General features: G+C 35.9%; 6 protein-coding genes across 20 annotated transcripts; all 6 read left to right on the forward strand.

Annotated features, from left to right (window-relative positions):
- The first annotated feature begins 19677 nt into the window (after nt 1-19677).
- Nucleotides 19678-29262, forward strand: LOC116006428 (putative late blight resistance protein homolog R1A-3). 2 transcript variants are annotated; one of them, XM_031246793.1, is made up of 8 exons: nt 19678-19835; nt 20565-20691; nt 21427-24121; nt 24229-24559; nt 26291-26405; nt 27108-27278; nt 27762-27855; nt 28842-29262. In XM_031246793.1, exons 2-4 carry the CDS (start codon nt 20645-20647, stop codon nt 24505-24507), a joined length of 3021 nt encoding a protein of 1006 aa, XP_031102653.1. In that variant the 5' UTR covers nt 19678-19835; nt 20565-20644; the 3' UTR covers nt 24508-24559; nt 26291-26405; nt 27108-27278; nt 27762-27855; nt 28842-29262. The 2 variants fall into 2 exon arrangements, with proteins under 2 accessions (XP_031102653.1, XP_031102652.1); XM_031246792.1 differs by lacking the exon at nt 27108-27278.
- A 2370-nt stretch (nt 29263-31632) lies between these two features.
- LOC116007157 (putative late blight resistance protein homolog R1B-14) lies at nt 31633-35251 on the forward strand. Its single transcript, XM_031247760.1, has 3 exons — nt 31633-31746; nt 32021-34635; nt 34737-35251. The coding sequence occupies exons 2-3, from the start codon at nt 32047-32049 to the stop codon at nt 34776-34778; spliced, it is 2631 nt and encodes an 876-aa protein (XP_031103620.1). The 5' UTR covers nt 31633-31746; nt 32021-32046; the 3' UTR covers nt 34779-35251.
- Nucleotides 35252-36160: 909 nt separating this feature from the next.
- LOC116006580 (putative late blight resistance protein homolog R1B-14) lies at nt 36161-40549 on the forward strand. 5 transcript variants are annotated; one of them, XR_004095163.1, is made up of 4 exons: nt 36161-39131; nt 39245-39635; nt 40086-40121; nt 40205-40549. XR_004095163.1 is itself a non-coding variant. In XM_031247013.1 (2 exons), exons 1-2 carry the CDS (start codon nt 36567-36569, stop codon nt 39545-39547), a joined length of 2868 nt encoding a protein of 955 aa, XP_031102873.1. In that variant the 5' UTR covers nt 36161-36566; the 3' UTR covers nt 39548-40023. The 5 variants fall into 5 exon arrangements, 1 of the variants encoding a protein (XP_031102873.1); XR_004095162.1 differs by having other exon boundaries at nt 36161-36355; nt 36547-39131; nt 40086-40549; XR_004095161.1 differs by having other exon boundaries at nt 40086-40549.
- A 1930-nt stretch (nt 40550-42479) lies between these two features.
- LOC116007483 (putative late blight resistance protein homolog R1B-17) lies at nt 42480-48288 on the forward strand. 5 transcript variants are annotated; one of them, XM_031248173.1, is made up of 6 exons: nt 42489-42775; nt 43468-43572; nt 44512-47162; nt 47277-47480; nt 47595-47798; nt 47917-48288. In XM_031248173.1, the coding sequence occupies exons 3-6, from the start codon at nt 45384-45386 to the stop codon at nt 48127-48129; spliced, it is 2400 nt and encodes a 799-aa protein (XP_031104033.1). In that variant the 5' UTR covers nt 42489-42775; nt 43468-43572; nt 44512-45383; the 3' UTR covers nt 48130-48288. The 5 variants fall into 5 exon arrangements, with proteins under 5 accessions (XP_031104037.1, XP_031104033.1, XP_031104032.1 ...); XM_031248172.1 differs by having other exon boundaries at nt 43479-43572; XM_031248176.1 differs by lacking the exon at nt 43468-43572.
- Nucleotides 48289-49692: 1404 nt separating this feature from the next.
- On the forward strand, nt 49693-53826 carry LOC116007481 (putative late blight resistance protein homolog R1C-3). Of its 3 annotated transcripts, none has more exons than XR_004095261.1 (3): nt 49693-52706; nt 52798-53002; nt 53440-53826. XR_004095261.1 is itself a non-coding variant. In XM_031248169.1 (2 exons), the coding sequence occupies exons 1-2, from the start codon at nt 50046-50048 to the stop codon at nt 52933-52935; spliced, it is 2799 nt and encodes a 932-aa protein (XP_031104029.1). In that variant the 5' UTR covers nt 49693-50045; the 3' UTR covers nt 52936-53826. The 3 variants fall into 3 exon arrangements, 1 of the variants encoding a protein (XP_031104029.1); XR_004095262.1 differs by having other exon boundaries at nt 53447-53826; XM_031248169.1 differs by having other exon boundaries at nt 52798-53826.
- A 1150-nt stretch (nt 53827-54976) lies between these two features.
- LOC116007485 (disease resistance protein RPP8-like) lies at nt 54977-58650 on the forward strand. 4 transcript variants are annotated; one of them, XM_031248180.1, is made up of 4 exons: nt 54977-55115; nt 55508-57200; nt 57343-58057; nt 58207-58650. In XM_031248180.1, exons 2-4 carry the CDS (start codon nt 57128-57130, stop codon nt 58337-58339), a joined length of 921 nt encoding a protein of 306 aa, XP_031104040.1. In that variant the 5' UTR covers nt 54977-55115; nt 55508-57127; the 3' UTR covers nt 58340-58650. The 4 variants fall into 4 exon arrangements, 2 of the variants coding, with proteins under 2 accessions (XP_031104040.1, XP_031104041.1); XR_004095264.1 differs by lacking the exon at nt 55508-57200 and having other exon boundaries at nt 58029-58096; XM_031248181.1 differs by having other exon boundaries at nt 54977-57200; nt 57343-58096.
- Nucleotides 58651-68586: the final 9936 nt, after the last annotated feature.

The raw sequence follows: 68586 nt of genomic DNA on the forward strand, positions 1-68586 counted from the left end.
TCCCCGTCCCCAAGCAGGCAAGGTAGTAACCAAGCGACCACCTGGAGAAAGGATGGGCGAATCTGGTGGATTGGCTCCACGTCACTCCACTAGACACAAAACACCACAAGAAGACCTGGTGGAGAAACTCCAAAGGCAGATAGATGATTTGGAAAAGAAAGTAGAAGCAAGAGAACACTCACCAGAACCGGAGGTAAGAATGGCTGCTCCATTCTCTTCCGACATAATGGAAGTCTCTCTTCCAAAAGACTTTCGACTACCCACAATCAAGGCCTACACTGGCACTCCATTCACCAAACCCGCGTACCCATATGACACGGTACAAAGCAGCCATGGTAATGATTGGGGCAAGCGATGCCATCATGTGCAGGGCGTTCTTGTCCACTTTGGACGAAACGGCTCAGGATTGGTTTAACACAATCCTGGACGGATCAATTCAAACTTTTGCAGAGCTATCCAAGAGTTTCTTGTCCTATTTCTCAGGAAGTATACAACATAAGAAACCATTCTCGCATCTCGACGGGGTAAAGCAAGATAAGGGAGAAAGCCTGCGAGACTTCTTAAGCAAATGGAAAAAAGAGGTCAACAACGTATATGACTTCGATTCAAAGGCAGCGATTCTCATCTTCATCCAAGCACTGAGGTCAGGCGATTTCCACAAACAAATGAACGCCCACCACCCACGCTCTTATGAAGAACTCATGAGAACAGCCAATCGGTACGCAGACGCAGAGGAGGCTGATAGAAGAAAGAAGGATGAGGAGGAAGGACGAAAGAGTGGGCGACCTGATAAAGCTGGTCCGCCCAGCCAGGCACCACGACCAAACCAACCACCCTCAAAGAAGGGAAGAGATGACCGACCTCGCCTCATCCCGTTGCGACATCTGACACCGCTGACTCACCCAGTTAGCGTAATCCTAAATCAAGCTGAAGACATGGGGATCGTGCAATTTCCGCAGGAGTGCATGAAAGTCTCCCCAAATGCGGATCAATCCAAGTATTGCAGATTCCATAGGCAGGTGGGCCATGATACCGATGAATGCAACGTGTTAAAACGCCAGATTGAAGAACTCATCCAGAGGGGATATTTCAGACAATTCATCAAACGATCAGGCCAACAAAAGTCAGGCCAGAAGCCAGGCCAGCAACAACCTCCGCGCAATCTACCAAAAAACGTTTGGAAAAAGGATGACAGCTCCGAGCCGTCATCCTCGAGTGGTAAGAAAAGGGAACACGACCAAGTTACCGTAACAGAGCGTGATCTCTCTGACAAAGACTCAGAAGAGCCGAGGAAACACAAGAAGCAGACCATACACTTTATCTACGGAGGTCCTGCAGGCGGAGAAACACAAGCAAAAAGGAAGAAGTGGAGTCGCCAATTATATGTAGGTGAAGTGGTCAGCCCTCCAAAGGGAAAAAAGCAGAGGAGGGAAGCCATTACCTTCTCTGACGATGACCTCCCAGAAGGTCCACTACCTCACCGAGATGCGTTGGTAATCAAGATGGAGATCAACGACAGCATCGTGCATCGCATACTTGTAGACACCGGAAGCTCAGTCAACGTGATGTACTACGACGCTTTCACCAAACTGGGACTGCCCAGAAATCAGCTCAAAGAGGTACGGACTCCACTTTCTAGGTTTACTGGGGATTCAATAGAAACAGAAGGATCCGTGGTACTACCAGTAGAGATAGGCGTGAGCCCCAACACCTCCAAGATAAATATGGAGTTCATTGTGGTGAAACTCACATGTGCCCATAACATCATACTGGGAAGGCCAGCTCTGGAAGATCTGAAGGCGATAATTTCGATGGAGCACCTGTGCATGAAATTTCCCACGCCATACGGGATAGGAGTTGCGAGAGGAGATCAAAGAGCAGCTCGTAGCTATTACGTCAAAGCGTGCAAGAAAATTGGACAGAAAGATCTGCAAGTCCACATCATTGCAGAAAAAGTGCTGAAAGAAGAGGAGGGATGGCCCCGCGCCGAGCCTGCATCTGAAACGGAAGACGTGGTGGTCGATCCTGCACGAGCAGATAGGGTTGTAAAGATTAGCACTGGATTGGCACCGGAACTAAAAGCCCAGATAATCGAAGTCATCCGACAGTTTAAAGAAGTTTTTGCGTGGGGTCTAGAAGACATGCCAGGTATCAATCGAAACATCATAACCCATAAGTTAGCCGTGGACCCTACCAAGAAACCAATACAGCAAAGAAAGCGATACATGTCGGCTGAACGAAGGGACTTTGTGAAAAATGAGGTGGTCGCGTTGACACAGGCAGGACATGTCAAGGAGATCTATTATCCCGAGTGGTTGAGCAACATAGTCCTGGCCCCAAAAGGCTCCACGTGGAGAATGTGCGTGGATTATACAGATCTCAACAGAGCCTGCCCTATGGATCGATTCCCCTTGCCAAACATAGATCAGCTGGTAGATGAGACGGTAGGATGTGAATTGATGAGTTTCATGGATGCCTTCCGTGGGTACCATCAGATATTCATGCATGAAGAAGATGCTGAGAAGACCGCGTTCACCACCCTAGAAGGCATTTTTTGCTACTTGGTCATGCCGTTCGGCCTCAAAAACGCGGGCGCAACTTACACCCGGATGGTGGCCAAGTTGTTTGGAAAAGTGCTGGGATGAAACATGGAGGCATACGTAGACGACATGATTGTCAAAAGCCACAGAGGTGCCTCTCATGTAAAAGACCTTAACGAGGTATTTTCTATTATGAGAAATTTCAATTTACGCTTGAACCCTAAAAAATGCACGTTCGCAGTCAATGGGGGTAAGTTTCTGGGATTTATGGTCACTAGAAATGGGATAGAACCAAACCCAGAAAAGGTAAAAACCATTCTTGTCATGGAACCCCCGCGGTCCATCAAAGAAGTCCAAAGACTCAACGGTCGCTTAGCGGCTTTGGGTCGATTTCTATCTAAATCGGCTGAACGATCCCTCCCCTTCTTCCAGATACTAAAGAAGAATAAGGGGTTTGAATGAACCCCAGAGTGTCAGTCGGCCTTCGATGACTTAAAAAAATATTTGCTATCCCCGCTACTGCTTGCAAAACCAGAGGCGGGTGAAACCTTACTCTTATACCTGGGTATATCATAGGGTGCGATCAGCTCCGTGTTGGTCAAAGAGGAAGGAGGGACTTAGCGTCCCATTTACTATGTGAGCAAAGCTCTACACGACGTAGAACTACGGTACACTGCCGTGGAGAAAACAGTGTTTGCTGCGGTCACCGCCTCTAAAAGGTTGGCCCATTACTTCCAAGCTCATCCCATCCATATACTCTCACATCAACCATTGGGAGTTTCTTACGGAACACTAACTCTGCTAGGATGGCGAGATGGGCCATGCACCTCAGCCAGTTCGACATTGAATTCAGACCAAGGCCCGCCATCAAAGGTCAAGCTATTGCAAACTTCATAGTGGAATGCATAGCCCGCGAGGTGACGGAGCAGGTGGAAAATGAAGATGGTGGATGGTGGACCTTGTCTACGGATGGCTCATCCAACAGTAAAGGTTGCGGTGGTGGAGTAGTGCTCATCACCCCAGAAGGATTCCGCGCTTACTATGCAATCAGGTTCCACTTCAAGTTATCTAATAATGAGGCAGAGTATGAGGCCTTCCTCAACGGACTGCGGTTAGCAGTAGGACTACGAGCAGAAAAAATTCGCATCCGATGTGATTCCAAGTTAGTGGTCGGTTAGGTGACTTGGGAATACGAAGCCAATGAAGGGAACATGCAAAGATACAGGGACGCAGTGCTGCGAACCTTGCGAGAATTCGAGGGGTATGAAATTCACCAAGTACCTCGAGAACAGAATGCTGACGCTGACATGCTCTCCAAGTTGAGCACTGGGATCCCCGGCCACATTCGCAAGATTGCTCGGGTTGAGGATTTGGAGACATCTAGCATCGATATCTCATGGGTTTGCCCCATGCAATCCAGAGAGCCATGTTGGATTGGCCACATCACAAAGTACAAGAAGGATGACACTTTACCAGTGGACGAGCAAGATGCAAAGCTGACAAGGTTGCGGGCACCTAGCTACGTGATATTGGAAGACAAGTTATATAAACGATCCTATAATGGCACACTTTTGAAGTGTGTATACCCTGACGAAGCAGAGTTGATGATGAGAGAAGTCCACGAAGGAGTGTGCTCCGCGCATCAAGGAGCATACACTATAGCTCGACGCATCATGCTGCAAGGTTTCTTCTAGCCAAAGATGTTGAAGGATTGCGCAGAATACGCCAAGCGATGCGCTAAGTGTCAAGAATTCCAGACATTGCCAGGACGACCCGCAACCAACTACACTCCGGTGAGCACAGCAATTCCCTTCTCGAGATGGGGAATAGATTTGGTAGGAGCCCTTCCCATGGGCTCGGGAAGCCGGAAGTACATTATCGTGGCCATTGACTACTTCACCAAATGGGTGGAAGCTGAACCTCTGGCTAGTATCACAGCAGCCAGGTGTAAAAAGTTCGTAGAGAAGAACATACTATGCCGCTTCGGCATCCCCGTCCAAGTAATCACTGACAATGGACGTCAGTTCGAAGGCAGAGAGTTTTCAGACTTTTTGACGGAATGGGGCATCAAGCACAGCCGGGTGGCGGTATCATACCCACAGGCGAATGGTCAGGTAGAGAATGCCAATAGAACCATCCTTGATGGTTTGAAGAGGAAATTGGAAGCAACTGGCGGGGCGTGGGTTAAGGAACTGGACAGCATCCTTTGGACCTATCGCACAACCCCAAGGAGGGCTACTGGTGAAACTCCCTTCGCATTGAGTTACGGGTTCGAAGCTCGAGCCCCATCAGAGGTGATGATACTGAGTAGAAGGATGGAAGAGTATGAGGCAGAGCAAAATGAGATCCAACAGGGAACCGATCTCAATTTCATAGATGAAAGGCGAGAAGTTGCGTTCTGTAGGATGGAAAACTACAACAGGCAGTTGAAGTCCTATCATGACGCCAAAGCTAAACCCAGGTACTTTCAAGTAGGTGATTATGTTCTGAGAAGGAGAGAAGCCAGTCAGCCCTTGGAAGGAGGCAAGTTCGCGAAAAAATGGGAGGGTCCGTATATCATAGACGAGGTGATTCGCCCAGGAACTTACAAGTTGAGGACAGTAGGTGGCAGGTTGATTGATAGAATATGGAACTCAGAACACTTAACAAAATTTTATCAGTAGGAAGTCAAGTCCTGGTCTGTCCAGGTTGTCTTGATCCGTCCACAATGTTGATCCGTCCAACCCCTTTTGAATAAAATTCTATAAAATTCTATGTTTCATTTGCGTCATAGAAGGATTTAAAAAAAAAACATCACACCCGTGACCTCGGCCCAGCGCCAAGGTCACGCATCGTGACCTCGGACCAGTGCCGAGGTCACGCCGGTCGAGGTCACGCCGCGTGACTTCGGTCCCGTGCCGGAGTCACAACACCGTGATCAGGCTGAGGTCAGGGTTCAAAACAAAACAAAACAAAAAAAAAGCAAGTGTTTAAAACACAAAAGATTTGAATCTAGTATTAAAAAACGATGCAAGTGTTCGAAACACGATATACTACGAAACTAGTATTCAAATAACAGTGAAAATAAGATAAGATAGGCTAAGCATCCTTCGTAGCAGTGGTGGGATCCTCAGCAGCATCCTGGGTAGCAGTGTTGGTGTCGGCAGGACGATCAGACACTCCCGCATCAGCGGCATCAGCAGTAAACTCATCTACATTAACAACTAGGTGGTGGTCAGACTCAGGGTCAGGATCCTCCATAAACTTGGGCAAGCCCATAGCTGGCGGATCAAAATCAGGATTCTTTTCCTTAAGCACCGGGTACATCTGTTGTTGCATGGTGAACATTCACAGGTCGAATGCTAACTGAGACTCTGCCTCAAGTGCAACCCGGCCAGCCACGGACGCAAAGAACTCCTTTATAGCTTCAGGGGTGCTCATAAACTCCAGAACGTCATTCTTGAACTCAGCTGATTGCTTGTAGGTCTCTTGTGCCTTTCTAAGAGACTCCTCCAGCCCGGTAACAATAGCACGAGTCTTCTTGTGCTCCTTTTGTTCCTCCTTCAGCTTTCGCTCTAACACTGCAAAGTCAGACTTTAGCGTCATGTTCTCACCCCTTAGTTCCTTAAGCTCGGTGTCCCGCAACAGTATCTCCCCTGTGAGACTCTTCCTCTACGAAAGAGAATCGCGGAGCATAGCTTCGTACTGCGAATGAAGATTGTCCCCTATCAACACAGACTCCATCGCCATTTTGCAATATCGCTCCCGTAGCACAGCCAAACTCTGCTCTTCAAGAATTTCTGCATCCCTTGGGGAGACGAGGCTACGAACAAGCTCGGGGGCGTCAATACTACCTTCTAAGAAGGATTTCCCAAGGAGCACATCCATACCGAGCCGGACCAAGTTGGTTCGAATGCGTGGAGGTGGCACTAGCGAGGCTTCCCCTTGCTCGGGGGGCTGGGCAGACGATCCCTCGGGCAAGGGATCCACATCCGAAGTAGGAGCCGGGGGCTGAATTGAAGATCTTGGCTGAGTTGAAGATCTTGTTGGCTGAGGCATCAAGTTACTGGCTCCTCCATCAGCTGTTGACGCTTGACTCTTATTTCCTTTTCTATCAGTTTTGCTTTTCTTGGAAGGATTCTGCCCACTTTGCGCCAAGTACTGAGCAGCTTTCGACGATATAGCACCTCTTGACGACATAGCACCTACAAACAACTTCAAGTTATAACGAACAGCTACAAGAAAAACCACACACAATTATAAGAAACAACTAAACACCGAGAGGGGTACCGGGTACGTCAAGGGCAGCTGGCCGGATCCTCTTAAATCCCAAATCTTGAAGCCACCACTCAGAAGTACGATCGACAACCTTAAAAGGACCACCCTTCAGAAGTTTCTTTACCTTCCTAAGCATATTTGGACTCTCGTCTAAAGTTGGATGGCATCTAACTTGGGTACCCCATGTGACAGCAAAAGGAGAAGGAATACCTAGGGAGACAAAGAAAAACCTAGATTTCCAGTCCTTGTTGAAGGAGGGGCGATCATCGAAAAGCTGCTTATGGGGCATAGCAGAGATACACACGAAACCCTTACCCTCTCCAGATGACCTTATGACTCTAAACAATGACTGGAAGAGACCTAAGGTGGGTTCCTCTCGTTTTTGGCGGCACACAGAAAGAAATCCGGCGATAACCTGGTGACCGTTTGGAGCGAGCTGACCTGGGGCTATCTCATAAAAATTCAAAAACTCGACTAGGAAATGGTGAAGGGGAAACCTAAGTCCTAACTGCACGGACAAGAGGTGAACACCAAAAAATGATGGTCCGGGTGGGTCCATGATGCTAACGTCATGCCCAGGTACGGCAACTCTAACATTCTCCCACACTAGACCTTGGATATCTTCTACATCGCCAGGTTTTAGACAGCGATGGATATTATCGATAAGTGAACTATCTATGGGAGAATATGAGGTTTTGCGCCTCTTCCTCTTACGACCAACAGGAAGGGGGGGATCGAGATCTACGGTGTCTTTTTCAGAACGAGAGGAAGACAAAGAGGAGGTGTCCTCGGTGTCATCACCTGGGGTCAATACCTCGGTGTCATCACCATGGGTCAATGTATCTTCACCATCATAAGATGAAGATTCATTATTAGAAGACCCAGTGCATGTGTTCGAATTCGAGTCCATAATCGAGTAACTAACCTGGTTATTGGTAGGCACGATCACCAAACCTGTTAGCACAACAAAAAGAAACAAAACAAACCTGTCAATACAACACAAACAAAGCCCTGAGCTAAGATAAAAAATAAAAAAAAAAAAATAAAAACGTCAATGTGATCTCGGCCCAGCGCCGAGGTCGCGACCTCGGCCCAGCACCGAGGTCACGCCTCAGCACGGAGGCCTGGCCTCATGCCGAGGGCAACGTAAAAAAAAAAATAAATAAACATAAAAAAAAAGAGTATGAACTTACCAGAGAGTTTGGAAGCAGGACTGCAATTCAATTGAAGGGTGAATGTTTTCAAAAGAATGAGGGGGTTTTTATACAAAACCCTAGGGTTTTTGTATAAGGAAACCCAATATTCATAAAATCAATGGGATTTATAAACAAATCTTGGGCATATATCTTCAAGATTTCAAGGATTCCCAAGTATGTTATGATGATTCGTATCCTAAATTATTCCGGATAGTTATAGGAGCTGAACTCAAAAAAAAAAAAATACATATATTTGTCAAAATATTCGAAGTAAACGTTTTATTTCATTCAATTCAAAGCAATTACATTCCAACTACTAGTTCTTCAACTCCTACTCAAAAATCTAGGTCTTCGAGGACTTGGGATACTCCACTGCCAAAGGGAGCTCATCTTCAGGCACAAGGACGATGGCCATACTCTCCGCCACTGGAGCTTGTTTCGGCTGCTTCACGGCATCCTTCTCTTCTTCCCCATCTGACGGGAGTGTCAGTGGATCCTCAACGGTATCCCCGACTTCGTGCCCACCCTCCTTCCTCTACTTCAACTTCAACTTCTCACGTCTAGCTAGCTCCATCAAGCGCAACGATCGGCGCCCCGCACTTGTTTCATCAGCACTTCCTCTCTTTGGACTCATGATAAACCCAGCAAAGCTAATGTGAGGAGGAAGGATGAAAGACATAAATTCTGAGGGAGTCCTTATATACATAAGAAGCCGGCCCATACAAGGAAAGAAAATCGCAGGGAAATTAGGAAATATTCCACAAAATCTGTGAAGTTCCCATCCAGTAAAATTTCCTTCTAGAATCCAACATACTCAGCACAAGTGCCAAACTGTTACTCCCTAGCTACCTCAGCCATTCTCGCCAGCTAGGGAGTGGGGGGCTGGTGACAAGGTAATTAGGTACCCGACCCGGAACCATTGGCATGACCAAGACAATTGCCGTTCAAACTACCCAAGACACCTCACTCCTTAGCTTCAATGCGCAACGGTCCAACTCCTCAGCATTGATGACCAACGTTCAGCTCCTCAGGCATTGATGCCCAACGTTCAACTCCTCATTAATGCTCCGTTACTAAGCTGAAAGGAATAAAAAGGCTCACAACCACATAGTGAGACACGACACTTGAACTTAGACAATACATACTGAACTTACTTGTACACTGAGCACTACGCTCAAATACTGTATTCAAACATTCAAACACTCAAATAATATACCGGTAAACACATTATTACCGTCATTAGCTACTTGGGAGATTTGTTGACAATGAGAGTATTCAAATAACATAACAAATTGAAGCGGCCAGGGGGAAACTACATCGTAATATCTTTGGACTACATCATATTTAAAATGTTCAAATTTTTACTACTTTATCTAAGTGTGCGTTTGGTTCACACATGGGAATCGGAATCGGAATAGGTATCAAATACTTGGTAATGGAAATGGGTTTTGGTGAAAGTATTTAGCATGTTTGGTAGTTGGGTGGAATAGGAATGATTATTAAGATGAAACCCTTATTTAATAAGGGTATGGGTTTTCTCATTAATGAGGTATTCCAAACCTATAGTACCATTCACAAAACCTATCAACCAAACACAAGCAATCACTTTCATACCCATTCCTTATGCCTAAACCCACCAACCAAACACACCCTAATTTTATTCCTTAAACTAGGAATTTCTTTATCCACAATAACTCATTCAACAATAATGGTAGAACCAAATGAACCCTGAGCAGAAGACATAAAGGACTGGTATGCTTTTATGTTGATAATAATATGTAACAGTTAATTATATCATTATCTTACATAGGTACATCTAAAACTCATTATTAAAACTGTCAATGTAAGGCAATAGAACATTGTAACACACTTGATGCATTGAAAAGATGCCGAAACTATAACAATGCTGCAATCAATTTGGCAAACCTAGCTAAAAAATGAAGAAATTTCAAAATAGCCATTAATTCATTCATTTATCATGTATGTAAAATACTTGTTGTGTATTCGTTAAATGTATTAGAACTAATATAAATTTACAATTCATTTCATTTTCTAGACTCAACCTACTTATATTATAGGCAAAATCAACATCGACCTTCACAACAAAACTACTTGGTATATAGGACGTAGTCACTATTTAAAAAAGAAAAAGTTTATGCACAAAGTGGAAAACAATTTAACTCGAAGGTTAATATCAACATGCGTTTACAAGATCAAGAGTTAATAGTACACAACAAGGAAAATCAATAGCTTCATATATCATAATTTCATTGCAGAGAAAATGCCCAAAATGGCCCTCCGACTATAACATTTTCTCAAATTGGTCAATTGACTTTTAATTACAACCAGAGTGGTCCTTCGACTATTAAATTTTAAGCCATAATGGTCTCTGTTAGATTTGGTGTTAACATGACGTTAAAAAGAAGTTAAAACGGACATTTTATATGTTTTGTTGTTGAAACCTTTGACCAGCCGCCGCCAGTGATTTTCCCTTAATTAATTTTTTTTTACAAACCCCTAATTAACTAAACTGGAGATTTTCCCCTAATTAACTTATTAACTAAAGCAGCGAATTTTTCCTAATGAACTAAACATGCGAATTTATCCAAATTAGCGAAGCACTGGAAAAACCCTACGAACAAGAACACTGCAATTTTCCCCAATCTGATTTCATCTAATTCTGCGTTCATCTTCCCGATGTTGTTGTTCAGAGCCGCCACTTCGTCACGGGCTTTAATTTGCCGGAATCCCCCATTAATTGCTTCACTTTCGTCTCCAACAAACTGATGTAGTCGGGGGCGGAGCCACCTTATGGGGTGGGCAACCCCCACCCCACCTCACCCTACCCCTACCCACCTTAAAATATTTTAATAAATATGTATGTATATATTGATATAGTAGGAATAAAATACACTTTTGGCCCCCCTTTAATTTTTTTTAAAAACAATCTATTATGTTTATATTAAATGAACTCAAAATATATATATTAAAGTTTAAATTCATTAAATAGAAAGAAGTAAACCAAGCAAATAATTAAAGTCACCATTTTCTTTTTATCTTATTTCTTTTATCAAGATTTTAATAATGGAGGAGGGCATCAAATATCCATTTTATTTTTAAAAATCTCCAAATTTGAGATATATGCTTTAGTTTTATTAGTTATGTTGATTAATTAATTAATGATTTATTGTGTGTTTTAATTATTTATTTACACTCTAAGATGTACATTTGCTTGTTTAAATAATTAGTTTTGAAATTGTCAAAAATTAATATTGATTGTTTAATTCCTGATATTGATTTTTGTCTTTTATCTCCCAAAATTTAAAATATTGTTAATCAGTAAAATGAATATCAATTAATTATGAAAATATTTGGTGACAAAATAATTGATAAAACTTTTTATTTGATAAAAATTGACAATTTATATTTAAATAAATGTTGTTGTTGTTATTGTTGTTGTTGTTGTTATTATTATTATAATATTTTGTGTTATGTGAAAAAATTCTAAAGTAATGATCGGCACTCGTGTCAATCGTACTCATATAATTATATATTTCATACTTTATTACATAGAATATAATTAAAAATCATTATCAATAATAATTACAATAATGTATGGTATAAATAATAATATAGTATGGTTAATTATAATGTCGATTAACACGGTAAATTTTTCTCTACTACACTGGCCCCCCAAGTCGAGTTTTCTGGCTCCGCCCCTGGATGTAGTGACACTAGTTCCAGTTCTTGCTTTCTTGCAGTTCCATCTCTTCTTTCAAGTTCTTCATCTCCGTGAGGTTGAGCTCCTTTGTCTGTCCAAGTTCCAACTTTAATCTCTCCACCAGTACAGTGCGTCCTTCTCCGCTAGCTCTTTCTCCAGATTTTGCATCTCCTCCTTCCTGTTCGCAGCCTTCTCTTCCGCCTCTATAGCGACCACTCTCAATTGTAGATTAGTCTCCTTCAGCTCACCCACCATCCTCTCGAGCTCTTCCGACTTGAGTTTCCCTTTGGTCAGAGCAGTGTCTACCGCTTTGGTTGCGGGCAGCTGTGCTTCCAGGCCGAGGATTTCCCCTTAGGCGGCCATCATCTCAGTCACCACGCGCGACAACAGGTCTCCTATTCTATGGCCGCCGGCATCCTTAATTTGCATTCTAAGGTTATCCACACTGCCATTCTCAAGCTCGAAACTCATTATCACTGTCAAAATTAAACAAAATAAAGCGCAACAGCAACAATGAAAGTGACGGAATCAAAGCAAAATACAAAGTGTCTAATTATGAATCTAAGCTTCAAGTTACCAATAGATATTGACTACTTTGGATATTTTACAATTGTAGTCTATTTTAGATTACTACTTTTGCAAGTTTTTGGTGGAATGGCCAAGTACTCTGTTTAGTGAAATTGCAGGCCGCTAGATGTGTTGAATTGACAGAATATATATTTGTTTTGTGTGTATGAGCAGGCTGTTAGTGTTGGACTGTTGGTACGTACCTACATATTTTGTTTGGCAAAACAGTGAATAACTTTTGTGAAATATGTACGTGTATGAGTAGGATATTTGTTTTGTTAGTATTGGTTGAATACCTTTTGTTAAATGCAAAAATAGTAACTATAAATTTTGTTTGACAAAATAGTGAATAACCAAATATTTTGATTACAATAATGCAACCCGTGAAAACCCAACATATTGAATAGTAACTCCTTGAAAAAAAAAACATCTTAATTTGATTGCTCTACATTTTATACCAGCAACGTACATGTCTCAAAGCACAAGAAAATTTGAATACAAAATTGTTTTAAATAAGAGTGCAAAATTTAAATTATCAATTTTACCCTTTATTTTAACACCCACTTAACACCAAAAATAACGGATGACCATTGTGGCTTAAAATTCAATAGTCAGATGACCACTTTGGGTGCAATTAAAAGTCAAGGAACCAATTTGAGAAAACGTCATAGTCGGAGGACCATTTTGGGAATTAACTCTTTCATTGCATGATGTTGTCATCTATGCTACCAATAACAACCTAATTGCAAATAACACACTACCAACAAAAAGGAAGAGGACAAATAGTGAAGATGAAGACAATGACAATGTTACTCAAAAGATAATTAAGAATACTTAAAAATATTCATACAAAAGTAGTATTTATTTAGACAATCGTTTTTAGACCAAGTGACTTGCTATCATAGGTCACTAACATGTTTTTGAGTTTTATTGCTCCAAAATAAAATGTTAATGGGTGTAATTGTAACTTTAAAAAGTTTAGGTACCTAATTGACTTTTCAGGTAAAATTTGAGTGCTTATTTGACCATTTTCTCCTTTAATTATAACTTTCAGTCTAAGAGCAACCACATCAGTGGATATTTCATAGTTTTTTAGGAGATTAATGCCACATGGAGGGGAGAGAAGATGAGAGAGAGAGAGAGGCTTGGGGTGCTCCTGCAAAAATGTGGTTATTTAGGTTCCCAAGAAAAAAAAATTTAATGTTTCTTTCGTGTTGTGTGCGTTTCGCGCACAGCAGCGCGTCATACAATTGACTTTTTTAAAAAAATTATATTCATTTTATTTATTTTTTCCTCTATCCCATTTTGTCTTTTCTAATTACACTTACAAAAACTCTTAAAAAATCGTGAAATAATTCCAATAAGGAACTCTAATATCTCTTTTTTTAGACACAAAGAACGATGAAACATTGCCAGTAGAAAATATTATAGCAAGAGGATCAGAAACAAATTGTTCTAACAAATAAAATATGTTTATATTATGAGGTTTTGATAGTTCAATAGCGCAGCTACACCAATGAGCACAATAACGAATGGTAAATGTGTACTTATATTTTACCTTTCTTTTAAATTTTTAGTGTTGTGAATTATATTTATGTGGTTAATTTCAATGTTTAGCAGTTTTGAATATATATACATTTTAAAACATATATAAATGATCAAGTATTGATAATTATTTAATTTGCAATAACTTTTTTTTTTTGAAAATCAAATTTGCAATAACTTATGTTTTACAACTACACTAAATGCAGATGGAAGCAAAAATTATGAGCGGGAATAATGAAGGAACTAAAGTTTTAGTGCCGCGAATGTTGTTAACACTGCCAAATCTGAGATTACCAATCACGTTCCAAAGGAAGCAATTCCGGTTGATGTATGTTGTTGACAATAAATAAAAGTTAGGGTCAAACATTATCACATGTTGATTTGGTTTTAAGAAAGCTTGTGTTTAATCATAGACAAATGTAGGTAGCAGTTTTGAAGGTAATAAGTAATCCAAGGGGTTTAAAAATTTTGATTTATAAGGATAATATAGAATCTTTGAGTACGACTAAAAATGTTGTTTGTAAATAAATTTTTAATAATTTATAATATAACTTAAATGTTAATTGTTTATTAAATCATTTGTGCTATTTAAATTTTCTTATTATTGTTATTATTACGATATACATTGTTTTCTTATATTATTACAATTAATGTTCGTGCATTGCATGTAGGGGTGTAAACAAATCAAATATAAAAAATTCGATTTGGGATTCGAATACGAATCCGAATTTGAATACATTTTTCGATTCGAATTTTTTCGATTCAAATTTTTTCAAATACGAATACAAATACGAATCTGAATTTGTAGGGTCTCATTCAGGTACAAACCAAACATCCTATGCGAACCTACAAATTGAAGTAATGCACGGTAAGTACTAAGTACTACAAGAATGCGCAACACCTAATCCAGCTCCGCGACTACTACACGAATACACCACATCTACTTTATAAATGCACTGAAACTATTACATGAATGCATGGAAGTTACTACATGAGTGCACGACACACACTTGCGCGTCCTCCAAGCATATGCCTAAGAGTACTTATTGTGCATTTCACAAGTTCATATGGGAATGCGGTTTGCATTTAAACATCTCTCTCTCTCTCTCTCTCTCTCTCTCTTATTCAGGTGAGACTGTGTTCTCATGTAAAAAGTGAGCACTAATCTAATACATCCATCTGGGTAGATCAACGTTTGATGGTTGCTGACAAATAAGAGGAAAAAATGTGGGATTATTTTTATAAATATTGAAAAATTAAGTTTTGAATAATAATAATAAAATTGACATGTATTTTTTTTTTACTAAAACCCTCACCAACTAATGAACCCTGATGGGCGGCTGAGATCCGTCTTCACTTTTTATAAGAGTACCATGTTCTTATTTGATCTTGTCCATATATATATATATATATATAAGAGATGATTCAAGTAATTAAGAACATGCTCCCATGGCCAAAGACCTTGTGGTCTAGTGGCACCCGGTGTTCCGGAAAACACTCTCACATGGATGATGGGAGTTTTTTGTGCTTCAGTAGGTTGAGAAAGTAGTTATAAACAGATACTACATTGTAACAGAGTCAGTAGTACTAAAAAAAAAGAACATGCTCCCATGTAAATAGTAATGACTGAATCTATCTATTTGGTAGATCAATTGTTGAAGATTGCTAAAAAAAAATATGGAGAAAATGGGTGAATTAATTTTATAAATATTACATATTTAAAAGTTCTAATAATTATGAATTAACTCATACGTTTTACAAAAACTCTCAACATGATGATAAAATTATTCCACACTTTTTTAGAGTTTTGTCATTTAAAGTCAACCATATATATAATTCATTAGATCTGTATCAATTCTCATCCTCTTTGCTCAACAGCTCTGATCTCATCTCATATTATTTGGGTTTCAATTCATAAACACATGAGAGTAGTTCAAGTTGGCATATGCTTTCTCTGGTCTACTTCATAAATTCTAACAGCTCAGACCATCTCTCATGTCATATTACCAACTTGCCAATTATTTATTGAGGGAAGACGATCTCTCATGTCATATTACCAACTTGACAATTATTTATTGAGGGAAAAAGAAAACTATATTGTTATAATTTAAGGGTCAATTCAAAGTTGTTATTTTCTCAATTAAATATTTGGCAAGTTGGTAATGGTGACAACTCATAATACAACATGCAATAAGGAATGCTACATATATTAATATATATATATATACACTGCACGGAGTGCACGCCAACCATGCTGGCATTTTATAGACCAATTAAAGATTACAAATGGCTTTTTGGTTGCTTTGATCATTTCTTTGATAATAAAAAAATTTGAGTTTTGTTAATTACATAGCTCCACCTCCCCACGCCATTTCTATTATTATTATTATTAATTCTATGAAATCATTAAATGTTTGGTATTTTCTCATCGATTAAATTTTAAAAAAATTAATTCTAAATAATGTGTTTGAGGAGAATTATTTTATTTAAAAAAATTAATAAACATGTAAAGCGTTATTCTAGAAATATAACAATTAAATTCTTAGTTGCTTCCATATGAGGAACCCATTGAATTATTATTATTATTATTATTATTATTATTATTACAAAACACACACACACACATATAGGCTTAGGTTCTAGCCTGGTGAGATGGGTGCAGGTGAGAATTGAGAATGAATCTCATCTCTAGACAAAAATAAAAATAAAAAATCGTCATCTATGAATTTTAACAATGTGCTCTGGAAGACATGACAATGTGTTCTAGAAGATAAAAATGTTCACGGGAGGCACAAAGATGCGAAGTAATTATTGAAAAATTAAACTTAATATAGGATATTCAACACAACTCATAAACGACCATAAATAATAAACAAGCCACCAATATTCAACTCAAGTTAGTAATTAGTGGTCAAGGTTAATTGATCTTTTAAAAAAAAGTTCGCCACCTAGGATTTAAAAAAATGCTTTGAAAGGCACAACAATATGCTTTGGAAGAAGGGACAATGTGCACTGGAACTCTGGAAAGGCAAAAATGTGCACTGTAAGTAGAAAAATATGAAACAACTATTGAAAAGACTAAATTTAATATATGATCTTCAACACATGCAAATCATAAAAAAATTACAATATTCAACTAAAATTAGTAATTAATGATTCATTCATGATCAAATGCTCTTTAATTATATATATATATATATATATATATATATATATATATATATATATATATATAACACCTATGATCTAAAAATTAAAAGGCACAATAATGTGCATTACAAGGCACAACAATGTCCCGTGGAAGGCTAAATTAAACACGTGCTCAGGAAGACTCAATAATATGTACTCTAAAGCAAACAATATTCACTATGAAGGGACAACATTGTGCTCTGAATGGTATAACAATGTGTTCTGGAAGAAGGGATAATGTGCACTGGAAGGCAAAAATAAATAAATTTTTACACAAAATTACCATAATGCCACCACATTTTTTAAAGTTGTTTCATTTTGAACGTTGATCTGAATTGAATTAATAGATGAGATTACATCTTATTTCTCACCTAATGTTTCTTTTTTCACTTGATCCTTTATATATATATATATGGTCATAATCAGGTGTGCCCGTCTCTTAACGTGCGGTCAGTGCGGCCTCACCACTATGTATATAAATATACACCACTCAATGATAGAAAATGCACCACCAAATATGCATCATTAGGTACGCATCACTAAATAACACACCACTAGGTATGCAAATATACACCACACAGTGTTAGCAAATGCACCATTAGGGGCATGGGAGTTATGGTGCATTATTTTGGGTGTGTGGTGTGTTTTATGGTGTTTTTGTGTATTTTCATTGTGGTGCGTTTTCTAACATTGAGTGGTGTGAACCGCACCGACCACACGGGAAGGCGCGACCACATTTGAACAAATATATATATATATATATATATATATATATATATATATGAAATGGAGGGTTCATGTGTGAGATCAAATAGGTAAGGACTGATTTAATCCATTTGTCTTGTAAATCAATAATTGAGAATTGATGAAAAATATAAGAGAGTTGATTTTATAAATATTATAATCTTAAAAATTTCAATAATTATGAATTAACTTGTATTTTTTTTTATTTTATTAAAACCCTTAATGGGGTTGAGATACGGTGTTCTCATTCAAAGTGAATCATGTATATAATTCATCAGATCTGTCTCAACTCTCATCCTCTCTGCTATACTCATTTCATCTTTGCTTGCGCAATAACTCTCGTCTCATCTCATCTAAATTTCAATTCAGAAACAGTTGAGAGTAGTTCAAGTTGGCATATATTTTCTCTGCTCTACTCCATAAATTCAACAACTACTGACTGACTGACTGACTCAGACCAATTCACTAACTCCATCTCCATCGTCATCAACCTAATTAAGGTATGCATGTTTAATTTCATACTTTCTCCAACATCACTCAATTCTTTTTTTACTTTGATGTATATAGGTTTAGCATTATGTTTTGCACTCTCAATTCCTTTACCTTTTGATACATATTTGTTCACTAAATTCATACTATTTATCTCATTTTTGATTGTGTGATCAGTGATCACTATGTATGAAAATATTCATGAAGACTTAGTATCCGGCCGTGGAAGGGTAGCTATGTATTAACGCTTTGTTAAAAATGTAAAAACTTGTATGAGATCCTCTCACCGGTCTTAATTCGTGAGACGGGGTCGGATCTTTGATTAATAATTTAANTATATATATATATATATATATATATATATATATATATATATATATATATATATAACACCTATGATCTAAAAATTAAAAGGCACAATAATGTGCATTACAAGGCACAACAATGTCCCGTGGAAGGCTAAATTAAACACGTGCTCAGGAAGACTCAATAATATGTACTCTAAAGCAAACAATATTCACTATGAAGGGACAACATTGTGCTCTGAATGGTATAACAATGTGTTCTGGAAGAAGGGATAATGTGCACTGGAAGGCAAAAATAAATAAATTTTTACACAAAATTACCATAATGCCACCACATTTTTTAAAGTTGTTTCATTTTGAACGTTGATCTGAATTGAATTAATAGATGAGATTACATCTTATTTCTCACCTAATGTTTCTTTTTTCACTTGATCCTTTATATATATATATATGGTCATAATCAGGTGTGCCCGTCTCTTAACGTGCGGTCAGTGCGGCCTCACCACTATGTATATAAATATACACCACTCAATGATAGAAAATGCACCACCAAATATGCATCATTAGGTACGCATCACTAAATAACACACCACTAGGTATGCAAATATACACCACACAGTGTTAGCAAATGCACCATTAGGGGCATGGGAGTTATGGTGCATTATTTTGGGTGTGTGGTGTGTTTTATGGTGTTTTTGTGTATTTTCATTGTGGTGCGTTTTCTAACATTGAGTGGTGTGAACCGCACCGACCACACGGGAAGGCGCGACCACATTTGAACAAATATATATATATATATATATATATATATATATATATATGAAATGGAGGGTTCATGTGTGAGATCAAATAGGTAAGGACTGATTTAATCCATTTGTCTTGTAAATCAATAATTGAGAATTGATGAAAAATATAAGAGAGTTGATTTTATAAATATTATAATCTTAAAAATTTCAATAATTATGAATTAACTTGTATTTTTTTTTATTTTATTAAAACCCTTAATGGGGTTGAGATACGGTGTTCTCATTCAAAGTGAATCATGTATATAATTCATCAGATCTGTCTCAACTCTCATCCTCTCTGCTATACTCATTTCATCTTTGCTTGCGCAATAACTCTCGTCTCATCTCATCTAAATTTCAATTCAGAAACAGTTGAGAGTAGTTCAAGTTGGCATATATTTTCTCTGCTCTACTCCATAAATTCAACAACTACTGACTGACTGACTGACTCAGACCAATTCACTAACTCCATCTCCATCGTCATCAACCTAATTAAGGTATGCATGTTTAATTTCATACTTTCTCCAACATCACTCAATTCTTTTTTTACTTTGATGTATATAGGTTTAGCATTATGTTTTGCACTCTCAATTCCTTTACCTTTTGATACATATTTGTTCACTAAATTCATACTATTTATCTCATTTTTGATTGTGTGATCAGTGATCACTATGTATGAAAATATTCATGAAGACTTAGTATCCGGCCGTGGAAGGGTAGCTATGTATTAACGCTTTGTTAAAAATGTAAAAACTTGTATGAGATCCTCTCACCGGTCTTAATTCGTGAGACGGGGTCGGATCTTTGATTAATAATTTAATGATGTCAAAGATGCGACCCATTAATCAAAGATCCACAATTGTGTGAGATGGTCTTACCCTTAAATAAAATGGCCCCTCAGCATGCAAACAATTGAAAAACAAAAACTGGTAATGATTTTGCTGAGGATACTATATACAATTCAGCAGATTAGATTTTAACTCATCGTGCATGGACCATCCATCTCTGTTATGATCATTCCATTTAATTTCTTGCTCAATAATTGAGACTAATAACTCTGATATGAATTCCGGCCAGAAACAGTTTAGAGATGTTCAATATAATGGCTTTTGATGCTGTAACTGTTGGATTTTTACATATAATATATATTATATAAGTGGTGCAAATTGACTAGAGTTTGTTTGTAATCAATCACTATGCCTATATAAAACCTGTATACTCTACAGGTTGGCTGACGGCTTTCACAGATTGGCTATGACTTCCGTTACTACGAGGTCAGGGGTTAACTAGGGCTGACTGCTTTGTCATGGATATGCCATATTTTTCCAATGTCTATGATACCATGTCTTTCTTGTACGTAGACTTTATATTCTGTTAGTCATCATACTACATTTAAATCTAACATTTGGTATCACAACCATTAATAATTTATGTTAATTGCATCCCCTAAAATCAACATTAATTTCATATTCATCAAGTTTTTTGTATATGCTTTGTTTTAATTACATTCATTCTAATTCCTCAAAATATATGCATATAAAATATATCTTTTGGTTTGGATATAATTGAGTAATTTAGCATGTAGATTTTGAATGAATTAATCATAATTGGTTCTTAGATTGCTGAAATCTATTTTCGGCATTAAGCAAGGATTATAGTTTTTTTGGGAAAATATTTTACGCACTGCCTGCCTGAATTTATGGGAGAATTTTCGAATTTATTACCTGGTTTCGGTCTCCCTTTGCCATGACTCGCCGGCGACCATATAAAATATAACAAATTTAAAATATTTTCATACAAACAATATATAGCAGATTCTATATGCAATATATATACCTTTAAATAAAATGGCCCCTCAGCATGCAAACAATTGAAAAACAAAAACTGGTAATTGTAACAAACTGTGCATTTTCTATTGAATCACAAGAAGTTTAGAAACTAGGTAGCTAGAAGATGCAATGATTTTGTTGAGGATGCTATATATAATTCAGCAGATTAGACATGGACCATCCATCTCTGTTATAATCATTCCATTTAATTTCTTGCTCAATAATTGAGACTAATAACTCTGATATGAACTCCGGCCAGAAAAACTTTTGAGACGTTCAATCTAATGGATTTTGATGGTGTAACCACTCTAATCAAAATAGTAGAGCAAGACCTTATGGAGCCCAAACTACTTTCAATTTTTGATGCTGGAGGAATGAAGGCGTCGCTGCTTAAAATGATCGAGTTGCTGTCTGCCAAGCTCTGCTTTCTGCAAGCATTTTTGGATGAATGTGAGGCGAGAATGAATCACGGGCACGTCTGCGGTAAGATAATGTATGAAGCAATCCGAGATAAGGTTGCTAGAAGATATAAAGATTACAAAATAGAATATAAACTGACACAAGTATACACAACTAACTTGGGAGAGTCTGCACTTGTGGCTTGTGAACTTCATTGCACCTTGAAACAAGTGGTAAGAGATATTGAGGAAGTTGGAGAATGGATCCTCTTGTTAAAAAGAATAAATCCTTTAGAGTATGAGAGAGATAACATTATGGTTTGGGATAACTACCAAAATGCTTTAGTGCCTGAGAATGAAGTGATTGTAGGATTCCAGAGTGCTATAGAGACGATAATAAACCGGCTCACTAGTCTATACCCAATGAATTCAGTTTTCACCATTTTGTGGAGTAGTGACATTGACAAGTTTCGGAAATTAGTTGAAAATCCATTGGTGAAACTAGAAGTTATCCCACTGGTTGGGGAAGGGGGCATAGGAAAAACTACATTAGCCAAGAGTGTCTATGGACATCCAATTACTATTGCTAGCTTTCACATTCGAGCGTGGGTAGAAGTGTCTCAAGTTCATAACCTCAAAGAGATGCTCATCGGTCTATTACGTTGTATTTCACCAATCACTAGTGAAATCTACAACATAGATGAGGCTCAGATAGCAGAGCAATTATGCAGAAGTTTGATGGGCAAGAAGTATTTAATTTACTTAGATGACATATGGACTACAGCTGCATGGGATGCCATCCAAGGATGTTTTCCAGAGAATTCTAATGGAAGCCGAATCTTAGTAACTACTCGGTTCACAAACGTGGCTGAATACTTAACTACGAATCCCTTCCATGTGATGTATCAAACTTTAGAGAATGGTTGGGAATTATTTTCAAGGAAAGTGTTTGGGCAAATCCCATGCGTTCCCAGGGAATATGAGTTAATTGGGAAACGCATTGTTCTTGGTTGCAGTGGACTACCACTAGCAGTTGTTGTGATTGCTGGACTTTTGGCAACTGTAAAAGAGTCTCTTGAAATATGGAGAGATGTTGCAGAAACTTTGGATGGAGTTAATACAAGTGATAACAACAACAGAATTTCAAATATACTTTCATTGGGCTACAATTACTTACCTAGTCACTTGAAACCTTGCTTTCATTATTTTAGTGTGTTTCCTGAAGACAATGTCATTCCTGTTAAGAGACTAATCAACTTATGGGTTGTGGAGGGATTTTTAATGCCACATAAAAATATGAGTTTGGAAAAAGTGGCAGAGAGCTACTTGCATGATCTCATTAATAGAAGTCTAGTTCAAATTAATGAGGTAAGTATTGATGGCGAAGTTAAATCATGTAAGATTCATGATCGAGTGCACGAGGTTTGTGTGAGAGAAGCAATAAAGGAGAATAGTTTGTGTATTATCAATGGCAATCATGCTCCAAAAGCTAGTCGTTGGTTAAGCTGTCAAACAAGTCATTTGCCAATCACTAAAGCGAGTTATGGGAATTGCACTCCAGATAAAATACATTCTGTTCTCTGCTTTGGTAAAGATGTATACCATTTAAAATGCAGGTTTGTATACCCATGTTTGAAATTGCTAAGAGTATTGGATTTATCATTAGTTAAATGGTCACAAGGCATGCCTAGTGAAATAACATATTTGGTTCATTTGAGATACTTGGCTTTAAGTACCATTGGTTCTCTTTGCAAGCTTCGATTTTTAAAGCTTAAAAATTTGATGACTCTCATAGTTACTTCATGGATGGAAAAATGTCCTTTGCAACTACCATGTGATATTTTGGATTTGCCACAATTGAGGTATTTGCATGTTGACAAGAGATGTTCACAGTATCTCCCTTGCTTAGTCAAAAAAGATATACAAACTCTTTATTGGTTGAAAGTTGCTAGCTCAGACGAAAAACCAAACTTCGGAATGGTTCCAAACCTAAAGGAACTTGGGATTTTCATTGAAGGCCAACTGGAGCCTAGCTATCTAGGGAGCCTTGTGTATTTACATCTACTTGAGAAGTTGAAGTTTGAAGTAGGAAGAGTTGAGCGCTTTTATCTACCAACAGGTTTTCCACCAAGCCTTAAGAAGTTGACACTTCGGTATACTTATCTTCCATGGAAGGAGATGGACACAATTGGTGAGTTGCCGCACCTTGAGGTTCTTAAACTTAAAGATTTCGCCTTATGTGGTTCAGAGTGGAAACCATCAACGTGCTTTTGGAAATTAAAAACACTTCTCATTTCACGTTCAAATCTCAAATATTGGAATGCAAATTCTAATCATTTTCCAGTTTTGGAGCGCCTAGTCTTAAGATATTGTTGGGAATTGAAAGAAGTTCCACTTGAGTTTGCATTTATTGGAACGCTGAAGTTAATTGTGTTAGAATGTTGTTATTCTTCACTTGTGACTTCTGCAAATCGGATTTCTTCTAAGAAGCCATACAACATGTACTTATTAGGCAAAGCGGATTGTCGACTTCGTGTTCGTAAAGTTGGAACTGAGGTTTCTCTCTAATTCTTGTTCATTATTTCAAAATATTAATGTGTTGCCTTCTAATTCCATGTATTCAAATTATTTACTTTTCTACTCATTTTCAATTACTTTTCAAGGTTGAATTGCCAAATATTAATAGATCTGAAGAAGAAAGGTTGAAAAGCTCTGAAGAAGAAAGTGTCGAAAGCTCTAAAGAAGAAAGGTTGAAATTCTCTGAAGAAGAAAGTGTCGAAAGCTCTAAAGAAGAAAGGTTGAAAAGCTCTGAAGAAGAAAGTGTCAAAAACTCAAAAGAAGATAGGTTGAAAACTGGGAAGAGTGTGATGAATTATCTGAAGAAGAAGGTGTCGAAATCTGTAAATGCATTGAAAGAATTGAAGAGAAAAGAAGAAATTTAAGTGGCTGAGGAATTTGTTAATTATGGGTTGATATAAACTTATGAAAGCCAAGGTACGTATATACCTATGAAATTTATACTCAAACTCCATATTATCTTTTAAACTTGCCAATTACTTTTTAGTTTTTTTTTTCCTTTCTTTCTTTAGACTTCATTCCAATTTTAATTCATCAACTGTTACGTTTCTACTTTCGATCATTGACTACAAAATCAATCAAATTTGATACTTGAGTTTTTAAGACATGCCACTATAGTCCTTGTTGAGTATCAAATCTGGCACTAAATTTTGTTCTCACTAGACTAAAAGAGTAAAAGTGGCAAGTTTCAAAGTCATTAGGTATTAAATTAAAGGTGATTGATTTGGTAGTTGATAACCACAAACATGAAAAATCCAATTGATCGACTAGTTGAGGGACTAAAACTGGAATTAATTCTTATTTTAACATAATATCTCTGCAATATCTTCTCTGCAATATTTTTATTGCAAGGATACTAGCAGCCTATCACTTCAAAAATTTCCTGTCATTATTAATTTCATATGTTGCAATTTAAGTAAGGATTGGAGGTTATTATGATGCAGCAAATTGTCATTTTGGTCCACTGATAATAGGGGTCCTGTTAATTGCAGTCCACAACTTTCAAAACTGTTAATTGCATACCATGACTATTCAATTTTTATCAATTTTGGTCATTCCGGCCAAATTGCCGGTCAAATGTAGCCGGAAGTAAAAATAATGAGGGTATTTTAGTCATTTCACATATTTCTTTTCTTCTCCGGTGAATCTATCTCTTCTTCTCCGGTGAACCAATTTTTCCGGCGGACCAGACAGCCATGGATTTGTGTACAGAGCTTAAATTAACGCCTGGTCTCTCTTCTTCTCCGGCGAACCAGGCAGTTATGGTCTCTCTCCCTCACCGAGGCGTCACGGTCCATCGACCACCAGCTATTGGCGGCCGGCGATCTGCCTTTGCTGTAGGCGACTGTCGTGGGCATTCCGTCGCTGGAGGTCCATGCTTTGCGTGGTCCATATATACACAGCAAGCGAAGGGATTCCGTCACTGGAGGTCCATGCTTTGCGTGGTCCATATATACACAGCAAGCGAAGGGATCTGGAATGGCGACTCATGTTTGGCACTCCGGCGGTCGCGAAGGGTTTTGTGGATGGCATCTACGAACTGGCGATCCCAGACGTATACGTTTTCAGTTCCCATTTTTTTCTGAATTCTTTTGCGATGTTAATATTTAATTTCAGTTCATGGTTGCCGCCGGAGAAGAAGGAGTCGCTGGTAGGGCAATTATTATTGGTTGCGGTAGATCTCCCCTCCTAAATGATACTAATAATAATAATTTCAACAAATTTGGTAATTTTGCACTGTAAATAACTCATTGTTTCAAACTACAAGCAACGCCACATGGCTGCCTGGTCCGCCGGTGGAGGAGGAAAAATTGGTTCGTTGGAAAGGAAGAGAAGAAGAGGAAATGACTAAAATACTCTCATTATTTTAACTCCCGGCGACATTTCGCCGGAGTGACCAAAATTAATAAAAATTGAATAGTCATTGTATGTAATTAACAGTTTTGAAAGTCGTGAACTACAATTAACAGGATCCCTATAGTCAGTGGACAAAAATGACAATTTGATCTATTATGATGTGTTGCAATTGAATTTGAACTTCACTTTATCTTTTGGCTTGAAGTTAATATTGTCACCGTTGCTGTTATTGACTTTATCTTTTGGCTTGAAGTTAATATTGTCACCGTTGCTGTTATTGACTTTATGCAGTGGCTAATGTTGATGAAGGTGATCTGTCTCTTTGGTTGGGTATTTATCTAATCACTTTCGGGAGAAAACAAACAGAACGGATTTCTTGCTGTAATTCTTCAAGTGCAGCTCAAAGGTGCATCAATATAAGATGTTGTATTTTTTTTGTTTCCATTTGATCTGAATAATTCAGCTGTGTGTGTTTTGATGTTTTTCTTTAATACTTCTTAGCATAACTCACTCACCATTACACTTTCCTTCTCAATTCCTTTGATTTTTGCTAAATGTTTATTCACGATAAAATTTATTAGTTCTGGACTAGGCTAGAATGATAATACACGGAAGTTATGCTTGATTTTAAGAATTGAATTTATGATAAATTTGAATTTCTTTACTGATGTACTCTCCTTAGTTTGTGGCTCTTTTTCCATTTTGATTTAGGTTTTCTTATTGTGCATTTTTTGTCATTCATGGATTCAAGTTGATTTTTGAATTTTTTTTTTAATTGTCTATCATTTGAACTCGGGAGAGATATAATTGAGATATAACAAAATAATCACAAGACTAATAATCAAAAGAAACTTCACTTATTAATTCTTTTAGAATTTTTACCGTGTCTTGGTGAGAAGAATTTAATTCTTCTAAGTTTTTAATTAATTCAGAATGAATGGCATATATTTAAGAATAATATAGACTTTGTATTTAGTAAAAATGATAAAGAAGTAAATGCTTGTAAGTTGTAATAATATTTTAATAGAGAATGGAGCATATAGAAATCTTAGTTGAAATGGTTGAAGATTTGTATTGATAATGCTGACACAGAATTTCTTGATTACAGAAGAGACAAAGGATTTTTTGAAGTGAGATCATTTAAAAGCTTGTGAAAGAAAAGTATTGAGAAAAACTTGTCTCTCTCTTTTGGACTAAATCTGAGTTACAAGCCAAGTATCTTGTGGTCCAGTGGTATCAAGTCAATCTCATATGATAGGTTTGAGTCTCAGTGGAGGCGGTACTAACTCTTTGTGCTAAGGCAGATAACATTATTGATTTTACTAATGTTTATGTCACCTCAGAGGTCCACCTGTGTGAAGAAATCATCATTCATGACTGATGAAGACGATTCTTTATCACTAAGTTCCTCTAATAATTTCCTTATTTCATTATTAGGATTGTTGGTAGCTGCCATTCTTACCATGATTTGTTGTTTCTGGGCTAAGAAAGACTCCGTTTTCTAAGATCCTTCTAGTGGAGGTTTCTTAAATAGAGTTGATTATCACAGATAAATTTTTCCATTGCCTTTGGTTATGTGTGTGTGGGGGGGGGGGGGGACTAATCTTGGACGTTTGATTCTGTTTTTTATTTTTGTTGGGGGTATTTGGGGGTTCTGTAATTTATTATCTCTCCCAACATTAATTTCACGCGTGTAACATCTATCTCTCTCCCATCTATGTATCTCTCGCGAATGGTACTGCGCGTTTCTTCAATTGCGAAGCTCTGGGTTCGTTTTTCCGTCTCTCCAACAACGCACATGGTACTGGATGGGAATCGCGGTTGAGGCAAGCGGCGGGGACCACCTGTCGACCGAGGTAGGGTTTTTTCCCCATTTTTTGTTGTGTTTGTGTTGTTGTTTGTGTTGCTTTTTGTCGCAATTAGGTGGGTGTTTTGTTTCAATAGTGTATTGTATTCGTCGAGGAGGGTGGGGGGAGGAGGTTTGGGGGTTTGGTTGCCGAATTACAAAATTTAGAATTTGCCAGATTAGGGCTACTCGGTTTAGTATTTGGTGGGGTTGTTTTGTCGTTTATTTTTTTTTTTGGCAGTACTGGTGTTGGTTTCATAGGTGTGTGCACGGCCCAGAATATGGGTACTAAACTATACCTAAGATTGCATGTTTCATTTTGGTTAAGATAATGATTAAATTTGGTAATTAGTAAATCTCTGCAAATCGTTCTGTATTCAATGTATATATTATTGCTTACTACTATGTTGAAACTAAGTAATCCGAGGTTAGAATCATTGTTTTATAGAACAAAGTTATATTATAAAAAACAATACTAAACTATTCCTAATATTTCATGTTTCATTGTGATTAAGATAATGTTTAAATTTGGTAATTAGTGAATCCTTGCAAATCGTAATGTATTCAATATGTATATTATTGAATGTTTCAGTTTTGCTTAATTCATAGTGACCTTGTGCATTGGCCAGTGCTATTGTGTGCACCGCTGCTTGTTTTTGTGTGTTTGTTTTTTTTTTTTTTGGTTTTGTTTTTGTTTTGTTTTGTTTTGTTTTTTTTTTTTGTCTATTCCTATTTCCCATGGTCATCTTTTCGTGTTTCAATTGCGATGCACTATCTGTTTGTTGATGTCAAGGTTGAAAGTTTGGTTTTATGCATTTTTTTTTCCTTTTTCAGTGTCTATATTATTTTAGTTGGTTCACACCCATATTGTTTATTGTACTCTGTTGTGTGCCTTTGCCAAGTCAATTGTGTTCATAAACCTGACTTGTATCTACATTCGTCTTTTTGAATTGTTTGGTGGTTGATTTTCTCTTGCGTGTTGGCTGGTTGCTGCAGGTAAGAAATTCAAGGTATCACATTCAGATGTTGGTGGTTTGGGTAGTCTTTCTAAGGAAGATGATGATTTTGTGACCCCACCATTAGCGTTTCTTGCAAGGTTGTAACAAGACCCTATATGGAATGCACCCGATTATGAATTCACTACAGAGGAGGCAATTAGATTACCTAGGGTGAACTTTTTTTTTTTTATCTTGAGTTAGGCTTTTTGTAAGCGTAGGTTGTTAATTTTTTTGTCAATTACAATATCATAGTACTTACTCTATATGTTCGGTCTTTTGGAGGCATATTTAATTGATAATGCTATTTTCCTTTGTTTTGATAAGTGATTAAATCATCTTCCGTACATGTATGTGATTTCCATTTTTGTACATAATGTAGCTATATGGGTGCACAGTGTTTATGTATCCCTATGAAGTAATGAATTTATCATTTGGCTCATTATATGTGTGTGCACCAATTGGTTATGTGTATTGCACGTTAGTGGTGCTATGTCTAAATGTGTGCACATCACCACACATCTATATGCATTACTATGTGATTTCTAGAAATCCCACCCATGAATATTAAAATCATGCCAGGTCTGATACTGCACACACAAGATTACTAAAATGCATACTGTACTGAACGACAATTCTGTTTGTGCACACGTGTTTTTTTTAAAGTAAGTACTGAAAGTGGCTTTTCAGTTCTAACTGTGTTAATTTGGTTAAGTATGTCCGCGCACACACCTAGTAGCCTCTGTGCACACCCAATATCTCAAGTTTGTTATTCACGTACTAAAAAAATATTAACTGTAATAAATTTTGTATATTCATGCATGCGTAGTACATTCAACTACCAGGTAATGTTTCCTTCGATTTATTCAATTATGAGTCATTTTATTTAAAAAACAAAGTGAGTACTGAACGTGGCTTTCCAATTTTAACTGTGTTATTTTTAGGTATTAAATCTGCCTGCGCACACACCTAGTAGCCTCTGTGCACACACGGTAGCTCAAGTGCGTGCTCTTGATACCCTCCTTTAGCACACCTAGTTAACATCATATGTGCCTTACACCTTACCTTATTTGACATCCTTCGCCTTTTGTTGGTCTTTGTATTGTTTTCTTCACCGTTGTTGTCATTTCAGCGTGGCTTGTACCCTCCCCACGAACACACCATATAGTTTAATCCCACTTTGATGTCTCTATTTTTCCGTATCATGTTATTTCTGACATCTAACCCAACCACTGCAGCGTACGCTCTGTAGAAATCAATTTCTTGTTCTACTGTTTCGAAACGCTGCCTAGCAAATGGTTGAATTTGTTGGTCGCATTCTAGTCTCCAAAGCTTTGTACCATCTGCGGAAATGTTCATTACATATTCATCTAGCCTACAAACATTCTGTTTGCCACCTGTGAACCACACCAACCAAACAAATCATCATCATATTGTTACTTGAAAGTATTGTGTCAATTAAATGTTTGCCTGAATTACTTGTAAACACACATATCTAACCATGAACGCACACATTACGCAATTTAATGTGACCTGTGTCATTCGAAAACTTCTAACCTACCATGAACGTAATGCATTTTTTGTGTGCACATGGTTGGACATGAGATACGAGGTGTGTGCAGACTAGATTTTAAATGTGTGCACCATAAGCTTGTGCGCAACGGTACTTCCCTTCTGTCTACGTTGGTTCTACTGCTTAACCATTTGCTTAACTAACAAATATTGTTTATTACTATGCTTTGACCTATCTAGTTCGTCTATTAACATCTGACCATGCACATAGATCGTTCATTGTGTGTACACTGTTTGATATGATTTAAGATGTTTACATTTCACTGTCTATGTGTGTGCACAATATGCCGATCAGTTGCAGAACTGTAAATTAGCATTCGTTTATTCAATTTCTTACCTATGATCACACCCATTTTGAAATTTTCTCTTTTCTACATGTGACCAGTGCCTTACCTCGTGTTCAACTATTCAATTCCCCAACGTATCCTTGGATTCTTGATTTTTAAAACCTTAAATCACTTCTAAAGTTAAATTTACAATAAACCAATGCAAACTAATGTAACAATTACACCACTACTTCAATCGATTAGAAGTGCTTACTTGTTTTTCCTGTCGCCTTTTTTTTTTTTTTTTTTTTTTTTTTTTTTTTTTTTTTTTCTGTCTATCCTGGGACTCTCGTGGTGAAGTCACCGTCCACTGCCAGATGTGTTGCAGTGGCTAATTAGAATCATTCCTTAATTAAAATACTAATATCTTGTGTATTTTTTTTTTTTACCGTTATCGTGAACCAATGACGTACCACATATATGTATATTGTCAAATGAAATATAGTAGAATTAAAATGATAATTTAATTTAGTGTTGGTATAATGAAACTAAAAAAAAAATATAGCCCATACAAATGATACAATAACATATATTGTCATATGAATCTGAAGTGTAATTAAAATAATACATCAATATTACTATAATGAAACTAGTTTGTGTGAAAAATGAAATTTAAAAATAGAGTTTCTACAATAGCGTATATTGTCAAATAAAACTAAAGTGTAATTAAAATGATACCACGTCGTTTCACGTTATTGACCACCCTGGTACATGAATCATGGCCCACAATAAAATTTGCCTACTATATGGGCCTAACTTGGCCAGAGCATTACAATTCATGGGCCAAGCTAGCCCAACCTTTGAATAGTGACAGACACAACCCAGCCCATTTGCCATCTCCAGCAATATGGAATGGAGTAGTATCACCTATACTCCTATAGAGCAGACAGTCCAATCAAATCCCTTCTAACTCTGCTATGCTCTTTTAATATCTTGATCAGTAATTGAGACTAAAAACTCTGATCTCTGTTTCTACCTAAACCCAGTTGACCAACTCTTTTCATCAAGGTATGTTTCATGTTTTCTCCAATGAATTCCAACACCAATTTGCCCTCTGTATCCCTTTACTTTTTCATAGATTGGCTTTAAATAGAGAATTTTTAGACAGTGTTATGCTCTGCAATTCTTAATTTCAATTTGTATTTTCCTTTTGTTATTCGCACTGTTTCTAATAGAATGGAAATTCATGAAATTATTATGCGTTGTTTAGCTAACCATCTCTGCCATACCCATTTCACTTCATTCTCAAGCTCAATATTGAGATAAATAACTCTGATTTCAGTTTCAGAAACCCTTTGAAGTTGTTCAATGGCTTTTGTTGTTGTAACATCTCTACTAGAGATAGTAGAACAACAGCTTATTATTCAGCCCAATCCATCTCTGATTCTTTATAACAAAGAAATGATTGTGATGTTATCACAAAAGCTCCGGGTTTTGCGAGCCTTTCTGATGGGATCTGGGAAGAAAACCAATGGCTCTTGTGGTGAGGAAATGTTGGAAGCTGAGATCCGAGATGCCGCAACTGAAGCAGAAGGGGAAATAGAATCTAAACTAGGTCAAGTTTATTTGGCAGCTAATAGGGGAGAGGATGTAGTTGTGGCTTGTCAAGGTCTTCATCAGACCTTGGTACAAGTAGTAAGAGATTTTGAGGCAATAGAATCAAGGATTCTGACTCAAAATGCAAATAATGCTTCACGTGGTTCATCAACAAATGATTTCAGGGAAGAGAGCTTCATGGTTGGGGGTTTATCTGAAAATGCTGTTGAAACTGAGAATGAAATCGTTGTAGGATTTGACCACGACGTAGAGGAGATAGTATACAGGCTAGTTTTTTTAAAACAATCTGGAAAAAGAGAAGTTATCGCACTTGTGGGGGAAGGTGGCATAGGAAAGACTACATTAGCTAAGATAATCTTTGAGCATCCATCTGTTATTGATCATTTTCACATCCGGGCATGGGTTGTTGTGTCTCGAGAGCATAATCTCAAAGAGATGCTCATCAGCTTATTGAATTGTATTGCGCCAATAACTAGTGAAATCTCTAACAAAGATGAAGCTCAACTAGCAGAGCAACTATGCAAAAGATTGATGAGTCAAAGGTATTTAATTGTCTTAGACAATGTGTGGACTACTACAGCCTGGCATGCTATCCAACAATGTTTTCCACATAATGCTAATGGAAGCCGAATCATGATTACAACTCGGATCAATAATGTGGCGAGAGATATAAATTCACATCTGCACATTATGAAGTACCAGTCTCTAAGAAACAGCCAGGAACTACTTTCAAGGAAGGCGTTTAGGGGAAGATTTTATTCCACCCCCATATATGAGTACTTTAGGGATCGAATTCTTCTTCAATGTCGCGGATTGCCACTAGCAATTCTTGTGATGGGTGGACTTCTGGCAACAGCCAAAGGGTCATTAGAAGTATGGAGAGAGGTTGCAGACACTGTGGAATTAATGACTCGGGATGACAAAATCATTTCGAGAATACTTTCATTGGGCTTCGAGTACTTGCCTAGTCACTTAAAGGCTTGCTTTCTTTATTTTGGAATTTTTCCTGAAGATAGTGATGTTCCTGCTAAGAAAATAATCAACTTATGGGGTGCAGAGGGAATTTTAAAACAAGAAAAGAATAAGAGTTTAGAAGAAGGGGCCGAGAATTGCTTGCTTGATCTTATTAACAGAAATCTAGTTCAAGTTAACAAACTAAGTATTGACGGTAGGATCAAGTCGTGTAAGATTCATGACCGGTTACACGAGATTTGTGTAAGAGAAGCTAAAAGGGAGAATATAATGTGTGTCATTGATGAAAAACATGATCCACAAGCTAGTCGTTGGATAAGTTGTCAATCAAGTCATTGGCCAATCACTCGAGCATGCTGTGGGACTCATAATTGCAATAAAATTCACTCCATTTTCTACTTTGGCAAATACTTATACCCTTCAAAATGTAGGTTGGTATACCCATGTTTGAAACTTCTAAGAGTATTGGATTTATCTTTAATTAAATGCTTGCATGGCATGCCTAGTGAAATAGTGGATTTGATTCATTTGAAATACTTGGCTTTGAGCACTATAGGTTCTCTTTATAAGCTTCAACTTTTGAAGCTTCAAAATTTGCAAACTTTTATTGTCTCTTCATGGATGGAAGATTATCCTTTGCAACTACAGTGTAATATTTTGGATTTGCCACAATTGAAGCATTTGCGCCTTGAAAAAAGATGTTCACAATACCTCCCAAGCTTGGTTCGAGAAAATCTACAAACTCTTTATTGGTTGAAAGTTACTAGCTTGGACCGAAATCAAAACTTCAGAATGGTTCCAAACTTGAAGGAATTGGGGATCTACATTGAAGGTGAACTACTATCTGGTTGTGTTGAGAGCCTTGTCCATTTGCGTCTACTTGAGAAGTTAAAAATTGAAATTGGAAGGGTGGAACAATTTTATCTTCCTACTGCTTTTCCATCAAAGCTTAAGAAGTTGACACTTCATAGTACATATCTTCCTTGGCATGAGATGGGCATCATTGGTAAGTTGCCCAATCTTGAAGTACTCAAATTGAAAGATTTTGCGTTTTGTGGCCCGGAGTGGAATCCAATTGGGTGGGAGTTTCAAGACTTAAAGGTACTCCTTATTGCACATACAAATCTGAAACGATGGAATGCAAATTTTCAGCATTTCCCAGTTTTGGAGCGCCTAATCCTAAGATATTGTTGGGACTTGAAAAAAGTTCCAATTGGTTTTGCAAAAATTCGAACACTGAAACTTATTGAGTTAGACAGTTGCTATTCTTCTATTGTGACTTCTGCAAACCAGATTTCTTCTGCAAAAATATTATCATTTCACAGTATGTCTGATCGAACACTTCATGTTCGTCATTTTGGAACTAAGGTTTCTCTCTATTTGTTTTTTTCTTCATTAAATTATATCTTCTAATTCCATGTATTACTTTAATTATTTATTTTTGTACTCATTTTCAATTACCTTTCAAGGTTGAATGGCCAAACAATGAAAGCTCAGAAGAAGAAAGCTAGTATGGAAAGCTCTCCAAAAGCAATTCTAAAAATATTTGAAGGTGGTGTTGAAGGCTCTAAGAAGAATGTAACTGTGGAATTTGTTAATTATGAGCTTTCTGGCATGTCTTTCATGGGTCTTATGACTTGTTTTCTTGTGGACCTTTACGAGAAAAACTTTGTTCATTGGTACCCTGAACCCCGGGTTTGTGCTCCAGCTAATAGCGAGTTTAGCTTCTATATAAAGGACCATTTTGGGAGTTTAGCTTCTGTAAACACCATTTTTGGGAGCTTTCCTGATACCTGTTGTTTTATTCACATGGTTTGAATTCAAAATCAGGAAGAAAGCTTTAGAACAATAGAAGGCTGCTTGTGCTGATCAAACTTCTAACCATAGATTTTCCCACTTTCTCTAGTTGTATGTGTAACTTTCATTCTCTGTACCAACAACTGAGAAGTGCAGAATTTAGAAAAATATGTTTGACTTTCACCAATTTGGTTTTTTGTTTTTTTGTTTTTCTTTTAATTATTTTTTTATTAATATCATTAACTCAAATAATATACTCTCAAATAATGTACTTTATGTACATAAATAATGTGCTTTTATTTGTGGTCCATATAATAATGACCCATGACCGTCTCTCATGTTCAATAAGTTCAAGTTTGGCTGCATATAATTACTACATGGGCCGGATCAGCCCACAATTAATTGAACCACTAGCCCAGATCATGAATAGTGCTGGACAGCACAATCCGGCCCATTTCCAACTCCTGCAGTAGGCAATGACAAATTATGCTACTAGGTCTCATGTCCATGTTCACAATTTTAAAATTTTATATTCATAACTTTAGATTCCATATTAAATTATTTAATATTCACAATTATTGAACTCTATATTCACAATTTTGTTATATAGATTAAAAAATTTTGTTATATTATTGAATACAGAGTTATAAAATTATGAATATAGAGTTCTGAAATTATGAACATAGAGTTCTGTAATTGTGGATATAGAGTTAAAAAATTATGAATATAGAGTTAAAAAATTGTGAACTTAGAGTTTAAAAATTGTAAACATAGAGTTCTAAAATTGTGAATATGAATTTGAGTCTACTTTGCAAGGTAGACCCGGGTCTATGGCATAACAACCGATAAGCAATGGAGTATTACCACCTACACAACAAACGATAAATTATGATTCATACAGTATTATGTAGACTAAAACAAAAGATACATTTTTAATATATTAAAAGTACATTATTTATGTATGGAATGTATATTATATAAAATATAAAATAATATATTTTCAGTATTCAAATAATACATATTTTTAATATAATTAAATTTTAATATATTAAAAGTAATACACCTTGTCCAGTGTCCACACAATAATCAAATCAAAGGCTGGATATGTCCAGCCAATCCAAAGGTGCACTCCAAGAGATTACCAAAAATTCTGGAAAAAGTTGACTTCATCAGTAGACAATAGTTCAGCAGATCTCTGCTATATTCTTTTCATTTCTTGCTCAATAATTGAGACTAAAACATCTGATCTTTGATATCACCCAAACCCGATTCACTACCTCTCTTCATCAAGGTATGTTTCATCTCTTCTCCTATATGCTGCCGCCATTGAATTTAGATAGTTTTATGCTGTGCATTTCTGAATTTCCGTTAGTATTTTCGTTCTTTTATCCGTACTGTTTTCTAATTAGAATGCGAATTATTGTGTTGTTTAGCTAATTTCATGCTCAATATTGAGACAACTGACTGTAATTTGAGTTTCAGAAACGATTTGGAGCTATTCAATGGCTTTTGCAGTTGTAACCTCTCTACTAGAAATAGTAGATCAGCGGCTTCAGCCAAATCCATCTCTGATTCTTAACGATGAAGAAATTATTGAGTCATTGTCGCACAAGCTCCGCATTTTGCAAGCATTTTTGGAAGAATCTGGGAAGAGATCCAAGGATCCTCGTGTTAAGGAAACGTTGGAAGCTAATATCCGAGATGTAGCTGTTGAAGCAGAAGGGGAAATAGAGTCTAAATTGAGAAAAATTTATTTGGCTGCTAATAGGAAAGAGTGTGTGGAGGCTTGTCAAGGTCTTCATAAGACCTTGAAAGGTCTTCGTAAGACCTTGAAACAAATAGTAAAAGATATTGAGCAAGTTCAAACAGGGGAATGGAAAGTGAGTACTGTTTCACATGTTGGTTCATCCCCAAATGATTTTGAGGAAGAGAATGCCATGGCTAGGGGTGCCTCCGAAAACGCTGTAGAGATTGAGAATGAAATCATTGTAGGGTTCACTGAAGACATAGTGGAGTTAGTGGACAGGCTAAAGTCCCAGAAAGACGAAGTTATTTCACTCGTTGGGGAAGGTGGCATTGGAAAGACTACGTTAGCTAAAATAATCTTTGAGCATGAAAATATTATTGCTCATTTTGGCATTCGAGCATCAGTTGTTGTGTCTCAAGAACTTGATATCAAAAAGATGCTCATTGGTTTATTGCGTTTTATTTTGCCGATGACCAGTGAAATCTCCAACAAAGACGAAACTCAGCTTAGAGATGAACTACGCAAAAGATTGATGGAGCATAAGTATTTAATTGTATTAGATGACGTGTGGACTACTTCAGCTTGGGATGCCATCAAAGTATGTATTCCAGATAAGGATGATGGAAGTAAAATCATGATTACTACTCGGATCTATGAGGTGGCTAGATTTGTTAGTGAGCGTCCACACAATATGAAGTCCCAAACTCCATACAAAAGCTTGGAATTATTTTCGAGGAAAGTGTTTAGGGAAGGATGTTTATGCACCCCTGAACTTGAGAAACTTGGGTGTGAAATTGTAAATTGTTGCGGTGGATTACCGCTGGCAATTCTTGTGATTGCTGGACTTTTGTCTACAGTTAAAGGGTCACTAGAAATATGGACAGATGTAGTAGACGCTTTGCGTGGAATGGATAGTACTGATAACAGAATTTCAAAAATACTATCATTGGGCTTCGACTACTTGCCAAGTCACTTAAAAGCTTGCTTTCTTTATTTTGGAGTTTTTCCTGAAGATAGTGACATTCTTGTTAAGAAAATAATCAACTTATGGGTTGCGGAAGGATTTTTAAAACCAAAGAAGAATAAGAGTTCAGAAGAAGGGGCAAAGAATTGCTTGCTTGATCTTATTACCAGAAATCTAGTTCAAGTTAACGAACTAAGTATTGACGGCAAGATCAAGTCGTGTAAGATTCATGATCGATTACACGAGATTTGTGTCAGAGAAGCTAAAAGGGAGAATATTATTTGTGTCATTGATGAAAAACATGCTCCCAAAGATGGTCGTTGGATAAGTTGTCAATCAAGTCGTTGGCCAATCACTCGAGAAAGTTATAAGACTCACACCTCCAAGAAAATCCATTCCCTTCTATACTTGGGTAAAGAGTTATACCTTTTAAAATGCAGGTTGTCATACCCTTGTTTGGAATTGTTAAGAGTATTGGATTTATCATTAATTAAATGCTTGCATGGCATGCCTAGTGGAATAGTAGATTTGATTCATTTAAGATACTTGGCTTTAAACACTATAGGTTCTCTTTATAAGTTTCAATTGTTGAAGCTTAAAAATTTGCAAACTCTCATTGTTTGTTCATGGATGGAAGAGTACCCTTTGCAATTGCAATCCAATATTTTGGATTTGCCACAATTGAGGCACTTGCACCTTCAAAAGAGATGTTCACAATATCTCCCAAGCAAGGATCGAAAAAATCTGCAAACTCTTTATTGGTTGAAAGTTACTAGCGCAGACCGAAATCCAAACTTTAAAATGGTTCCAAACTTGAAGGAACTTGGGATTTATGTAGAAGGTGAACTGCTGTCTGGTTGTCTTGAGAGCCTTGTCCATTTACCTCTGCTTGAGAAGTTAAAATTTAGAATTGGAAGGGTTGACCGGTTTTGTCTTCCTACCGGCTTTCCATCAAAGCTTAAGAAGTTGACACTCTGTAGTACATATCTTCCTTGGGAGGAGATGGGCGTAATTGGTAACTTGTCTAACCTTGAGGTACTCAAATTGAAAGATTTTGCCTTTTGCGGCCCAAAATGGGAACCAATAGAGGGGGAGTTTAAGAGATTAAAGGTGCTTCTTATTGCACGATCAGATCTTAAACAATGGGAACTAAATGTTTATCATTTCCCAATTTTGGAGCGTCTAATCCTAAGGTATTGTTGGGACTTGAAAGAAGTTCCTAATTGTTTTGCCAAAATTGGAACAATGAAATTAATTGTGTTAGACAGTTGTACATCTTCTCTTGTGGGTTCTACAAAGAAGTGGTTAGAAGGGATGACAGATTGTCCACTTCGTCTTCGTCAAGTTGGAACTAAGGTCTCTCTCTAATTCTTGTTCATTATTTCAACTATTAGTTTTCTGCCTTCTAATTCCATGTATTAATTTAGTTATTTATTTATTTCTGTACTCATTTTCAATTACTTTTCAAGGTTGAATTGCCAGATAATGAAAGCTTTGAAGAAGTAACTCTAGAAAGCTCTGAAGAAGAAAGTGTGGAAAGCTCTAAAGAAGAAAGTGTGAAAAGCTCCAAAAAAGAAAGTCTGAAAAGCTCTAAAGAAGAAAGTGTGAAAAGCTCTAAAGAAGAAAGCGGGGGAAGCACTAAAGAATTAAGTGTTGGAAGCACTGAAGAATTAAGTTTTGGAAGCTCTGATCAAGAAAGGTTGAAACCTCGGAGGAGTGTGAGGAAATATGTAAAGAAGAAGGTGTCGAAACTTCTGAATGCATTGAAATAATTGAAGAGGAAAGTGTTGTAAGCTCTAAGAAGAAAGTGAGTGAAGAATTTGTTAATTTTAGGCTTATTATAAACTTATGAAAACCAAGGTATGTACTAAACTTGTAGTTAAACTCCATATTATCTTTTGCAATTGCATATTATTTTCTAGTTTTATTTGAAGAGTTCATTCCAGCGTTAATTCATGAACTATTTCATTTGTACTTCCAATCATCAACCTTACCATCAATCAAAATTTGGTACCTGAGTTTTTAAAACTTGCCACTTTAGTCCTATAGTCAGGTACTAAATCTGGCACTAAATTTTGTTCTTGTTGGGCTAAAAGTGGCAAGTTTTCAAAGTCGTTAGGTATTAAATGTGGTCAACTTTTGAGGTTGATAACCACGAAAGTGGACAATCCAATAGTCTTCTAGTCAAGGGACTAAAACGGGAATCTAATAGTTGAAATATGCATCATTTATTGTAATTTTGTCCAAAGAGAATTAAGGAGGTTATTCTGATCTGTTGCAATTGAATTTGAACTTCACTTTATCTTTCAGTTTGTAGGCTCCTGAGTCCTGGGTGAAGTTAATAAGGTCATCATTGCTGAATAAGTTCTCTGTTGCTTTCATGAGTTCATGCACTGGCTAATGTTGATCAGTATACCTCTCTTGTACAGTTTCAATCCAGATTGGTGGTTGGGAATTTGTGTAACCATATATGTTGATATATTGAGCAAAGATGTTCACCATCCCGCTTTCGGGAGAAAACAAACAGAGAGGATTTCTTGCTGCAATTCTTCAAGTGCAGGTCAGAGGTCCATCAATATAAGATGTTGTTGTATTTTTGGTTTCCATTTGATCTGAACAATTTCAGCTGTGTGTGTTGTAATGTTTTCCTGCTCCAATGACACCATGGCTAAGTTGTAACAATACACTGTTCAATTAAGTGTTGTTTTACAACATATTGAAATGCTCTTTGGTGCCAAGAAAAAAAAGAAGGAACGAAGGTGCATCTACTTTGATCTCCCGTGAGTTGTAAGCTTCACTATTTATCTTTTTCCTATTATAAGGAACTTCATCACCTGCACTAAACATGAGGATACCTTTTGCCTTTTGTAAAAAGTATATGCAATTATGCATAACAATTATAGCAAAATTTTAAAAAATTAATAAATACTCGGTATATATCATGCATTTGTATTTTATAATAATTAGAATTTTTTTTAAAAATCAATCTAACTTGATTTTATTGAGTTTGTCCAACAATTATTTAAAAATTATACGGTAAAATCATTTAAAAGAAAAAGAATATAGTGTATAAAAAATTAATTTATACAACTGAAAAATCAAAATTAAACTCTTTAAATAAATATTTTACATACATAAAAGCATGTTCAAATATTATAGCTACGAATAATATGTAAATCAAGGTAATTGAATTATTTTTAAAACTAGATACTATAATTGAATATAATTGTACATGATATAAATGTTTGAATTTTTCTGCCAAAAAAAAAGTGCAATTAGGTCATTGAACATTCCAAATGTATGCAATTTCATCTGATAGCAGGTTACCATCCATTTCATCATGTTGCTTACTTACGTAAAAGGTGAGGTTGACATTTTAAAATAATAAACATTAAAAAAATAAAGAATTTAAAAAGTATTTAAAAAAACAAAAAAACAAAAAAAAAAAACAAAAAGCAAGGGTGGCCGCTGGCCAATCGGCCACCCCCTCCCCCCGCCTACAGAATAGTAAGCAGTCAATCCTTTCGCACAAGAATAATGCAGTTTTCACAGGTCAAAACACCTCACTCGGGGGTAAGAACATCCGTAATAGTTAAGTTTTTTTTAAGGAGTTTTTGTAAGTGTGATTAGAAAAGAGAATATGAGAGGAGAAAGAGATTAAAAAAAAAATAAAAAAGCGAAAAAAATAGAAATGCGAAAGTGGCATACAAATATTAAAAAAAAAAGAAGAAGAAATAAACGCACCACCACGCGCCCGGTGGGTGTTTGTTGTGCGCACAACATTGATGCGAAATCTGTGTCATTGCACTGCTTTAAAAACTTGTTTTTACATATGAACTAAACCCATTCTCTCTTTGACCTTCCTTTCTTTCATCCACATCATCTTTCACTATTTCAAAAACCTTTAAAAGACTCCTAAAACGTATGGATGCTCTAATTTGAATTCTTTTGCCTGCTTAAGTTCATAAAATCTGCCACAAGAGAGTATGCCTGGCCCCTATACTTCCTTCCCCATGCAGAATCAATCTTAAAGCACAACAATAGCGTAAACAAAATAGCCAACGTGATGATGGTGATTGTTAAAGATTCCAAACCCAAAATTAGCACTAGGGAGACGAAGGAGGAGGGGGAAGTGGGTGGTCGACTGGTTAGCGACCACCCCTGCGTTTTGTGGTTTTATTATTATTATTATTATTTAAATTCTTTTTAAATTTGTTTTTTTAATTATTTTTTGAAAGTTTATTATTTAAAATTATTTTAAAATGCCAACTCACTATTTACGTAATCAGACAACCTGATGAAATGAATGGTAACCTGCTATCAGATGAAATTGCATATATTTAGAGTGTTCTGTGGTCTAATTGCACATTTTTTTTGTTCAGTAGCCTAATTGTATTTTCATGGTACCTTCAGTGGCTAATTTACACCTTATTTCTTTCTTTCTTTATTTATTTTTATACTCATTTTCAATTACAAGTACTTTTCAATGTTGAATTGTCAAATAATGAAGGCTTTGAAGAAGAAAATGTGGCAAGTTTTAAAGAAGAAAGTGTGAAAAACTCTAAAAAAGAAAGTGTATTAATTTAATCATTTATTTTTGTACTTATTTTCAATTATGGTGTGCTTATTATTGTAGGGGAAAAAGAAGACTGGATCACTATAAATTATGGGTCAAAATTGTCGTTTTCTAATTAAATATTTATCAAAGTGTAGAAAAAATTGGCAAGTTGGTAATGGTGAGTTGGTGACATTTTATATTCATAATGCATCTTTTCTCTGCTCTACATACTTCATAAATTATTCAACAACATCACTCAGATCTCTCATCTCTCATCTGCTCGCTCAGTAACTCTCATCTCATCTGAGTTTCAATTCAGAAACACCCGACCTGAGATTAGTTGAATTGAAGTTGGCATATATTTCATTTTCTCTGCTCTGCTCTAAGCTACTCCATAAATTCAACAACTAACTCCTTCTCCATCCTCATCAACCTAATTAAGGTATGCATCTTTTATACTCTCTCCAACATCACTCAATTCCTTTTCTGCTTTCATATATATATATTTAGGGTTTAGCATTATGTTTTGCCCTCTTCAATTCCTTTACCTTTTGCTTCTACACATTTATTCACTAACAGTTCGCCAGAATGATGTCTGAAATGACTTGTAATAGCAAGTCATTTAGAGCTTATTTGACAATGTTTTACTTTTATTTTCATTTGTAATATAATAGATTTCAAAAAAATTTCATACAAACAATTAATATATAGCAGATTCTATATGCAATCAATATATATGCCTTTAAAAACTGGAAGATGCTGAGGGTACTATAATATAATAATTAATTCATCAGCTAGCACAACAAAAGATATGCGTTTTTCTGATTCCATATATGTCAGGAATTAAGTGAATTTCGTTGCAACTTACTCTTCGGATATCAAATATTACAGAATATGAAGTTTGAATACTTATAAATTAAAATTAACTCATATTTTTTACTAAAACCTTTAACATGATGAATAAGATTAGTCCTATATATAAATTTATCAGATATGTTTAACTCTCATCCTGTCTGCTATACTCATTTCCTTTCCACCTTCAACAATTCATCAGATCTTTCTTAACTCTCATCCTCTCTGCTATACTCATTTCATCTCTGCTCGCTCATTAACTCTCATCTCATCTCATCTGAGTTTGAATTCAGGAACACCTGAGAGTAGTTGAAGTTGGCATAAATTCAACTACTCACACCAATTCACTAACAGCATCTCCATCATAGCGTCTTCAACCTAATTAAGGTATGCATCTTTCATACTTTCTCCAGCATTACTCAGTTGATCGTTTTCTGCTTATATATAGGGGATGGTTCACGTGTGAAACTTCTCTCAAGTGAAAAATAGGATGAGATTTGAACCATTGATCTAATCTAGATCAACGGCTCAAACGGAAGGATTTTTTTTAAAAATAAATTCGCTTCCTAGCAACATGGATGTAAATGATCAAGGGCCTGTTTGGTAAATGGCTGTTGGCTGATTGGGTTGGCTGTTTGGGTTAGAAGGTATGATTTCTTAATAACATTAGCTGATTGTAAAAAGTTGGCTGATTGGGTTGGCCGTTAGCTGATAGCTGTTTGGTATAATTTTTTTTCTCAAAAAGCTAATTGAAAATGCTACTTTGAGTAGCCTTTTGAATTTTAGTATTTTAGAGTTACAAAAAGCTTATTAACCAAACAACTAATAGTGATCAAATAAGCCAAAATTGGCTGATAGGCTGATTATTTACCAAACAGGGCCCAAGTCTGTCAAACACCTTAAGTTTTGATAACTATATATATATATATAGAGGCTAATGTTCCAGTGAGATCACCTCTTCCTGTGAGTCCCTTGAGACCTTTCATAAATGCACACAATAATCTACTATACGAATGCATAGAAGGTAGACTGTGTGCATTCATGCTGGGCAAATTGCAGACAATGCAATGAAAATGTTTTCATTTGTAATATAAAACATTTCTATGTAAACAATTTAATAGCCCTCAGCATACAAACAATTGAAAAATTAAACAAATTAAAAACTTGTAATGGTAACAAACTTTGGGTTTTTTGTTGAATCACATGAAGTTTAGAAACTAGCTCGCTCGAAGATGCAATATAATGGTTTTGCTGAGTATACTATAATAATTCAGCTAGCAGATTAGATTTTAACCCATCTTGCATTGCATCTCTGTTAATTTCCAGAAACACTTTAGAGAATTGAAGCTCAATAGAATGGCTTTAGATGGTGTAACCACTCTAATCAAAATAGTAGAGCAAGACCTTATGGAGCCCAAACTACTTTCGATTTTTGATGCTGGAGGAATGAAGGCGTGGCTGCTCAAAACCATCGAGTTGCTGTCTGCCAAGCTCTGCATTCTGCAAGCGTTTTTAGAGGAGGGCCTAAATGGGGGCATCATCGGGTATGAGACGATAATGCAGCAGCATTGGGACCTTGAAGATGACAAGTATGAAATAAAATCTAGTCTGGGACTAGTCTATTCAAAAGCTGGATTATGGCATCTTCATGGGACCTTGAAAAAAATGGGAAGAGAAATTGAGGAAGTTGAAGAATGGATCCTGATGATAAAAAAGGAAACTGATTTAGACCCTGATGAGGGAGTTTGGGATACCTACCAAAGTGCTTTAGAGCCTGAAAATGAAGTAATTGTAGGATTCCACAATGATATAGAGAAGATAGTTAACCGCCTCTGTTATTCACACTTGATGAGATCAGTTTTCACCATTTTGAGGAATAGTAACATTCACAAGTTTCGGAAATATGTTGAAAACCCTGTGCTAAAACTACTAGTTATTCCACTCGTTGGGGAAGGAGGCATAGGAAAAACTACATTAGCCAAAAGAGTCTATGGACATCCAATTACTATTGCTAGCTTTGACATTCGAGCGTGGGTAGTTTTGTCTCAGGTTCCTAACCTCAAAGAGATTCTCATTGGTCTATTATGTTGTATTTCACCAATAACAAGTGAAATCTACACCCTAGACGATGCTCAAATAGGTGAGCAATTATGCACATGTTTGATGGGCAAGAAGTATTTAATTTTCTTGGATGATATATGGACCACTCTGCATGGGATGCCATCAAAGGATATTTTCCAGAGAATTTTAATGGAAGCCGAATCTTAGTAACTACTCGGTTTATAAAGGTGGCTAAATACTTAAGTGTAGATCCATACCATGTGACGCATCGATCTTTAAAGGATCGTTGGGAATTACTTTCGAGGAAAGTGTTTGGGCAAAGCCAATGTGTTCCCAGGGAATATGAGTTAATTGGGAAACGCATTGTTCTTCGTTGCACTGGATTACCACTAGCAGTTGTTGTGATTGCTGGACTTTTGGCAACATCAAAAGAGTCTCTAGAAATATGGAAAGATGTTGCCGAAGCTTTGGATAGATTTGATATATATGATAATGTCAAGAGAATTCCAAAAATACTTTCATTGAGCTACAACTACTTACCTCCTCACTTGAAACCTTGCTTTCATTATTTTGGTGTGTTTCCTGAAGACCATATCATTCAAGTTAAGAGACTAACAAACTTATGGGTTGCGGAGGGATTTTTAATGCCACATAAAAATATGAGTTTGGAAGAAGTGGCAGAGAGTTACTTGGATGATCTCATTAATAGAAGTCTAGTTCAAATCAATGAGCTGAGCATTAACGGCAAAGTTAAATCATGTAAGGTTCATGATCGAGTGCATGAGGTTTGTGTGAGAGAAGCAATAAAAGGGAATGCTTTGTGCATTATCAATGACAATCATGCTCCAAAAGCTAGTCGTTGGTTAAGTTGTCAAACAAGTCATTGGCCAATCACTCAAACAGGTTATGGGAATTGCACACTAGATAATATCCATTCTGTTCTCTGCTTTGGTAAAGATGTATACCATTCAAAATGCAGGTTGGTATACCCCTGTTTGAAATTTCTAAGAGTATTGGATTTATCATTAGTGAAATGCTCACAAGGCATGCCTAGTGAAATAACAGATTTGCTTCATTTGAGGTACTTGGCTTTAAGTACTATTGGTTCTCTTTACAAGCTTCAATTTTTTAAGCTTAAAAATTTGCTTACTCTCATAGTTACTTCATGGATGGAAAAATGTCCTTTGCAACTGCAATGTAATATTTTGGATTTGCCACAATTGAGGCATGTGCATGTTGACAAGAGATGTTCACAATATCTCCCCTGCTTAGTCAAAAAGAATCTGCAAACTCTTTATTGGTTGAAAGTTGCTAGCTCTGATAGAAAACCCAACTTCAGAATGGTTCCAAACCTAAAGGAACTTGGGATTTACATTGAAGGTCAATTGGCGCCAAGCTATCTAGGGAGCCTTGTGCATTTACATCTACTTGAGAAGTTGAAGTTTGAAGTAGGAAGAGTCGAGCGCTTTTGTCTACCAACAGGTTTTCCACCAAACCTTAAGAAGTTGACACTTTGTTATACTTATCTTCCATGGAAGGAGATGGACACAATTGGCGAGTTGCCGCACCTTGAGGTGCTAAAACTAAAAGATTTCGCTTTCTGTGGCTCAAAGTGGGGACCATCAAAGCAGGGCTTTCGGGAATTAAAGGCACTTCTTATTTCACGATCAAATCTCAAACATTGGGATGCAAGTTCTAATCATTTCCCAGTTTTGGAGCGCCTAGTCTTAAGATATTGTTGGGAATTGAAACAAATTCCAATTAATTTTGCAAATATTGGAACACTGAAGTTGATTGTGTTAGAATGTTGTTATTCTTTTCTTGTGACTTCTGCAGTGCAGATTTCCTCTACAAAGAAGTTATTTTTTATGGGAACGACAAATTGTCCACTTCATGTTCGTGAAGTTAGAACTAAGGTTTCTCTCTAATTCTTGTTCATTATTTAAAAATTTTAGTTTAATGACTTCTAATTCCATGTATTAATTAAATTAATTATTTATTTTTGTACTCATTTTCAATCACTTTTCAAGGTTGAATTGCCAAATAATGAAAGCTTTGAAGAAGAAATTTTAGTAAACTCTAAAGAAGAAAATGTGGAAAGTGTGAAAAGTTCTGAAGAAGAAAGTGTGAAAAGCTTTGAAGAAGAAAGTGTGGAAAGCTTTGAAGAAATTGTGGAAAGCTCTGAAGAAGAAAGTGTGAAAAGCTCTAAAGAAGAATGCGTGGGAAGCTCGATGGTTTCTGTCTAATTCATTTTCATTATTTCAAAATATTAGTTTTCTACCTTCTATTTCAATGTATTAATTAATATAATTATTTATTTTTGTACTCATTTTCAATTTCTTTTCAAGGTTGAATTGCTAAATAATGAAAGCTTTGAAGAAGAATTTGTAGTAAACTCTGAAGAAGAAAATGTGGAAAGTGTGAAAAGCTCTGAAGAAGAAAGTGTGGAAAGCTTTGAAGAAATTGTGGAAAGCTCTAAAATAGAAAGTGTGAAAAGCTCTAAAGAAGAAAGTGTGGGAAGCTCTAAACAAGAATGCATTGGAAGCTCAATGGTTTCGATCTCTCTAATTCATTTTCATTATTTCAAAATATAAGTTCTCTACTTTCTAATTCCATTTATTAATTAATTTAATTATTCATTAGTGTACTCATTTTCAATTTCTTTTCAAGGTTGAATTGCCAAATAATGAAAGCTCTGAAGAACAAAGTGTTGAAAGCTCTAAAGAAGAAAGCGTGGGAAGGTATAAAGAATTAAGTGTTGGATGCTCTGATCAAGAAAGGTTGAAAGCTCGGAAGAGAGTGATGAAAAATCTGAAGAAGAAGATGTCGAAATCCCTGAATGCATTCAAAGATTTGAAGAGGAAAGTGTTAAGAAGAAAGTGAGTGAAGAATTTTTTTTTATATTTATTTTGGGCTTATTATAAACTTATGATCCAAAGCCAAGGTAAGTATATGTGTATACCTATGAAACTTGATTGTGGTTAAACTCCATATTATTTTCCAGCAAGGTTTTCGATTTATTTAAAACAAATTGTTCCTAAAGAATACATGTCACTTGAGAAACAAATTCTTGCTGGTTGCTATGGATTACCTCTAGCAATTGTTTCCGATCCATGGTTGGACTTTTAGCTGCTGTTGCAGAAACTTTGGATGGAATGGATAGTGCAGACAAGAATTTCAAGAATACTTTCATTGAGCTACAATTACTTGCTTACTCACTTGAAATCTTGTCTTCTTTACTTTGGAAATTTTCACGAAGACATAATATACCTGTTAAGAAGCGAATAAGGTTATGGGTTCCATGTGAGGAACCCATTGAATTATTATTATTATAATGTGAGAGATTGAATATATAATGACTGATTTGATCCATCTATCCAGTAACATAACGACTTAGAATTGTTAAAAAAATAAAAATAAAATAAGCCAGTTAGTTTTATAAACTTAAAAATTTCAAGAATTATCAAATTAAACCTATTTTTTACTAAAACCCTGGACATGAATCACATGATGGGGTTGAGATTGATGTACTGTTCTCATTCAAAGTCAACCTAACCTTGTATAAAATTAATATATCAGATCTGTCTCAATCAATCCCATGCTTTCAACTATACTCATTTCATCTCTGCTCTCTCTCTCTCTCTCAATAACTCTGATCTGATCTGAGAGTAGTTCAAGTTATTCAACAACTCAAGATCTCTCATCTCTCTCAACTTCATTTCATCTCAGTAACTCTCATCTCATCTGAGTTTCACTTCATATTTAATTTTCTCTGCTCTGCTCTACTCCGATCCATAAATTCAACAACTAACTGCATCTCCATCCTCATCAACCTAGCTAAGGTATGCACTCTCTCCAACATCACTCAATTCTTTTTCTGCTTTTATATATATATTTAGTTTAGCATTATTATGTTTTGCCCTCTCAATTCCTTTACCTTTTGCTGCTACGTACACATTTATTCACTAACTAAATTCATAATATATATTTATCTCATTTTCGTTGTGTATATCGCCTATAGAGACAGTGAGAGGGTGATGTTCACCACTTTCCCATAAGAACATGTGAACCAATCTGGTGTATTAAAAAGGACAGAACAAATGCTTAATATGCACACATAACAAATGCATAATATGCACACTGCATAATGCTCCATATGCGCACAGATTTTTAATTTTTCAATTAATCTCATTCATGTCTTTTTAATGCACTGATTCTCAATTCTCATGTTTTTACGGGAGAGTGGTTCTTCACTAAAATATATATATATATATATATATATATTGGTAAGACCGGTAAAAATAATTTTATTTTTATTTGTAATATAATAAATTAAAAAAAATTTCATACAAACAATTAATATATAGCAGATTCTATATGCAATATATATGCCTTTAAAATTTAAATATAATATATAGCCCCTCAGCGTACAAACAAATTAAAAAACTTGTAATGGTTCTATTTTTTGTTGAATCACATCAAGTTGAGAAAATGGAAGATGCTGAGGGTACCATAATAATTACCATTTTCTGAATTAAATATTTATCGAAGTGTACAAATAATTGGCAAGTTGGAAATGGTGACAGAGATCAGATCTTGCATGTGCATTTTAATTTATTCTAACATTGTATATTCATAATTGGAAAGTTGGAAATGGTTTTGCTGAGTATACTATAATAATTCAGCTAGCAGATTAGATTTTAACCCATCTTGCATTGCATCTCTGTTAATTATAATCATTCATTCCATTTAACTTCTTGCTCTATAATTGATCAAGACTAATTCATAACTTGCATACGATGGAGTTCCAGAAACACTTTACAGAATTGAAGTTCAGTAGAATGGCTTTAGAAGCTGTAACCACTCTATTCAAAATAGTAGAGCAAGACCTTATGGAGCCCAAACTAGTTTCGATTTTTGATGCTGGAGGAATGAAGGTGTGGCTGCTCGAAACAATCGAGTTGCTGTGTACCAAGCTCTGCATTCTGCAAGCATTTTTGGAGGAGGGGTGTGAGACGAATAATGGCTGGTTTGAATATAAAGTTGCTTTACTATATGATGAGTATGAAATAAAATCTAAACTGGGACTAGTCTATTCGGAAGCTAAATGCGGGCATCTTCGTGGGACCTTGAAAGCAATGGTAAGAGAAATTGAGGAAATTGAAGAATGGATCCTGATGATAGAAAAAGGAACTGATTTAGACCCTGATGAGGAAAAGAACATCACGGTTTGGGATACCTACCAAAGTGCTTTAGAGCTTGAGAATGAAGTAATTGTAGGATTCCACACTGATATTGAGACGATAGTTAAGCGCCTCTGTTATTCACACTTTATGAGATCAATTTTCACCATTTTGAGGAATAGTAACATTCACAAGTTTCAGAAATATATTGAAAACACTGTTCTGAAACTACAAGTTATTCCACTTGTTGGCGAAGGAGGCATAGGAAAAACTACATTAGCCAAAAGAGTCTATGCACATCCAACTACTATTGCTAGCTTTCACATTCGAGCGTGGGTAGTTTTGTCTCAGGTTCCTAACCTCAAAGAGATTCTCATTGGTCTACTAGGTTGTATTTCACCAATAACAAGTGAAATCTACACCCTAGATGATGCTCAAATAGCTGAGCAATTATGCACATGTTTGATGGGCAAGAAGTATTTAATTTTCTTGGATGATATATGGACCACTGCTACATGGGATGCCATCAAAGGATATTTTCCAGAGAATTTTAATGGAAGTCGAATCTTAGTAACTACTCGGTTCACAAAGGTAGCTAAATACTTAAGTGCAAACCCCTACCATATGAAGTATCAAACTTTAGAGAATATATGGGAATTATTTTCAAGGAAATTGTTTAGGCAAAGCCAAAGGGTTCCATCTGTGGAAATTGCAGAAAGGATTGTTTTAGGTTGTATTGGATTACCACTAGAAGTTGTTGTGCTTGCCGGACTTTTAGCGGAAACAAAAGAGTCCCTAGAAATATGGAGAGATGTTGCGGAAACTTTGGATAGAGTTGATAGATATGATAATGACAACAGAATTTCAAAAATACTTTCATTGAGCTACAACTACTTACCTCCTCACTTGAAACCTTGCTTTCATTATTTTGGTGTGTTTCCTGAAGACAATGTCATTCCTGTTAAGAGATTAATCAACTTATGGGTTGCAGAGGAATTTTTAATGCCACATAAAAAAATGAGTTTGGAAGAAGTGGCAGGGAGTTACTTGCATGATCTTATTAATAGAGGTTTAGTTCAAATTAATGAGCTAAGTCTTGATGGCAACCTTAAATCATGTAAGGTTCATGATCGAGTTCACGAGGTCTGTGTGAGAGAAGCAATAAAGGGGAATGCTTTGTGCATTATCAATGACAACCATGCTCCAAAAGTTAGTCGTTGGTTAAGTTGTCAAACAAGTCATTGGCCAATCACTCAAGCAAGTTATGGGAATTGCACACTAGATGATATCCGTTCTGTGCTCTGCTTTGGCAAAGATGTGTACCATTCCAAATGCAGGTTGGTATACCCATGTTTGAAATTGCTAAGAGTATTGGATTTATCATTTCTTAAATGGTCACGAAGCATGCCTAGTGAAATAACAGATTTGGTTCATTTGAGATACTTGTCTTTAAGTACCATTGGTTCTCTTCATGAGCTTCAATTTCTCAAGCTTAAAAATTTGCTAACTGTCATAGTTACTTCTTGGATGGAAAAATGTCCTTTGCACCTGCGATGTGATATTTTGGGTTTGCCACAATTGAGGGATTTGCACGTTGACAAGAGATGTTCACAGTATCTCCCTTGCTTAGTCAAAGAAAATCTACAAACTTTTTATTGGTTGAAAATTGTTAGCTCCGATGATGAAAAACAAAACTTCAGAATGGTTCCAAACCTAAAGGAACTTGGGATTTACATTGAAGGCCAACTGGAGCCTAGCTATCTAGAGAGCCTTGTGTATTTACATCGACTTGAGAAGTTGAAGGTTGAAGTAGGAAGAGTCGAGCGCTTTTGTCTTCCAACAGGTTTTCCACCAAACCTTAAGAAGTTGACACTTCGTCATACTTATCTTCCATGGAAGGAGATGGACACAATTGGCAGGTTGCGGCACCTTGAGGTGCTTAAAGTAAAAGATTTCGCCTTCTGTGGCTCAAAGTGGGAACCATCAAAGCAAGGCTTTCGGAAATTAAAGGCACTTCTTATCTCACGATCAAATCTCAAATATTGGAATGCAAGTTCTAATCATTTCCCAGTTTTGGAGCGCCTAGTCTTAAGATATTGTTGGGAATTGAAACAAATTCCAATCAATTTTGCAAATATGGGAACACTGAAGCTAATTGTGTTAGAATGTTGTTATTCTTCTCTTGTGACCTCTGCAAATCAGATTTCTTCTGCAAACAAGCTATTGTTTGAGGGAACAACAGATTTTCCACTTCGTGTTCGTAAAGTTAGAACTAAGGTTTCTCTCTATTTCTTGTTCATTATTTGAAACTATTAGTTTTCTGCCTTCTAATTCCTTGTGTTAATCTCATTTTCAATTACTTTTCAAGGTTGAAATGCCAAATAACGAAAGCTCTGAAGATGAAAGTGTGGGAAGCTCTAATGAATTGAGTGTGAGGAAATATCTAAAGGAGAAGGTTTCGAATTCTTTGAATGCATTCAAAGAATTGAAGAGGAAAGTCTTGTAAGCTCTAAGAAGAAAGTGACCGGGGAATTTGTTAATTTAGGGGTTAATATGAACTTATGAAAGCTAAGGTATGTATATATCTATGAAACTTATACCTAAACTCCGTATTAACTTTTGCAATTGCCAATTACTTTCTAGTTTTGTTTAAAGAGTTCTTTCCCTTTGATTTGTACTTCCCATCATCAACCTCAAAATCAATTAAAAATTCAGTACCCGAGTTTTTAAAACTTGCCACTTTATAGTCCTATAGTCAAGTACTAAATCTGGCACTGAATTTTGTTCTTCTTGGACTAAAAGTGGCAAGTTTTCAAAGTCGTTAGGTATTACTTGTAGTCAATTTTGGAAGTTGATAACTACTAAAGTGGAAAATCCAACAGTCGTCTAGTCTAGGGACTAAAACATGAATCCAATAGTTGATAAATGCCTAGCTCATTTATTGTAATTTTGTCCAAAGAGGTTATTCTGATCTGTTGCAATTGAATTTGAGCTTCACTTTATCTTTCAGCTTGTAGGTTCCTGGCTGCAGTTAGTTTATAAGGTCTTCATTGCTGAATAAGTTCTCTGTTTTTTTCACGAGTTCATGCACGGGCTAATGTTGAAAACATAGCCACTTGTCCAGTCCAATCTAGATTGGTGGTGATCTATCTATTTGGTTGGGAATTCGCCTAATCACTTTCGGGAGAAAACAAACAGAGAGGATTTCTTGCTGTAATTCTTCAAGTGCAGCTCAGAGGTAGTGCATCAATATAAGATGCTGTATTTTCTTATTTCCATTTGATCTGAACAATTCAGCTGTGTGTGTTATGATGTTTTTCTGCTCCAATGACACCATGGCTATGTTGTAATAATATAATCCACTGTTTAATTCAATATTCTTTTACAACATATTAGAATGCCTTTTGGTGCCAATGAAACCTGCATTCATGAAGGCTTAAAAAAAGACACTACAAATTGCTTCAGTGCTTCATTCCATAAACTTCTCTTATTCCAAAATATGGAGATAAGTCTTTCTCAAGTTATGGTAATGCATAGAACTATGCACATACCCTTGGAGTGGTACTTATACTTGAGATCAATTCTCAAACTCTTCTTTTAGACTTTAGTACTTATTGTAGGTCTGATACTCAGATTACCTTATTTGAAAGACTCAGACCGTTATAACTTATAAGAGAATAACTAATAACTTGAATGTTTTTAAAAATTTTGTTGTCCCCAGGACTATTTTACCGTTCAAAAGGCGGTTGTTACAACTAATTGAAAGTGCAATAAAGTATATAAAAGAAGGTAAATTCTCCTATCACGCAATTTCACGGATAAGGTCGATTTTTTTCAGATAAGAATTACAATTTTTATCTTAAGTAATTCTTCAACTTTTTAATGTTATGTTTTGATTTAAAAGTGATATATATATAATATTATCAAAAATATCACATTTTATGTCATAAGTATATATTGTTTCTCTGAGAAAATTGTAATTTTTGTCCCTCTATAATATGTCAATTATCAATGCATGTTACCCCTGAATTATTAGTGATGTAATTGTTGTCGTTCAATTTTTAAAAATGGTACATATATTGCCGAAGGAGGGGCAATATTTACACACGGGAGGGGCAATATATCTACCGTTTTTGAAAATTGAGGGACAATATTTACACCACTAATAATTCAGGGGTGACATTAATAATTAGCATATTATGGAGGGGCACAAATTACAATTTTTCCCTTGTTTCTCTCATAAGTAACAATTAAACAATTTATCCATAATTAATTTGCCCTTTTTTTTTTTCTCATGAGTAACTATTCAATCTTAAATATTACACTTTGATTTAAAAGTATTTCATTCCATTCCATTATGGGTGTCTAAAAAATATGAACAGTTTCCTTTTAAAAGAAAAAAGAACAGTTAAATCCCATCAATAATTCAGACCTTATCCCATCTCTCATCAATCATCAATAATTCAGACCTTATCCCATATCTCAAAAAGTTAAATCTCATCAATAATTCAGACCTTATCCCATATCTCATCATTATATTGCTGCTATACTCTCTCGTCTCATTTCTTGCTCAATAAATGCTCTGATCTCAGTTTCAGAAACACTTTATAATTTCAACAACTAATTACTCAGACCTTCAATCTCTCATCTGATATTACCCAAACCCATTTCACTAACTTCTTCAAGGTATGTTTCATACTTTCTCCCGCTTCAGTGCTTCACTTAATTGAAGAATTATATTCCTTTTTTACTTTTTTATACTCCGTATATATTAGCCCATCAGCATACAAATAATTGAGAAAGTGGTAATGGTAACAAACTTTGCATTTTCGATCTGTTGAATCACATGAAGTTTAGAAACTAGGTAGCTAGAAGATGCAATGATTTTGCTGAGGATACTATATATAATTCAGCATATTAGATCTGAGTTAACTAGCTCTCTGGAAGATGCAATGGTTTACAAACTTTGCATTGCATGCACCATCTCTATTATAATCATTCCATTTAATTTCTTTCCCTCTATATAATTGATCAAGACTAATTAATAATAACTCGGATATGATATGATGGAGTTCCAGAAACACTTTAGAGAATTGAAGTTCAATATATCAGAATGGCTTTAGATGCTGTAACCAGTCTAATCAAAATAGTAGAGCAAGACCTTATGGAGCCCGAACTACTTTCGATTTTTGATGCTGGAGGAATGAAGGTGTGGCTGCTCGAAACCATCGAGATTCTGTCTGCCAAGCTCTGCATTCTGCAAGCATTTTTGGAGGAGAGGAAAATGTGGAATGGCTGGTTCTGGTTTGATGATAACGTTGCTGGAATATATGACGAGTATGAAATAAAATCTAAACTGGGACTAGTCTATTCGGAAGCTAAATGGTGGCATCTTCGTGGGACCTTGAAAGCAATGGTAAGTGAAATTGAGGAAGTTAAGAATGGATGCTGATTGTAAAAAAAGAAACTGCTTATGAGGGAAAGAACATCAAGGTTTGGGATACCTATCGAAGTGCTTTAGACCCTGAGGATGAAGTAATTGTAGGAATCCACACTGATATAGAGACGATAGTTAACCGCCTCTGTTATTCACACTTTATGAGATCAGTTTTCACCATTTTGAGGAATAGTAACATTCACAAGTTTCAGAAATATGTTGAAAACCCTGTGCTGAAACTACAAGTTATTTCACTCGTTGGCGAAGGAGGAATAGGAAAAACTACATTAGCCAAAAGAGTCTATGGAAATCTAACTACCATTGCTAGCTTTCACATTCGAGCGTGGGTAGTTTTGTCTAAGGATGCTAAATTCAAAGAGATTCTCATTGGTCTGTTACGTTGTATTTCACCAATAACAAGTGAAAATTACGACATGGACTATGTTCAAATACGTAAGCAATTATACAAAAGTTTGATGGGCAAGAAGTACTTAATTTTTTTGGATGACATATGGGATATTGTCCCATGGATTGTTATCCAAGAATATCTTCCAGAGAATTTAAACGGAAGTTGAATCTTAGTAACTACTCGGTCAAAAGAGGTGGCGGAAAAATTAAGTGCAAATCCCTACAATGTGAAGCATCAAACTTTAGAGGATCACTGGGAATTATTTTCAAGGAAAGTGTTCGGGCAAAGCCATTGTGTTCCCAGTGAATATGAGAAAATTGGGAAACGCATTGTTCGTGGTTGTGGTGGATTACCCCTAGTAGTTGTTTTAATTTCTGGACTTTTGATGACAGCAAAAGGGTCTCTAGAAATATGGAGAGATGTTGCCCAAACTTTGGATGGAGTTGGTATATATGATGATAGTTTCATTAAGCTACAAGTACTTACCTAGTCATTTGAAGGCTTGCTTTTATTATTTTTGTGTGTTTCCAGAAGACAGTGAGATTCCTGTTAAGAAATTAATCAACTTATGGGTTGCGGAGGGATTTATAAAGCAACATAACAATATGAGTTTGGAAGAAGTGGGAGAGAGTTATTTGCATGATCTCATTAATAGAAGTCTAGTTCAAATTAATGAGCTAAGTATTGACGGCAAAGTTAAATCATGTAACATTCATGATCGAGTGCATGAGGTTTGTGTGAGACAAGCAATTGATGGGAATACATTGTGGATTATCAAAGACTACTATGCTCCAAACGCTAGTCATTGGTTAAGCTGTCAAACAAGTCATTTGCCAATCACTTAAGCGAGCTATGGGAATTGTGGTCCTGATGAAATCCATTCTGTTCTTTGCTTTGGTAAAGATGTATACCATTCAAAATGCAGGTTGGTATACCCATGTTTGAAATTGCTAAGAGTATTGGATTTATCATTAGTTAAATGCTCACAAGGCATGCCTCATGAAATACCATTGGTTCTCTTTACGAGTTTCGATTTTTCAAGCTTAAGAATTTGTTAACTCTCATAGTTACTTCATGGATGGAAAAATGTCCTTTGCAATTGCCATGTGATATTTTGGATTTGCCACAATTGAGGTATTTGCATGTTGACAAGAGATGTTCACAGTTTCTCCCTTGCTTAGTCAAAAATGATCTACAAACTCTTTATTGGTTCAAAGTTGCTAGCTCCGACGAAAAACCAAACTTCAGGATGGTTCCAAACCTAATGGAACTTGGGATTTACATTGAAGGCCAATTGGCGCCTAGCCATCTAGGTAGCCTCGTGCATTTACATCTACTTGAGAAGTTGAAGTTTGAAGTAGGAAGGGTTGAACGTTTTTATCTACCAACAGGTTTTCCACCAAACCTTAAGAAGTTGACACTTTGTTATACTTATCTTCCATGGAAGGAGATGGACACAATTGGCGAGCTGCCGCACCTTGAGGTGCTTAAACTAAAAGATTTTGCCTTTTGTGGCCCAACATGGAAACCATCAAAGCAGGGCTTTCGGGAATTAAAGGCACTTCTTATTTCACTTTCAAATCTCGAACATTGGAATGCAAGTTCTAATAATTTCCCAGTTCTGGAGCGCCTTGTCTTAAGTTATTGCTGGGAATTGAAACAAGTTCCAATTAATTTTGCAAAAATTACAACACTGAATTTAATTGTATTAGAATGCTGCTATTCTTCTCTTGTGATGACTTCCGCAATGCAGATTTCTTCTGCAAAAAGCAAAGCATTAAGGTAGAATGTCCACTTCGTGTTCGTAAAGTTGAAACTAAGGTTTCTCTCTAATTCTTGTTCATTATTTCAAAATATTAGTTTTCTGCATTCTAATTCCATGTATTAATTAATTATTTGATTTTTTTACTCATTTTCAATTACTTTTCAAGGTTGAATTACCTATTATTGAAAGCTGTGAAGAAGAAAGTGTTGAAAGCTCTGAAGAAAAAAGTGTTGAAACCTCTAAAGAAGAGCTTGTCAGAAGCTCTAAAGAAGAAATGTTTAAAGCTGATTAGATTGTGATGAAATATGTGAAGAAGTTATTCTGGTGAATGCTTTGAAGAAGAAAGTGCAGTGAGTGAGGAAAGGCTACTCTGATGTGTTGCAATTGAATTTGAACTTCACTTTATGTTTCAGCTTGCATTGTAATTTCATTCATGGCTGAAGTTTATTGCCGAATAAGTTCTCCAGTCTGTGTGCTATGATGTTTTTTGGCTCCAATGACACCATGGCTAAGTTGTAACAATCCACTGTTCAATTCAGTATTTTTTTTACAGCATATTGAAATGTTTTAGAACATAAACTTCTCTCATATATTCAGAAATCTGCAGATATGCATTGTCCAGTGTTCAATTCAATAATATAATGTTGAATATTTTCGTTGTCTCAATGACTATTTTGCTGCTCAAAAGGTGGTTGTTACACCAACTAATTAAAAATGACAAAAAGTATATAAAAGAAAGGTATAAAGCCAAGCTAGGAAAGTAAACGAATTGTGATAGAAAATTGTTTGGCAAGTTGGCATAAATCAATTATATAATGACTACCACTTCTTCTTCGCAATTGAACACCATGCATTTCTTATTATTTGTAGTAATTGAAAGCTTGTATGGAATAGTTTTCTTCAGGGCCGTCCCAATAAAATATGGGGTCCTGTGCAATATTTTAAATTGGGTCCCTTTTTTCAAATAATTTGTATATATAAATAATAGTTATGTAATAATATTTTAAATTGGACCCCTCTAGATAAATGGGATTCAAGACCTGTTGACCTGCGACTCTCAGCACATTGCTTCTGGTAGACATCACTAATCTGTGGGACCTCCGAGTTCCTTCCCATTCACAAATAATAATAATAATAATAATAATAATAATAATAGTTGTTCAAAAAGTTGTTTCAAAAATTCAAAATATAAATATTGTATAAAAAATGCTGAGGAAAATCTTCTAGAAAATTTATCTTTAAGACCTTTATTTTTATAAATCTCTTTTAGGACCATCTTTCACAAGAATATCTATTCATCTAGAATCGAACATCTCAATTTTTATTTTTTTTTTGATCAATTCTAATTAGTATTACATGAAGAAGAAGAGAGTCTTGGAGAGGAGAAACCTCTACTGTCATACAGTAGAGCCATTCTAACAGCTGATGGCAATGAATTAAAAGTAGAATAAAGAGAGGAGTGAGAGAGAGAGCAACCAAAAGAAGCTAAAGCATCAGCAACCGTGTTAGCCTCCCGGTAAGAATGTGTGATCGTAGCATTCCAATCGGAGAGCAAATGACGAATGGTGACAATAGAGGAACGGAGTTTCCATGGGATTGGAGCTTCGCAGTTAAGGATGAGGTTGACCAGAACCGAAGAGTCCACTTCAATGCTTAAGGGTTTCCTGGCTACCAAGTCACACCATCTCATGGCAAGAGCAAGAGCTTTAGCTTCTGCTTCTAGAGCGCAGGAAGCTAGAAAAGGAAAAGCTAATGCTGCAACAAAACCGCCTTGTGAATTCCGAAGTACTGCCCCACCTCCACTAGCAATCGTGGAGAAAGAAGCATCAGAATTTAACTTCAGACGGCCTGATGGAGGGCGAAGCCATTTAATCCAAAGAGTTTTCTTAGGTCTCGGAGTTGCAAAAAAAGCCACAAAGCCTAAGTGAATAAACCTACTATCTGAAGCATTAACCTGCCGGAACGGATGAGCAATTGACAGATCAAAGAAATCGCGTTTCACCTCTCTGATGATGCAATCACGTGAGTAATGTCCTCCTTCATGAATCAAAATATTATAGTTTTTCCAAAGAGACCAAAGAACAAAAACTGGTATGCAGTTACGAATGCAAATTGAAACATTGCCCAGGCTTGCATGTGAATTTGCTGAAAAATCTGCTAGCCACCATAACTGGCAGACAGAGCGTACTGAGGTGGCAAGGCTAAGGTTGATGTTCAGTTGTAACACCCCAATTTTCACATCTTGGATTTATTACGAAATCCCTAATAATACATTGCGGAAGCTTACATCATATCAACAGAAAACCGGGTGCTACCGCCACACCTAGAGTGAATTCTATCACCTCTTTGACAAACTCCACTCTAAGTGCACAGGCTAAACTTACAACATTAATAACAATCCCTGTCTACATCAAAGAGTAGACCTCAACCTGTACTTCCCTTCTATCCCGAGCTCATCGGCTACAAGGTCCCACACTAAACTGCAATTGATAAGAAACACATTGAAGTGCAGTTAGCGCGACGGCTAAGTAAGGAAATCCATTTGTCACTTAAAAGTAGACAAAGGTTTGAAAACATAGATAATCTAAAAGCTTTATAAAGTTTTACCATGATTTGAAAATCTGCCTGTAACAAAACGATTTATAGATAGTATAATATCGTATAAACGTTAAATCATATAAAGCTTTTCTCAAATAAGAATGAAGTCATAACTTGCCACTCAAAATAATTTTCATGCCCTTTTCAGACAAGTTTGCAAAATTTCACATTTCCAGGAATTTCATCATTTGCAAATAGAACCGCAGCTCTAATATTTATAATAATCTGAACCGCAGCTCAGAGTAACAATAATTTTCATACTGCATATAGAACCGCAGCTCTATAATAATCTGAACCGCAGCCCAGAATAACAATAATTTTCATACTCAAAAATTTTCCACTTAGTTTCCCCTGAGTAAGCACTTTGAACATTTCTCAATTCTCCTTCTCAAACCTTGGGCAGTGGCATTTCCCTGCCTTCCCGTCGGTCTCCTTATCCCAACCTAGGGCCATGGCACTCCAGCCCTCCCATAGGTCCAACCTTATTCCAACCCCGGGCCGTGGCGTTTAAGCCTTCCCGAAGGTCCCCACCTTATTCCAGAAACTAAGGGTTTGAAAACATTTTTCTTTTTCTTTCCTGGAATCAAATAGTATTTTCAAAATAATTTATTTCATCCAAATATGGTTGTGACATCCCAAAATTTCGTCACTAGTTTTGTTCCAAAAAAATATTTTTGTCAAAATTGATTTTGACAGTTTCTGTCCAGAAATTACAGTTTTGCGCAGTCCGAAAGATTGAGCCGGTAAAAATAGTTCCCGAACTCTTTTTCACTTGAAATTTTTATGGTAGAACCCTAACTCATAGTACTTGATGTTCATAAAACGTTTTGGTCACCTAGGTTCACGAATTTACACAGAAAATTCCATTTTTGCCCTTGGCAGTGTGCTGTCCAGCATTTTTCCTTCTCTGGACCAGTTTTGGGAAAAATTCCGAAAACCATACTTATACTACTCCAAAAATTATGAAAGTTTATATGCGGCTTCTACACTTATAGAACTACATGTATAAAAAAAATTGGACCAAAATAATTTAGCGATTTTTCCCAGAAATTCACGGAAGTTACTGACAGAAATCTGTCCTGATTTCCTTTCTCTATTTCCACAAGTATAAGCTTATATAGACATAAATACAACATATACAAGCATATCCAAGCTATGAACTTGTATACGAAAATATTCCCAAAGCTCCAAAAACACCATATTTCAACTAAAATCAATTATCCAAATTCAAGTGACTAATTCCAACTTAAGGGAATTCCTTACCTCACAAGTGTGTAATATCACCGTAAAAGTAGTCTTGAACCTTTATCCCCAAGTTTCACCGAAAAACCCTAGGTAGAATACACCACCATAACAACATATTTAAGAAATCTTTACCTACAATCAAGTTCTAGGGAAGAAATCAAGACTTTTTAACCGAATAATATTGAAATCTTACCGAACAAATTGGAGAGTTGTGTACAAGCTTGGCTATGGTTTTAATGGAGGAAAATGGTGGAAGTCACCTCTCTTTCTCTCTTTTGAAATTCAGCCAAGGAAGAAGAAGAAGAAGAACAAATGGAATAAATTGGCTTTGGGTATTCTTCCTTTTGAGGTAAGATGTTTTTATGGGGAAAAAAAAATAGAATAAAATAATGAAGTATTTTCAAACTTATCAGTTGGGGTCCAAACAGATAAAGTTTCGGTAGAAAATAATCTGGATAGAATAATTCTCGAAACCAAAAATTTATTCCAGACTAACCCTCAAAATTGGGCTAGGTTCGGTACACCGCGAAATTTTAGCGATGTACGATCAAAATAAATTTTCGCTGCTATGGGCTGATTTAATTGAATAGGAAGTTCAAGAATAATAATATGGTGCCTAATAATCCATTTCCTAGGATAATCGGGTCCGAATACCCGCTCCTAAAATTTTACGGTTCGTGACCGGCACGAACGATCGCAACTTAATAACAACTATACTTCCTTAAAAAAAATTATTTTGAAGCATCGGTCACTTATCTTATGAATGTCATAGCTTAAAGACATATTTTCTGAACCTCAAACTTATCGAAATAGACGAGGGGTTACATCAGTAGATTAGCAAAAAAACTCCAAATATCCTTTGCGCATGTCAGTAGATTAGCAAAAAAACTCCAAATATCCTTTGCGCATGAGCAATGCCACATACAATGTTCTAGTGTAGCACTTTGACATGAGCAATGCCACATACAATGTTCTAGTGTAGCACTTTGATTCCAGCAAAAAGGGCAGACAGAAGGGAGATTGAAACCAAACTTTTGAACACGATATGGGAAAGGAAGGAATCCATGAAGCAGCTTCCACATAAAGACTGGGAAAGGAAGGAATCCATGAAGCAGCTTCCACATAAAGACAGATAAAGGAAGGAATCCATGAAGCAGCTTCCACATAAAGACAGATTTTTTTAGGGGAATTGTTTTTGACCAGATTCGTGAGACAGATTTTTTTAGGGGAATTGTTTTTGACCAGATTCGTGAAGAAGACAAGGTGATACATCTTGATGGTCTAAAAAGGTCATACGCTGTGGCTAGAATCGAACATCTCAATTTCTTGGATCATATGTCAAATAAAAACGAATCATTTGGTAATTTCTTGGATCATATGTCAAATAAAAACGAATCATTTGGTTTATCATTGTGACCACCATCATCTAAACAACTATCAGTATTCTTATTATTTTCATTATCACAATCTAAACAACTATCAGTATTCTTATTATTTTCATTATCACAACGATACCTATCGTTGTGCACACTATCATTTAAATTTTTTCCAATCTCACAATCATCTTGATCTTCTATATGAAGATTAACATCTAACAATTTTTCCTTATCATCTTTGTGCACATCTATTTGAGTTTCTTTTGTAATGAATTTTTCAAGGGCTCTCTTTTGAGATTGAGTTAGTTGCTCAATTATTCTTTTCGCTCTCTTTTGAGATTGAGTTAGTTGCTCAATTATTCTTTTCTTTCTAAGACAATTATAAAACCCTAAAGAAAAAATAAAAATTTATTTAGAAACTCTATGAAACCCTAAAGAAAAAATAAAAATTTATTTAGAAACTCTATGAACAAATAATTAATCAAGAAACAAATTTTTGAATATATTATTCTAAAATAAGAATTATTAAGTCATGTAAATAAAACAATAAACAAAAATTGTGAAATATTTACTAATTTTAATTACCTGTTAAGAAAATTAAAGAACTTGAAAATTTATGACTTTGTACGATCAAGAAGAATTCTTCAATTCTATCGAATCTGTCGTTTCACTCGTATGTGATATAGTTTATTTGTGAGATTTGTGTAAATAAGCATTAAGCAACAATTTAGGTAATGACTAATGCTTAATGTTAATGGAATCAAGCTAATAATCTAATATTTATATACTGTATACATAATATAAATACATAGGGTGAAGGAAAAGGGTTGCCTAATAGAAGTAATGGCGTAAAAAGAAACTGGGAAAAAGGATGCCTAATACTATTTATTTATATATTGTATATATAAATACATAGAATTGGTTGCGCATAATAAGGAATAAGATTACCTAATATTTGTGGGATTTGACTTCTTGTGGGATTTGGGTTTTTTTTTTTTTTTTTGAAAACAGATTTGGCTTGTTATGTTGCGGACTTGCGGCGCATAAACTATATATACAATTTTATTATTATTTTTAAATAGGGGCCCCCAATTTTTGGGGGCCCTGTGCGCCGGCCCTGGTTTTCTTGGGGTAGTTGGTACTGTAGAAGGAGGTATGGAAAAAAATACTCGTTACTATAAAATTTATTTACGCTTAATCATCACACATTAATTAGTCAAGACCTTGTGGTCTAGTGGCACCAAGTTACATTCCCATAGGAGGGGAGGTTGTGGATTCGAGGCTTAGTAGAGACGATGGTTTTTAGTAGGTTGAGAAAGTAATTAATTTTGTTCACGTTGGGTGGACTAAAAGTGGCAAGTTTTTAGAGTCATTAGGTAATAAATGTGATTGATTTTGTAGTTGATAACCACAAAGGTCGACTTGTTGAATGTTGAGGGACTAAAACTGTAAATAATCCTTATTTTAACATAATATCAATCTCTGCAACATTTTTATTTTAAGGATACAAGCTAAGCAGCCTATCAATTCATCATTAATTTCATATACAGTTTCCGTAGTATATAAATTGTCCATTATTTCAAAAATATAAATTGTCCCTTATTTTGAAATATGAGTACAATAAATTGTCCCAAGAGATCAAAAGGAGGTTATTCAATCTGATATGTTGCAGTTGAATTTGAACATCATTTTATCTTTCAGCTTCTATGTTCCTGGCTGAAGTTAGAATAAGTCGGATTTGATGAGTGTTTATCATAATCCAAATTACTTCTCTAAATGAGTGGACCAATATGCCAAGGACCTTGTAGTCCAGTGGCATCAAACCCTTCCCTTTATACAGGAGGTGATGGGTTCAAGTCTTAGGCAATGCTACTTAAACAATAATGTTGAATGGTTTGTTGTCTCCAGGACTATATATTTAGTGTCCAAAAGGTGGTTGTTACACCAACTAATTAAAGGTGACATAAAGTATATAAAAAGAATGGCTTAAAGCCAAACTAGGAGGAGGAAAGTAAACAAATTCTGATAGAAAATTGGCAATTTGGCATAAAATATGTATATCATGACTACTACTTCTTCTCAATTGAACACCAAACATTTCTTATTATTTGTATTGAAAGCTTGCGGTACAAGAAAAGAAAAAAAAAAAAAAACAAAACAAAATGTTTCTCATCAATCAAGCAATTCAACATGGAATCTTCCTTGAAATTTAAATTTTATTATTTTTAAAAATAAAAATCCAACATCATTCAATAATTCATCAGATCTCTCATCTCTCTCAACTCTCATCCTCTCTGCTATACTCATTTCATCCCTCTGCTCTCTCACTCCAATTCCAACAGACCTGAGACTCTGAGAGTAGTTCAAGTTGCCATATATTTTCTCTGCTCTACTTCAATTCATAAATTCAACAACTCAGACCATCTCTCATCTGACATTACCCAAACCTAATTCAAAAAGTTAAGGTATGCTTCATACTTTCTCCAACATCACTCAATTCCTTTTTTTTGCTTTGATGTATATAGCTTTAGCATTAATTATATTTTCCCATCTTAATTCCTTTACGCTTTTGCTACTGTTTGGGAGATCAGCGAGATTATAGTGGTAAGAGCGGTCATTTTAGTCTTTCATTATACATGTGATCTCATTTACTCTCTAAATTGTTTGTTTAGTGGTCATTTTAGTCCCTCGTCTCAAATAGCTGTTCAAATTAACCGTATGTAAATTCAACAGTTTCCTTCCAAAGCACACATGTTAAAAAACATATTTTAAGTCAAAAGCATCAAGTAGTGACTTTTTTTCTATGTAAATTCATTTAAGAATAACGATATCCACCTAGGTATGGAAATAGTTCAAGCCGAGTTTTAAAAAATTAGGTTTTAGCCTGTTACGGAAATCTAATGTCTGGGCCTGTATGCAGGCTTTTTTTTAGGTTCAAGCCTGAGCCTACAATTGGTTTCCTGGCCAGGTCTAAAGCCTTTTTAAAGCCTGTTTAATATGTAGGCCATTAAAAAGGCTTCAAAGTAAAGTCTTGCTTTGTGCCTATTTAAAGCCTACATGTTAAGTATTTTTGAAAACTTTAATAAGTATTTACTACAAGAAAACTGCACATAGACAACGGTTAAAAATTATTGTCCTTTAGATAAAATTTATGTTGTTGAAATTAGTATTGTTATAAGTATCGTGCAAAGGCAACGCTTTTTAACCGTTGTCTTATATAGCAAAGACAATGGCTAAAAACCGTTGTCTATTAAATGTTGTTAAAATCAATGTTGTTAAAAGTCACGCTCATAGACAATGATTTAAAACCGTTATTTATTGAGTGTTGTTTATTTTGAGAATGCAATATTTTTTGCATTCTGACATTGTAGCTTTTCCTTGAACTATATATACTCATTATCTTTGTAAATGAAAGGAAAGATTAGAAAAACAGAAGAGTTGGTTGCAGAATAGAATACTAAAATGAGTGCACATGTGCAGTTGGCATTTGCTGTATTTTATCTATGATAATGGAAGAAAAAGACTAAAACTTGACTTGGTTACAAAGTTCATTTATCAGTTTCATTAGTCATTTTGATCATTCACTATTACAAATTACAAAATATATACTCGACTTTATAAGATTGTAATAGGTTTTTTGCCATCTGGCATGTTAAAACATAAGGATTATATTCTTTAGATTTAGTTATTTTATCCAAAACCAAACACCTGAACTACTAAAACAACCAGTGGAAATATCTTAATAAGTCCTTTGTTAATGATAAAGTATATAGCATAACCTACTCATCAATTTTCCCTCTGAATTTTATAGAGAATTGTCAGGTAATTTTATACTATCTCGTACCTATTGAAGCACAAAGAGTTACTGCCCCCACTGGGGCTGTTTGACCACAAGATCTTTGGCATATATATATATATATATTATCTTTGTAAATGAAATGAAAGATTAAAAAACTAAAGAGGTGGTTGCAAAGGCCAAAAGTCAATGAATAGAATACTAAAATGTGTGCAAGTGCTAGACAGCTGTATGTGCAGTTGGCATTTGCTAATTTTTTTTCTGCCATTTATTTATTAATTTTTTTCTTTGCTAACCCTTAGTTTCATGGCTTTGTCAGATTATATCTTGGACCCTAAGTACCCGCCTTCACATCCGTGAGAAAGTAAACGCAGGAATCAAACTCCCACCTTGCCGGCAAAAGTAAGTTAAGTGAGGCTTATCCACTTGACCAAATGCCGTGAGGGCTATATTTTATTTGTGATTGGAAGAAAAAGACTAAAACTTGACTGGGTTACAAAATTCACTTATTAGTTTCATCTAGTTGTTTTGATCATTCACTGTAAAAAATTGTTAAATATATAATCCACTTTACAAGATTGTGATAGTTATCATAGTTATCAAAACATAAGGATTATTTTCTTTAGATTTAGTTATTTTATCCAAAACCAAACTCCTGAACTACTAAAACAACTCATGAAGATATCTTAACCTTAGTAATGTCAAATGTTTGATGTTTCCACTCACCAGAAGACCAAAATACTGACAGATTTGCAAAGATGAAGTTATATTTTGCAACATTTAAAAGTAAGGGACCATATTCTTGATATTGCAGACCAAATAACTAAGGACCAAAAATGTTTCTTTTTTTTTTTCAATTAAAAATGACTTGGTTGTGTAGACCAGCCATTCACTCCAAGGTTCTTTAAAAATGATAATTGTCATATTCTTGATATTGCAGATCCAGTTGTGCCAATAGCATAGCAAATTCATGAATTCAACGCATTAACAGTTCTTGATTTTGATCTGATATTACCCAAACCCAATTCAGTAACTACATCTCCATCTTCATCAACCTAAGGTATGTTTCATACTTTCTCCCAAATAATTTTACTATTTTAGGTAATAATATATGACACCAACCATTAGTCTATACTTATATTATTTTTTTTGTTTCCTGTTATGAAAGCTAACCATCTCTGTCATATCTAGAAAGACTTTGGAGTTGTTCAATATTGAGACAAATACCTCTGATTTGAGTTTCAGGAAGACTTTGGAGTTGTTCAATGGCTTTTGTTGTCGTAACCTCACTGCTAGATATGGTAGAACAACAGCTTCTACAACTCAATCCATCTCCGATTCATAATGGTAATGAAATTGTTGTGTCGTTGCTGCACAAGCTCCGCTTTTTGCAAGCTTTTCTTGAGGAATCTGGGGAGAGAATCAATCGCCCGCGTGGTGTGGAAACTGTCATCTGGCGCGTAGCTGCTAAAATAGAAGGAGAAATAAAATCTGTGTTGCGTCAAGATTATCAGGCAGCTAATAGGGGGGG

The sequence above is a fragment of the Ipomoea triloba genome, chromosome 15 (assembly GCF_003576645.1).
Source record: "Ipomoea triloba cultivar NCNSP0323 chromosome 15, ASM357664v1".
Lineage (NCBI taxonomy): Eukaryota > Viridiplantae > Streptophyta > Magnoliopsida > Solanales > Convolvulaceae > Ipomoea > Ipomoea triloba.

Excerpts from the sequence above, each read along its gene's own strand:
- LOC116007157 (XM_031247760.1), top strand. The coding sequence starts at position 32,047 with ATGGCTTTTGTTGTTGTAACATCTCTACTAGAGATAGTAGAACAACAG. Across the intron at positions 34,636-34,736 it reads TTCGTCATTTTGGAACTAAG|GTTGAATGGCCAAACAATGA; the intron begins GTTTCTCTCTAT and ends TTACCTTTCAAG.
- LOC116006428 (XM_031246793.1), top strand. The coding sequence starts at position 20,645 with ATGGATATGCCATATTTTTCCAATGTCTATGATACCATGTCTTTCTT. Across the intron at positions 20,692-21,426 it reads TATGATACCATGTCTTTCTT|AAAAACTTTTGAGACGTTCA; the intron begins GTACGTAGACTT and ends AACTCCGGCCAG. Across the intron at positions 24,122-24,228 it reads TTCGTAAAGTTGGAACTGAG|GTTGAATTGCCAAATATTAA; the intron begins GTTTCTCTCTAA and ends TTACTTTTCAAG.
- LOC116006580 (XM_031247013.1), top strand. The coding sequence starts at position 36,567 with ATGGCTTTTGCAGTTGTAACCTCTCTACTAGAAATAGTAGATCAGCGG. Across the intron at positions 39,132-39,244 it reads TTCGTCAAGTTGGAACTAAG|GTTGAATTGCCAGATAATGA; the intron begins GTCTCTCTCTAA and ends TTACTTTTCAAG.
- LOC116007481 (XM_031248169.1), top strand. The coding sequence starts at position 50,046 with ATGGAGTTCCAGAAACACTTTACAGAATTGAAGTTCAGTAGAATGGCT. Across the intron at positions 52,707-52,797 it reads TTCGTAAAGTTAGAACTAAG|GTTGAAATGCCAAATAACGA; the intron begins GTTTCTCTCTAT and ends TTACTTTTCAAG.
- LOC116007485 (XM_031248180.1), top strand. The coding sequence starts at position 57,128 with ATGGGAATTGTGGTCCTGATGAAATCCATTCTGTTCTTTGCTTTGGTA. Across the intron at positions 57,201-57,342 it reads GTATACCATTCAAAATGCAG|TTACTTCATGGATGGAAAAA; the intron begins GTTGGTATACCC and ends TAACTCTCATAG. Across the intron at positions 58,058-58,206 it reads GCAAAAAGCAAAGCATTAAG|GTTGAATTACCTATTATTGA; the intron begins GTAGAATGTCCA and ends TTACTTTTCAAG.
- LOC116007483 (XM_031248173.1), top strand. The coding sequence starts at position 45,384 with ATGGACCACTCTGCATGGGATGCCATCAAAGGATATTTTCCAGAGAAT. Across the intron at positions 47,163-47,276 it reads TTCGTGAAGTTAGAACTAAG|GTTGAATTGCCAAATAATGA; the intron begins GTTTCTCTCTAA and ends TCACTTTTCAAG. Across the intron at positions 47,481-47,594 it reads AATGCGTGGGAAGCTCGATG|GTTGAATTGCTAAATAATGA; the intron begins GTTTCTGTCTAA and ends TTTCTTTTCAAG.